Below are 72,089 nucleotides of genomic sequence, written 5' to 3'. Positions count from 1 at the left end.
TCTGTAACATGATTTCGCATTGCTGGAAGTTTAGTCAAAGAAGTGTATCATTTTAAATGCATTTAGGGAAAAAGAAGAGTTACAATATTGGAGATACATCCTTTGCCAGAACTACAGAGGAAAAATATTTGGGAGCCCTCATTTCAGACGACTGCAAAATGAGTGCAAAATGTGGCTACACGGTGGATAAAGCAAATAGAGGTCTGTGGTGCATCACTAAAGGGATCTGCAGCAGAAGAAAGGATTCCCTATAATTATCTTTAGTTAGTCCTTAGTTAGAACACTGTATCCGGTTCTAAAGATTTCACTTACAAAAAGACATTGATGAGATAGAACGAACCCAGAGACAGGCAACAAAGTGAAGGTCTGACGAATGAAACATATCAGGAGAGGCTTCAGGAGACAGGACTGTACCTTTAAATACATTAGGGTGTGAATAAGGTTCAGGAGGGCAGTATTTTCAGTATGAAGCTAAGACCCCACACACAGTATTAGATTTTCTGCAGACTTTTGTCTTCAGATATACCAAAACCATATAATATGAGGTCAAACCTTAAGAGTTTCAATTTGTATGCAATCAGGCAGGCCCTTGCACTACATGGTTTTGGTAAATCTGAAGACAGAAATCTGTAGAAAATCTAATACTGTGTATGGGGTCTAAGATCAAGAACAGGGGACATGACCTCTAACTAGCAGGAGGAAAGTTCAAAATTAACCTTAGGAAGTATTTTTTACTGAAAAAAAATAGATGCTTGGAACAGAGGTAGTAGTGAGTCAGTCAACGGTAGGTGGATTCAAACATACTTGGGACAAACATAGATTTATACTCAAATACAAAGTAAAAAATAAAACATCAAAATAGGGCAGACTTGATGGATCACTTGTTTTTTTCTGCCATCACTTTTTTAGGTTTCTGTTTCTATGTTTTTCCTGATGGCAACAACATTTTATAATGGTGGGGGCAATTTTAGAGAAATTATGGAAATGTACATGGGACACAAGTTGAAGTTTGTCAAGCAAACTATACCTTTGTTCCCAAGTTGATATAAGAGTCCAAACTATACCTTTGTTCCCAAGTTGATATAAGAGTCCTTAGACAAATCTGGAGAGTTAGCACAGCAGAATGATGAAAGCTAGGAAGGTAGCTAGGTCCCAGTTTATTTAAGTCTTAAAGCTGAACTCCAGCTTTTGTTACACTTTCCGGGTTCGAGCTGAGACCTTCCTATCTCATACCCAGAACACAATAGAGTCTATCTTAGCAGCGCTCAACTCTTCATAGAAAGTGATGTATTCTAGCAATGAATGTAAAGCTTCCTCTAATTGGCTGAGTCAGAGAGGTGGGCTAATGATGTCATAACCTCTGACTCAGCCTATCAGAGGAAGCTTTGTATTTACTGTTCGAATACATCACTTTCTATGAATGAACCCAGAACACAGTGCGGTATGCTGTATGTTGTCTCAACTACATACAGTTCAGGGGCGGATCCGGGAGGGGGCAATGGGGCAATTGCCCCCTCTGAGAATGAGGGTGATGAGAGAGCTGGCGGGCGGCTCTGTAGGTAAGAGAGTCGGTGGGCGGCTCCACGGATGAGAGAGCCACCGGCTCTCTCATCAGGATACAGCAGGCTAAAATATGACTTAACACTTACAGTATGTCGTTTCATTGGATGAAATATGTTCAGTTGGACCACTGCAACAGGCAGGGCTGTCTTTAATATTGATTTGACCCTGGACAAAAAAAACATGTCAGCAGACAAAGTCAGTATCATACTGACACACCAGAAACATGTCACAAATTACAGACTTAAAGCGGAGTTCCACCCAAAAGTCCCCCCCCCTCTGGTGCCACATTTGGCACCTGTCAGGGGGGATGGGGGGAACAGGGACCTGTTTTTGACCGATCCCCTTCCCTTCCCCCACGCCGCCAGGCCAATTAGAAAGTGCAGCACGCTTTGCGCATGCGCAGTAGGGAACCAGCTGTGAAGCCAAAAGGCTTCACTGCCGGGTTCTCTTACCAGGAATGGGGGCGGTAGCACCTGAGAATCAATCCGAAGATCGGCTGGGGTTCTGACTTCGCTTGCTCCCTGGACAGGTAAGTCCCCTAATATTAATAGTCAGTAGCTACAGTATTTGTAGCTGCTGGCTAAATTTTTTTTCACCCAGGCTGGACCTCCTCTTCAAGCCTAGTACACACGGTAAGCTTTTTTTTCGTTCAGCAAAAAAACTGAACAGCTTGTGAGGAGGTCTAACTATTCGATGTTAGTACAGCTATCTCCCTACTGTGCTCATGTTCTGACAGGCGGGCCTGCCCTCCCGCCAGAGCACAATGATCATGGCTCACAGCTATTGGCTGTGAGCGCTGACTGGATGCTGATCGGCTGTTGGTTTTCCAGCATGCTCGTTCAACAGGAGCAGCTTCTGTCAAACAAGGACCTGTACACATAGGGGGCTGACTGTTGGATGGTTTCTACTGTACCGGCTGATTTTGGGTTGTGTGTACAGGGCTTTAGCAATATCATGCAATGCCAAGCCACAGCTAACAAAGCCAGAAGAATACTCTCACACTGTAAAAAAGTCATACATTCCAGAGGGAAATCAATTATCCTACCCCTTTACAAACCACTGGTTCATCCTCATCTGGAATATACAGTATAGTTCAGTTTTGGCCAGCAGTCCTTAAGAACAACTACTTGAATTAGAAAGAGTTTTAGTGAAGGGCAACAAAATGAATGAGGGTGATGGAGGACCTAAGCTATGAGGATCGATTATATAGTTTGCAATTGTTCACACTGAAGAACAGGCGTAAGGGGGAAGATTACAATGTACAAATATATCACAGATGATATATACTGTAATATATATATATATATATATATATATATATAAATAAAAATACATATAGTATCTCACAAAAGTGTGTACACCCCTCACATTTTTGTAAATATTTTATTATATCTTTTCATGTGACAACACGGAAGAAATGACACTTTGCTACAATGTACAGCTTGTATAACAGTGTAAATTTGCTGTCCCCTCAAAATAACTCAACACACAGCCATTAATGTCAAAACTGCTGAAAACAAAAGTGAGAACACCCCTAAGTGAAAATGTCCAAATTGGGCCCAAAGTGTCAATATTTTGTGTGGCCACCATTATTTTCCAGCACTGCCTTAACCCTCTTGAGCATGGAGTTCACCAGAGCCTTACAGGTTGCCACCGGAGTCCTTTTCCACTCCTCCATGAGGACATCACGGAGCTGGTGGATGTTAGAGACCTTGTGTTCCTCCACCTTCCATGTGAGGATGCCCCACATATGCTCATTAGGGTTTAGGTCTGGAGACATGCTTGGCTAGTTCATCACCTTTACCCTCAGCTTCTTTAGCAAGGCAGTGGTCGTCTTGGAGGTGTGTTTGGGGTCGTTATAATTTTGGAATACTGCCCTGCGGCCCAGTCTCTGAAGGGAGGGGGATCATGCTCTGCTTCAGTATGTCACAGTACATGTTGGCATTCATGGTTACCTCAATGAACCGTAGCTCCCCAGTGCCTACAGCACTCATGCAGCCCCAGACCATGACACTCCCACCACCATGCTTGACTGTAGGCAAGACACACTTGTCTTTGTACTCCTCACCTGGTTGCCGCCACACACGCTTGACACCATCTGAACCAAATAAGTTTATCTTGGTCTCATCAGACCACAGGACATGGTTCCAGTAATCCATGTCCTTAGTCTGTATGTCTTTAGCAAACTGTTCGCGGGCTTTCTTGTGCATCAGCTTTAGAAGATGCTTCCTTCTGGGACAACACCCATGCAGACTAATTTAATGCAGTGTGCGTCGTATGGTCTGAGCACTGATAGGCTGACCCTCCACCCATTCAACCTCTGCAGCAATGCTGGCAGCACTCATACCTCTATTTCCCAAAGACAACCTCTGGATATGACAATGAGCACGTGCACTCAACTTCTTTGGTCGACCATGGCGAGGTCTGTTCTGAGTGGAACCTGTCCTGTTAAACAGTAGTGTTACAACGGCGCCCACGTCATTGGATTTGATTAACAGCAGAGAGAGCCAATGTATCCAATCAAGAGCTGGGACCCCGTGCAGAGGGGGACAGCGTGTCTCGGCCGAGGGAAATATGGGCCTCAGGTAAGTAAAATGGGGGGGGGGGGCTGGGGGGCCGGTGACTGCCAGAAGTTTTTTCACCTTAATGCATAGGATGCATTAAGATGAAAAAACATGAGGGTTTACAACCCATTTAAGATAAGATAAAATAAATTAGATAAGTTAAAAAAAAAAAAAAACAACGAAAAAAAAATAGATAAGTTAAACAAGTAAAAAAAATAGCTGGGTAGGAAGTTAAAGTTAGGTAGGTTAGATAAGTTAAAGTGGTGTTCCATCCAAAAATGGACCTTCTACTTTTTGGATTCCTCCCCCCCTCCAGTGTCACATTTGGCACCTTTCAGGGGGGAGGAGGGAGCAGATACCTGTCTAATACAGGTATTTTCTCCCACTTCCTGGCATAGATCACCGCGACACTTGCGGTGACCTACGCCACTTCTGGCGCCTACACTGTCCTCCCCCGCTGTATTCTGGGAGACACAGAACACAACAGGGACCAGAGAGGATGCACATCGCGACTCGCGCATGCGCAGTAGGGAACTAGGAAGTGAAGCCGCACGGCTTCACTTCCTTATTCCCATACCGAGGATGGCGCTGGCAGCAGCCGAGAGCCGACGGACGGATCGGCTTCAGCTGCCGACATTGCGAGCTCCCTGGACAGGTAAGTGTCCATATATTAAAAGTCGGCAGCTGCAGTATTTGTAGCTGCTGGCTTTTAATATTTTTTTTTCGGCGGACCTCCGCTTTAAGATAAGTTAGATAGGTTAGATAACTTAAAGGATAAGTCTGAAAAAGGATATCAGGGAGGCATAGAGGAGCTCAGCTATGATGAACATGTATAAATACTTGCATTAATACATGCATAAATACATAAGGGGTCCATATAGTGAAGTTACATAGTAGGTGAGGTCGAAAAAAGACACAATCCATCAAGTCCAACCTATGTGTGTGATTATATGTCAGTATTACCTTGTATATCCCTGTATGTTGTGGTCGTTCATCTGCTTATCTAATAGTTTCTTGAAACTATCGATGCTCCCTGCTGAGACCACCGCCTGTGGAAGGGAATTCCACATCCTTGCCGCTCTTACAGTAAAGAACCCTCTACGTAGTTTAAGGTTAAACCTCTTTTCTTCTAATTTTAATGAGTGGCCACGAGTCTTGTTAAACTCCCTTCCGCGAAAAAGTTTTACCCCTATTGTGGGGTCACCAGTATGGTATTTGTACATTAAAATCATATCCCCTCTCAAGCGTCTCTTCTCCAGAGAGAATAAGTTCAGTGCTCGCAACCTTTCCTCATAACTAATATCCTCCAGACCCTTTATTAGCTTTGTTGCCCTTCTTTGTACTCGCTCCATTTCCAGTACATCCTTCCTGAGGACTGGTGCCCATAACTGGACAGCATACTCTAGGTGCGGCCGGACCAGGGTCTTGTAGAGCGGGAGAATTATTGTTTTATCTCTGGAATGAATCCCCTTTTTAATGCATGCCAATATTCTGTTTGCTTTGCTGGCAGAAACTTGGCATTGCATGCCATTGCTGAGCCTATCATCTACTAGGACCCCCAGGTCCTTTTCCATCCTAGATTTCCCCAGAGGTTCTCCCCCCAGTGTATAGATTGCATTCATATTTTTGCCACCCAAATGCATTATTTTACATTTTTCTACATTGAACCTCATTTGCCATGTAGTCGCCCACCCCATTAATTTGTTCAGATCTTTTTGCAAGGTTTCTACATCCTGCGGAGAAGTTATTGCCCTGCTTAGCTTAGTATCGTCCGCAAATACAGAGATTGAACTGTTTATCCCATCCTCCAGGTCGTTTATGAACAAATTAAACAGGATTGGTCCCAGCACAGAACCCTCGGGCACCCCACTACCCACCCCTGACCATTCCGAGTACTCCCCATTTATCACCACCCTCTGAACTCGCCCTTGTAGCCAGTTTTCAATCCATGTACTCATCCTATGTTCCATGAGTTAAAGGATAAGAAGAAAAAATAGGGCAGGGGAAAAGGAGCGGATGGTTAGGTAGGGCAGTCTGAGGGGCCCAATCCAAGCCTTGTGCATGTATAGGACATGAAACAAGATCAAAGTGAGAGAAAAGAGTGATTCCGGTTCAAGTGGTTAAACCCTTAGCCACGGACCCCATTTTATAAGCAAAAATTTGCTATAGGTAAGGCTTAACAAGTGGCAACACCTCCTTAGCATCTCATGTGTTAAATATATGGATTGACTTCAGTACAACCAGCCTGCCCAAAGATGTATCAAATCTTGGCCGGTCCCTGCTGAACCAGCCAAGATTCAATTCATCTGTGGCTGACTTTACACTGTTTGGCAAGTTCTTCATCACACCCATGATATTCTTTACTGTTCCACTAGGTGTCTCCATTGAGAACGCTGCAGTTGGGTAGTCTTTAGCATCATCATGAATACAAAGTACCCCAATTCAATCTGAGCCAAGGATGGCAGGGTCCAAACAGACTGACAGGGACCAAGGTATTGAGGCTTCTGGAGTCTAATAATGTCTCCATCAGGTTTCCTTCTACTGTAACAGGACAGAGCTGCCTTCCAGTCTTAGTTCCTAGTTGTGCTGCCAGAACAGGATTGGCAAATAGAGACATACTTTATGCCTGACCAGGTAATATTCCATAGGCTTATGGATACTGAGGCATTTACCAGTTCTTAGTACTGCCAGCACCCAATATACCATGTCTCTTTCCATGAAGAGACTCCTTTTGGACTAGGAGGCTACACATATCTGGCAACCATGGGCGTCTCACCATCCTCCTTAACCACTTCCTGCAAATTGATGTACCTGTACGTTGCTTTGAGGAAATGGTTGTACTAGGGCACCCCGGTACCTTTTTTTAGAGCCGGCGGTCGGATTTCTAGTGATAACAACCGATGCGGCTCAGCAGCCACTTGGCCGTTCTCACCAGGTGTGGGAAGGGACGTCCTCCCCCTCCCGCCAGTCCACCCAGGTCTCCTGTCCCACCGGGAGACCTGATTGATCATCCGCCGGCTGGCCAGAGACCCGATCAAAGCGGGAATCGGCTTAGATCGTGTCAGGACTGGGCTCAGCCCTTCCTTCTCAGAGCTGGCCGCTCAGCTGTCAGCTAGTTGTCAGCTCCTATCTCTCCACAGTTACTCGGCTGTTGATGATTTCCTGCTCGTCAATCCTGCCTACTTAAGCTGTCTAGTCCACAGAATCTCTGCCTTTGCCTTGGTCAACATCACAGAGACATTCTCCTGCGTTCCTATTTAAAGACTTGCTTTGCTGACATCCCTTCTGGCTCCAGATCCTGCTTGCTGTTCCACTACATTGATCCCTGACTTCTGGCTTGGGTGACCATCCGTTCCAGTTACTGAACTTTGGCTATGTTTTGACTACGTTTGTTCTTTTTACTTTTTTTTATTAAACAAGTGTGATTTAACTAAACTTCTGTTGGTCTGATTTCATGGTTTCTGACAGTAGGCGAAGGCCATGAATTCAGAAGATGCAGTCAATCCACTTGTTGGTAATATTTTGTCCAGATTGGGTGAACTGGATCACCGCATGGATCAGTTTGCCATGGTGTTACAAACACTCCTGAGTTGCACGGTTCACCTGGAATCTCCCACTGTGGCCACCCCGGTACAACCTGTGTTGCAGGCTGACCCTGCTGCTGCTCCAGTCTCTGTGCAGGCACCCGCCTTGAGGATTACCTCTATAAAAGGTATGTCTGGTTCCGCTCCGCTTCCCCAATGATTTGGGAGCGATCCAGTCAAATGCAGAGGGTTTCTCAACCAGGTTGAGATATACTTTGAGATGCTGCCCCAGGCATTTCCCACGGACAGAAGCGAAGTAGGTTTTGTGATATCTTTGCTTTGTGAGAGAGCCTTGGCCTGGGCAAACCATTTATGGGAGACGCAAAAACCTGTTGTCTTGAGCTACCCTGAGTTTGTGGCTTCGTTTAAAAGGGTATTTGATGCTCCCGCACGCTCTGCTTCTGCTGCCAAGTGCCTCATGTCCATCAAACAGAGTACGAGAACTGTTGCCGACTACGCCATTGAATTCCGTACTCTGGTGGCAGAGGTTGCGTGGAACAATGAGGCCCTTGTGGCTTTTTCTCATGGTCTCTTGGATTCCATCAAGGATGAGATAGCAGCCCGAGATATACCCACTGAGCTGGAGAAGTTGATCACATTTCCCATCCTCATTGACTCCAGACTCAGAAAGACTCTCTTTTAAGGAGCGCTTGCGGAAGCCTCCTGTACGTTTGTCTCCGAACTTTGTAGTCCCACCCGTGCCTTCCTCACCTCCAATACCTCCTGGTCAGTGAAGGTGAACCCATGCACTTGGGCTTCATGTGTCTCTCTGCGGATGAGAGAACCTTTAGGAGGAGGGAGATTGTGCCTTTATTGTGGCCAGGCAGGTCACTTTTTGAAGTCTTGTCCTATCCATCCAGGGAACGCCCGAACCTTGAAATCCTGTCACGGACAGTGGCGTTTTTTCATCCCCAGTTATCCAGAGGGATAAGCCCCTGGTTTCGGTCACCCTTTCTTGGGCTGAGTCATCCGTCGAGATACAGGCTCTAATCGACTCTGGAGCTGCCTTTGTATTGAAGCACTCCATTCCTCTGCAGCTGCGTGACACTACACTTGCCATTGAGGCTCTTGATGGGAAACCCCTACAGTCTGCCCATGTGACTCATGAGACAGTTCCGTTGTCCATGGCCATAGGGGCTCTTCACCATGAGATAATCAAATTCCAAGTTATTTCCACACCTAAGTTTCCACAGGTTCTTACAGAGGCACAACCCCTCTTTTGATTGGCTCCGTGCTGAGGTTCTCTCGTGGTCACCACAATGCAGTGAGACGTGCTTCCAGTAGGTAGCCAAGGTCCTGTGCACCTCTTCACTCTCCTTTCTGCCGAAGGAGTACCGCAATTTTAGCGATGTCTTTGACAAAGGTCAAGCAGGTAGTTTGCCTCCACAACGGCCGTATGATTGCGCAATTGACCTTCAACCTGGTACCATACCCCCTCGTGGCCGGGTTTACCCTTCGTCAGTCTTGGAGGATAAGGCCATGGAGGAGTATGTTGCAGGCGCACTTTCTCGAGGTTTCATCCGCAAATCCACATCTCCTGCTGGTGCTGGTTTCTTCTTTGTGAAGAAGAAGAGTGGTGAACTGAGACCTTGTATTGATTATAGGGGTCTCAATCATTTCACGATTAAGAATGCCTATCTGATTCCATTGATTACGGAGTTATTTGACCGCCTCAAGGGAGCAAAGGTTTTCACAAAACTTGATTGGAGAGGGGCATACAATCTCGTGAGGATTAAGGAGGGCGATGAGTGGAAAACTGTGTTTAATACCAGAACAGACCATTATGAGTAACTCGTAATGCCTTTTGGCCTTTGTAACGCCCTGGTAGTTTTCCAGGAATTTATTAACGATGTCCTCCAAGATTTGTATCTCAATGATATTCTCATATTTTCCAAGTCCCTGGAGAGCCACCACACAGATGTCTGTCGTGTTCTTCAGAAACTAAGAGAGAACAATCTGTATTGTAAACTGGAGAAGTGCGAGTTCCATCGTGAACAGGTTAAATTCCTGGGTTATGTCATTTCCACTGCTGGTTTTTCGATGGACCCAGAGAAACTTTTGGCGGTCCTACAGTGGCCCCGACCCATGGGTTTACGTCCTCTGCAGCGTTTCATCTCTGGTCAAGCCCCTGATTGATATGACCAGAAAGGACGGTAACCCACAGATTTGGTCTCCAGAGTCCATTAAGGCCTTTGAGAATCTCAAGGCTGCCTTTGTTTCTGCTCCTGTGTTGGCACATCCTGATCCTACGTTACCTTTTATCCTTGAGGTTGATGCTTCTGAGACTGGTGTTGGCGCCCTTCTGTCTCAACGTCTTACCCCTGAGAGCGCTATGCACCCTTGTGGCTACTTTTCCAAGAAATTGCTGCGGAGTGCAATTACGGGATCGGTGACAGAGAACTGTTGGCGATCATTTTAGCCCTGAAAGAATGGAGACATCTCCTCGAATGTACCACTTTGCTGGTTCTCATTCTTACTGACCATAAGAATCTCACATTCTTGTCTGAGGCTAAACGCCTCTCTCCCAGAAGGGCGCAATGGGCTCTTTCTTGTCAAGTTTTTCAATTACATTGTCTCATTCTTACCTGATACTAAGAATGTAAGGGCTGACGCCTTTTCACAACAATTTTCCTCCACTTTCAAGTTGGAGTCAGTTCCAGTTCCTGTGATTCCTCCTGATCGTATTCTGGCTATGGTTTGCACCAGTCTCACTTCTCCTTTGGGTGACAAAATTCATGCTGCTCAGGTCCATGCTCCTCCTGAGAAATCTTGTGACCGCTGCTTTGTCCCAGAGAGTCTCCATACTGCCGTGCTCTTGACTTACCATTCTCCCAAGGCTGCTGGCCACCCTGGGAAGAATCAACTCGTTTGGGCCATTTCCCAACAATTTTGGTGGCCTAGTCTATGTGCTGATGTAACTGGTTTGGACCTGCCTGTTCCGTGTGTGCTCAGAGTAAGGCTCCACGGCACCTTCCAGTGGGCCTCCTACAACCCATACTCAATGGAGAGAGGCCCTGGACCCACCTGTCTATGGATTTCATTGTGGAGTTACCCAACTCCCAGGGCAACACAGCTATCCTTATGGTGATTGACCTGTTCTCAAAGATGTGTCATTGTATTCCACTTAAGAAGTTGCCCTCTTCTAAGGAACTGGCTTCCATTTTTGCTCGGGAGATCTTTCGCTTACACGGGCTACCCAAGGTGATTGTCTCGGACAGAGGTAGTCAGTTTGTGTCCCCGGTTGTGTCGAGCCTTTTTTGCACAGTTGGGAATTCAGCCTGCTTTCTCCTCTGTGTATCATCCGCAGTCTAATGGGGCCACAGAACGAGCCAATCAGTCCATGGAGCAATTCCTACGTTGCTATATTTCTGACCATCATAACAACTAGTCAGACCTATTACCATGGGCAGAGTTTGCTCACAACAGTGCCTTGAATTCTGCTTCCCGATTGTCCTAGTTTATGGTGAATTATGGTTTCCAACCTTCCATGTTGCCTGACTCATTTGTTCCAGTCCAGGAGGCTTTGCGATATGCTAATGATAGGTACAGACTCCATGCTGACCGCAGACGCCTGCCTGCGCCTTCCTACCGGGTTGAGGTCTGGCTGTCATCTCGCAACCTGCGACTTCATGTTCCCTCGCTGAAGTTCGCACCTCGGTTTATTGGGCCTTTCCATATTCTTCACAGGAATAACCCAGTGGCTTTCGCATTAGACCTTCCTTCTAATATGCGTATTTCGAATGTATTTCACGTCTCCTTATTAAAACCTTTGGTCTGCAACCGATTTACCACCCTGTACAGGTTAAGAACCATGAGGAGTATGAAGTACAGTCCATTGTTGACTCCCGTAGGTTCCGTGGGCGCATTCAGTAACTGGTGAATTGGAAAAGTTACGAGGGTCTGGAGGAACGCTCTTGGATCTCATCCTCGGACGTACATGCCCCTGTCCTTCTCTGTGATTACCACAGATGTTTTCCCCTCAAGCCTGGTGGTCCTCCGAGGGGGAGGGGTCGTTGAGGAGGGGGTACTGTCAGGGCTGGGCTCAGCCCTTCCTTCTCTGAGCTGGCCGCTTAGCTGTCGGCTAATTGCCAGCTCCTATCTCTTCACAGTTACTCAGCTGTTGATGATATCCTGCTCGTCAGTCCTGCCTACTTAAGCCGTCCAGTCCAGAGGTTCTCTGCCTTTGATTGGTCAACATCACAGAAACGATCTCCTGCGATCCTGTTCAAGACTTGCTTTGCTGACATCCCTTCTGGCTCCAGATCCTGCTTGCTTTTCTACTACATTCATCCCTGACTTCTCCCTAAAGAGTACCCGTCACATGGTTATTGCACAAGGGATGTTTACATTCCTTGTGACAGCAATAAAAGTGAAAAAAAATAAGAACTAACCACTTCCGGAATATTTACTCCCCTTTATGAACAGGCCATTTCTTTAACGTTACTTTACTTTAACTGACAATTGCGCAATCATGCAACACTGTACACAAATGAAATATATGTATTTCTTTCCACACAAATAGAGCTTTCTTTTGGTGGTATTTGATCATCACTGTGTTTTTTATTTTTTGTGCTATAAGCAAAAAAATACTGATGCCGGCGGACAACCAGTGTCCAGCATCTGCAGATCTGCTTCTGCTGTGATTAGAAGCAGCTTTGCAGCAGCACGCGCCCCTTGCAGGTGGAAGTGCAGAATCACGTATATATACATGTAATCTTGCACAGGAGGACTGCCCTGTAGCCTTAAATCTGCAATAGGGTGGTCCAGAACTGGTGAGAGTGACAGTGACAGTGTAAAGTGTAAAAATAAAAATAAACAATTAAAAAAAAAAACAGTGCCCCGCCCCCCCCTGCACAAAGGCAAACGCATAAGCTGGTCCCACACGCACGCAAACAGTGATCATCCCACATGTGAGGCATCACCACGAACATCAGATTATGGGCAGCAATTCTAGTACTAGACCTCCTGTGTAAATCTAAACTGGTAACCTGTAACGACTTTTAAAACGTCACCTATGGTAAATAAAATTGACATTGTTTGTTGCCGTTCCATCATCTTTTATATTTTACCAAACATTGGGTTATGTATAGCGTCTTGTGCATTAAAATTCAAAAAAGTGTATTTTTTCCAAAAAAAATTGTATTTGAAAAACCACTGCCGTGTGACCTAAAAAATTGCAAAATCTTAATCTACCATTTTATTCTCTAGGCTAAAGCCTCTGCTTTAAATATATAATATTTGGTGTTCTAACTAATTTTCTAGCAAAAAACTCAGATTTTAACATGTAAACAAAAGTGCCAGAAAAAGACCTGGGTGTCAAATGCTTAATCTGGGTAAGTGTCTCTGTGTAATGGTTGAACTGTGTCTAAACCAAAGAATTAAAATGTTATCTATTGCAGCTTACCAGTCTCTAGATGAAGCGGCTGTGTTCTTTTTTTCTTTTATTTTCACCTGGTGATCCTGCCAGTAACACACTAACTTCCCTGGGTGGCCGCACTCACTACTCCACTATATGATATCTCATAGTTGCCAACATTGCAAAAAAAAAATTCGGGACACTTTTTTGCATGTAGGCGGAGCCTTGCTATAATTAGGGGGCATAGCATTCTTTTGTAGGTGGGGCATAAGATAACAGAAAAATACGGCGCGAAAAGCGCCGCAGCGAAAGGTGGGCGTGGTTTGAGTGGAATAGTGGGCGTGTCTTAAATGGACGTGGAAGGGGTGTGGTATGAGATGAATGAAGGATGGAGAGAGAAAGAAAGAAAGAAAGAAAGAAAGAAAGAAAGAAAGAAAGAAAGAAAGAAAGAAAGAAAGAAAGAAAGAAAGAAAGAAAGAAAGAAAGAAAGAAAGAAAGATGGAGTTGCAGCAGGCCCAGATAATACACAACAGTAGAAATATGTGTATTCTAGAAAGTTTAACAATCAGCAGATAAAGACACTCCAAACACCTGGTGTTGGCGCTTCAATCATCCCGGCACCATGGTTGTTATGGTGTCAGGATGATTGAAGTGCATTATTTCTATTATTACATTGTAATATAGAATGAAATTATTTAACTCACCATAATACAGAATCAGTGGGAACCCTGAGCGTGTCACCTGCCACGTCGCCTGCCACCAGATGCCATAAGGGGTCCCCAGCGGAGTCCTCCCTTACATCAGGCATTTCCAACTGACTCCTCCCTTACATCAGGCATTGCCAGCAGAGTCCCCCCTTACATCAGACATTGCCAGCGGAGTCCCCCCTTACATCAGGCATTGCAGCAGAGTCCCCCCTTACATCAGGCATTGCAGCGGAGTCCCCCTTACATCAGACATTGCCAGCGGAGTCCCCCCTTACATCAGGCATTGCAGCGGATTCCCCCCTTACATCAGGCATTGCAGCGGAGTTCCCCCTTACATCAGACATTGCCAGCGGAGTCCCCCCTTACATCAGACATTGCCAGCGGAGTCCCCCTTACATCAGACAGTGCCAGCGGAGTCTCCCCTTACATCAGACATTGCAGCGGAGTCCCCCCTTACATCAGACATTGCAGCGGAGTTCTCCCTTACATCAGGCATTGCCAGCAGAGTCCTGTCTTTACACCAGGCATCCCCCAATGGAGCCCCCCCCCCCCCCTTTCCTTACAGATCAGGCATTCCCAGCAGTGCAGAATGGGACAAAATAGCCGGGTGACTGCCAATAGCAATTGAGCTGCGGCGCCACCCACCCCACCCCTTCCCACATCAGGTCACAGACAGACGGCAGCGGGGAGGGAGGTGGGCGGTGCCACAGCTCAAATTCTATTGGCAGTCACCCGGCCATTACTAAATAGTAATTTGGCCTCCAGGAAAATGTCGGCCAGTGGAGACATCGTCTCCGTCGGCCACAGACCTCTAGCGGCAGGCGGCGGCGAAATTAAAAAAAAAATCGGTAAAATAAGAATTTTCCGGGACATTTCCCAGGAATGGCTAAATCCCGGGAAATTCGTGACAGTTGGCAAGTATGATATCTATGGAGGGAGCCATGGTTGCAAACCATGGTTGCCTTTGTACATCTCCATTATGTGGGGATGGGGAGATTAGTAGTATACTATAGTAGACAATAGTTTATTCTTCATTTTTAACTCACAGGTCTCTGCATTTCTGGTAAGATCAAAAAGTATTTCCTGTAAATGCTGAGAATGTTGAGAAAAGGAATGCAGCCATCGCATTTAAGGACTGGTACGCTGTAATATATTACATTTTTGTTCTTTGGTTTATTTATCCTGTAACATTAAGCATCCCACCTGTTTCCAAGCTCCAGTGTATTCCTCTTTCCATCATTCTGTCACACGGCCTTCACTCCTTCTCCCGTCTCTTATCTGTCTTGTCTTATGTCTTCTACATGTTCATCTCTCTCAATTCTCTCAGTTTCTTGTCATTAATATTGATTGTAGTCTTTATCTCACTCTTTGTTCTATGATGACTAGGAGGTCCACTGCCATTCATATCTGTCATAATCAATCAAATACAAAACATGAATCAGTCTATATGTAGCAGCAGAGGAAGAAGAACAGCTTTTACTAACATGGGGGAACCCCTGAAATAACTTAAATCCCAGGGAACCCCTAATAATAATGACCGGTATTAATGCTAAGCTGTGATAAAAGAATAATAAATAGAATAATAATAATAAATAGAATATGTGGCATACACAGGGTATAGGAAACCCAGGGCTGTTCTATTTAGCAACATTATTTTCAGTAATACTATTATTAATAATGACCAGAAAATAAATGCAGACAATAAAAACTGTATTATCTCCTCACATGGTTAGTGCTGAAATTCCAACTTACTTTGATGGTCAATAAAAAAGTGATTATAAAATTGGCACAATATCCCTTTAAATCATATAATAATATTACAAAGTGGAAAAATATACTTATACTTCATACTTCATGCAATTACATAATCACTGTGGGAAAAAAATCAATACAAATTGAGCATGATTTCCAAATGTCTGACAAATGAATGAGAGAGAACCATAAGAAATATCATCATTGCCAGTTTGCTCTTGATATCTCTTCCCATGATTTTCACTCCACCATCGTGATCAGTGTGAACTCTGACTATAAAAAGTGAACAACGAAATAAAAACGAGGTCACTTGCATAGAAGGTGTCAGCCAGCCCAACATTGTGACCTCTCAGATTATCTGTATCACCATAAAGAAGATCGTCAAGACCCTGAAACTGAGCTGCAGCACAGGGGCCAAGACCATACAGCGGTTTAACAGGACAGGTTCCACTCAGAACAGGCCTCGCCATGGTCAAAGAAGTTGAGTGCACTTGCTCAGGGTCATATCCAGAGGTTGTCTTTGGGAAATAGACGTATGAGAGCTGCCAGCATTGCTGCAGAGGTTGAAGGGGTGGGGGGTCAGCCTGTCAGTGCTCAAACTATATGCCGCACACTGCATCAAATTGGTCTGTATGGCTGTCGTCCCAGAAGGAAGCCTCTTCTGAAGATGATGCACAAGAAAGGCCGCAAACAGTTTGCTAAAGACAAGCAGACTAAGGACATAGATTACTGGAACTCTGTCCTGTGGTCTGATGAGACCAAGATAAACTTACTTGGTTCAGATGGTGTCAAGTGTGTGTGGCGCCAACCAGGTGAGGAGTACAAAGACAAGTGTGTCTTGCCTACAGTCAAGCATGGTGGTGGGAGTGTCACGGTCTGGGGTTGCACGACCCCAAACACACCTCCAAGACGACCACTGCCTTGCTAAAGAAGCTGAGGGTAAAGGTGATGGATTGACCAAGCATGTCTCCAGACCTAAACCCTATTGAGCGTCTGTGGGGCATCCTCAAACGGAAGGTGGAGGAGCGCAAGGTCTCTAACATCCACCAACTCTGTGATGTCGTCATGGAGGAGTGGAAGAGGACTCCAGTGGCAACCTGTGAAGCTCTGGTGAACTCCATGTCCAAGAGGGTTAGGGCAGTGATGGAAAATAATGGTGGCCACACAAATTATTGACACTTTGGGCCCAATTTGGACATCTTCACTTAGATGTGTACTCACTTTTGTTGCCATGTCTGTGTGTTGAGTTATTTTGAGAGGACAGCAAATTTACACTCAAGGAGAGAAAGGGGGTAGGGGACGGCCGCAGTTAGCTGCTCCTGTCAGCCGATGTCTCCACCCCCCAATAGAGGAAAAGGGGGACTATTGCGGTACTCAGTGTAACTATGTATTAAGCAAAGAGAGGTACGCCTACGTTCTCATAGGTTTCCCGATCTTAACACCTGCCCGGAGATTTGGGCCTTTCTCCGAGCCACGATTAATGACCTCAAGAAGCAAAAATGGCCAGATTTCTCTCCAAACCTTGACCCTAGTCAAACCCGAGCTCTCCGGTCGTTGCAGCAACGCTCAAATGTCGTGATTAAACAATCGGACAAGGGCGGCAATATTGTCCTTATGACCAATCACCAATACCAATCAATGTGTCTCGCTATCCTCAACAACAAACATTGGTATAGACCCATTTCTTCCACTCACGTATCTTCCTTTGCACAGGAACTCCGGGTTCTTTGCACTGAGGCCTACCTTACAGGCCTCATTGACAAAGACACCTTGGAGTTCCTGGTCCCCAAATTTCCCCGCACCCCCACCTTTTATTCCCTACCCAAGACCCACAAAGATGTGCATATCCCTCCGGGAAGACCTATAGTGTCGGGGATAGGCTCGTTAACAGATAATGCGAGTAAATTCGTTGATGCTTTTTTAATGCCTCATGTCCCTGGCTCCCGTCCTACATCAGAGACACTACCGACCTATTGCAACACCTCGAGGGAATCCAGATCCCTCCGGACGCCCTGCTCGTGGCTGTTGATATTGAGGCCCTTTACTCTAGTATCCCCCACGAGCAGGGCGTACGGACGGCTGGTTCCTTCTTATCTGAACAAGATACAACTACCTGGCCCTTGAACCAGTTTATACTAACACTACTGTATTTTATATTGACAAAAAACTATTTTACTTTCAACGATCAGTTGTTTTTGCAAATACAGGGTGTTGCAATGGGGACGTCGTGTGCCCCAGCATATGCAAATTTATACTTAGGCGGCTGGGAACGACATATCCATGCTCATGACCAAAACACGGAATTTCTAAACGATATCCTTTTATGGTATCGCTTCATTGACAATCTATTCATGGTATGGACGGGTCCTAGGGACAAACTTCTACAATTCTTACGTCTACTTGACAATAACGACCTAAACCTGAAATTTACTTTCAAAATCGAGACTGAGCAAATCCCCTTCCTTGATCTATTGATTATCAAACAACCGGATGGAACTCTGGGCACTGACCTCTACAGAAAACCCACTGCTGGGAATACCCTGTTATTTGCCACCAGCGCACATCCGAGCTCTTTGGTACGGAGCATACCCTATGCCCAGTACCTACGTTTACATAGGAACTGTACACACGACAGTGACTTCATACGTCAGGCCAGAGCCTTACGCGAACGCCTTTTACGACGGGGTTACTCCTCTACCAATTTGCGTAAAGCATATAACAAGTCTTTGTCATGCTCCCGGACTTCCCTACTCTTCAAAGGCAGGGACCCTTCCCCCTCCACAGAAACCGTAAGATTCATCACGACCTATTCTGCACACCACAGTTTACTTCGTAATATTTTAACCAAACATTGGCACCTCTTGGCTGAACATCACACATTGACCAAATATATTCGACCCACACCGGAAGTGGTCTTCCGTAGAGCGCGGTCGCTACGTGATCAATTAACTGACAGCCATTATAATCCCACCAGACCCTTGAGGAGTGGTCCCAACGGCACATTCCAATGCGGGGAGTGCCCCCGGTGCCCTTGGGTCCACGAAAGTAGAACTGTGGTTCTACCCAATGGGGAGACTCTGGTCCCACGGACTCATGCCAACTGTGGTACAAAAGGGGTGATTTATCTCATGAACTGTGTATGTAAAGCCTTTTATGTGGGCAAAACAATTAGGGAATTTAGACAGAGAATTGGGGACCACCTCTATGATTCAGAAAATGGCAAATTGACCACTATCGGCGGACACATTGGCCTTCACCATAGATTCGACAACTCCGTTGTCAGATTTCTGGTGTTGGAGGTGGTTCAACCCAGTCCGAGGGGTGGCGATTGGGATCGCTCGATACTCCAAAGGGAATCCCTTTGGATCGAGCGACTCAATGCCACCATTCCCCCCGGCTTAAACGAGTCAGTGTCTTACAGAGCCTTTTTGTGAGGCCTTGTGTTTTTTTTTTTTTCTCCCCCCCCCCCTCTCCCCCCCTGTCCCTTGTCATTATTGGGATTTACCGTTATGTATTATGCCTTCTCTGCTTAAGGTTTACCCCTAGTGTCGTTGCTTGTTGACACCCCGATGCTTATATATAGAATTAAAGTACTGTTTTCTCTGATTTATCATTGTTTCATTATGCTATAAATTTTATTGCTGTTCAAGGATAACCTCTTTTCCACCATCAGGCTCTGTCGGTCACTGTTTTGTTCCGGTTCTCCTCCCTGCGGCGGACACATGTTCGCCCTGGCAGCCTCTGGGCTGCTTGTGTCTCCTTGTCCGGGAACTCGATTCCCTTTGACAGGAGCGCGCGCTTGCGCAGTAGCACTTTATCGTGCACCTGCGCAGTGCGGGCGAACAGACTCGGCTACGTCAGAGACCGCCCCCTTCACGCCGTTTCTGACTTCCGGGTTGGGGTGCTTTTATAGCGGCCGGTTATGGCCGCTGTACGAGCCTACAGCCTCCCGACGCTGCGCTAGTGGAGGATCATTTCTCTGGGTAAGCTTTGTCCCCCTTCTCTTTCCCTGTTAATTTTCAGATCTTTCCTTTTCCTTTCACCCTGGTCCCGCACCAAGGTTACCTAGTGCGGCCCCTCTATGCAACTCCAATTGCAATGTTATTGTATCCCTGCTCATTGCCATACTTATATTGCTTCCCTCCTTTTGGTGATGAGTACCCCTTAACTTGGTATTGTTTATTCATATCTACTGCTAGCCCGCATTATTCCACACACTATAAAGTTTACTATATTTATCCTCAGTGTGTAGCAATTATAGTGCTTTTTATCTGTGGATTAACCCTTTGTATATCTGTGGATGGTAATCTTTATACAAACTTCGATTTCAGTTGCTGTTGTGACCTTCCTTTCCCCCTATACATCAATGGTTCCAGTCGTGGGGGGCCCTCACTGTTAATAGCTTATGGTCTGTCCGACCTTTCTGCTATATGGTCCTCTCATTAGGATGTCCTCACCTATTTCAGCTCATGCGTCTTTTAACCAAGTAATTTTTTAAGTGGTGAGTGCCAGCCTTACAACACCTGTGTGCAGTTTCCTTTAGTTCTTACCTGTTCCTATATAGATGGAATTTTTGGTCCTTGTTCCTCTTGATGCCTCACCGTCCCCTCCCCTCCCCCTCCCCTTTTTTTTTTTTCCCAATAACCCCCCCTTTTTTCCCTCTCCTTTCCCTCTCCCTCTTCCACCCTCCCTTCCCCCCCTTCCCCTCCCCCCTCCCCTCTTCCCCCCCCCCCCTTCCCCCCCCCCCTTCCCTTCCTACCTTCCTCTTCCCCATCCCCTTGCACTTCTTTCTTCTCCATCACCATTTCTTCCTGCCCTTCTCCTGCACACTGACCTCGGAATTTTTATAGCTTTATCACTGGCACCCCTATATTCCATCTCCTTTTTGGAATCTTTTTTCTGGTGACCTGTATAATTCAACCATTTAAATTTATTCACCAGAGGCTGTGTGTTATCCCCTGTGTTCGCCGCAGGGGGAATTATATGGGGCCCTACATACCCACAGAGAATTCCTGAACGGGTGAGCTTATCCTTATTGTATATAATCTGTATGTATTTGCGTAATGTACCATTAATAATCTTGCTGCGATAATAACTTCATCATACACCTGTTGATTTGTTTGTATTTATTACAACTATTTTATGTTACACTATAGATATGGCTCTCCTGAGGAAGCGGTGAAAACCGCGAAACCGGTCGAGAATTCAAGCTATATATGTATCTGCCATCAATATTGGGTGTAATCCATATGGTTGTATATATTGGCTCTGTTTCGAATTGCAACTGTATGTGATATTGTAATAACCTTTTAATATTGTTTCTATTAAAATTGAAATTTTATCCAATTGTTATTTTCCTCTTTACCTCTCTTTGCTTAATACATAGTTACACTGAGTACCGCAATAGTCCCCCTTTTCCTCTATTGGGGGGTGGAGACATCGGCTGACAGGAGCAGCTAACTGCGGCCGTCCCCTACCCCCTTCCTCTCCTTGAATTTGACACTTGGGATGATGGTACCTTTACCCTTTAATACAATTCCCTTAACTTAGGCGTTCTCCTCTATAGCAAATTTACACTGTTATACAAGCTGTACACTCACTACTTTACATTGTAGCAAAGTGTCATTTCTTCAGTGTTGTCACATTAAAAAATATAATAAAATATTTATAAAAATGTGAAGGGTGTACTCACTTTTGTGAGATACTGTATGTTGCAATAACTCTCGGTGGAGCTGCTGGTTTAAAACGGGCTGTTACCTTCACTCCCGCCACCTCTGTTTCACCGGCACCGGGTCTAGGGTCCCGTTGAGTTTACCTCTGGATGATGTAGGCACCAAACACTTGAATATGTTTCCAATGCTTTAATGAACAAGTAATAAAGGAAGTAGCAGGAAAGAGGCAGAAGGAAAGTTGCAGGGAAGCTCAAACACCATTCTTTAGTATTCCTTAGAACATTATTAGGAATTGAACACTTGTAGTTGAATGCACTCCCCTTGTGGGATCTATTCTTTGCCCACCTGGATAGGTCTCTCTCACTTGCCTAGCAGCCAGTACGTAGCACGAACAAAAGTCTCTGCCACAGACTTGTTTGGAACAAAACCTGTACGATCCTCTGCCACAGGATGTAATGGTTTGCGATGAGTATCAGACACAGCACTTGAACCTTTAAGCCAACCCGGCAGTACTATGCAATAAGATTACTTCAGGATACGTCCTCCAACTGAGTCACCAGGCCCCTCTCCAGACCAGCACTCTGCATGATCCTTCCATGACGGGTCCTCCCCTGGGATCTCCTCGGTTGTCCAGCTTCTTCACTCAGGATAGACAGCTCAGGACCATTCCTCTGCTGCTGTGGTAGACCCCAGACAGGCTTCTGGGCCCACCCACACGCTGCAGCGACGTGGGCCTCTGGAACAGAGGACCACGAGGTGGTATTCCTAATGCATACCTGTCGGCCAGGAGGGCCAGCAGGTGGCTGAAAACGAACCCCTAAACATGTCCCATAAATACCCTCTCCCAGAATGCAACTCGGAGGACCACCTCCACCGAGTTGTCTCCGGGACAGAGGAGCACTCATACGCTTCGACACGTTGCTTTTCCAATACCGGCCCATGGTGACAACGACACCCACCGGCTCAGTGTGGAACCACACACAACTCAGCCAAGCTGGAACAGAGGCAAATCTAACTTCACCTAACAAGTAACCCACAAGATTTACCTATCAGCAGTAGATTAAAAATCTACCAGCGCTACATGTATATGAGGAACTATTCCTCCCACTGACACCAATGATGGGACATTATTCTTCTCACTGACACTGTGAGTCAAGTTTGCTAATATTACAGAACACAGCTGCTTTTAAAATTCAACATCTAAATAGTCAGACGGATTTTTAAATACTGTATTTCACTATATAACCTCAGTTTACTGTTAAAAATAAGTGTGAAATGCAAGACTCTGGTGGGTGTAGCAAGATGTCTGCTTGCCGCCTTCTGACTGTATCCTTACTGTGGACGAGTGTGGGGTGTACCAAGATGGCGGCGACAAAAAGTCACTTCCGTTACAAAATCTTACGGTTCACCTAATCTGATGAAACAATGGAACACACTCCGGTGTTTTGTCAGATTAGGCGACCCGTCAGAACTTGTAATGGAAGTGACGTTCTGTAGCCGCCATCTTGCTACACCCCGCACTCCTCCACACATACCTCCCAACATTTTGAGATGGGAATGAGGGACACCTACTAATAAACGTATGTAGGCATAGGACACGCCCCCTGCCACACGCTCTTAAAGGAGAATTAACCAAAAAATAGTTAATTAAATCCAGAAGGACTTTTTTTTTTTACTACTACTATTCCTTTATATTGGCTTTTAAAATGTACAAATGCAGCAATTTAAAAATTGGATGAAAGGTTTAGCACTGGGAAACACTTTTTGAAAGATAAAAAGTGCATTTTATATACAACTATATAGATCAGACCAAAATGAGGAACAAATGAGGGGGGAAGAGGGACAGAGGGACTTTGTTCCAAATCAGGGACAGTTGGGAGCTATGCCATTCTGCTCTGGTCAGCATGTTATTATTATTATTATACAGGATTTATATAGCGCCGACAGTTTACGCAGCGCTTTACAACAACATTAGGGCAGACAGTACAAGTACAATACAATTCAATACAGGGGGGAATCAGAGGGCCCTGCTCGTTAGAGCTTACAATCTAGGAGGGAGGGTCAAGTTATACAAAAGGGTAATAGCTGTGGGGGATGAGCTAATGGAGAAAATAATGCAGTTGTTAGATGGAGGCAGGATAGGCTTCTCTGAAGAGGAAAGTCTTCAGGGATCGCCTAAAAGTGGATACATTTGGAGACAGTCTGACAGATTGGGGTAGGGAATTCCAGAGGATGGGCGAGGCTCGGGAGAAGTCCTGGAGGCGGATATGGGAGGAGGTGATGAGGGAGCTAGAGAGCAGGAGATCTTGGGAGGAACGGAGATGGCGTTTAGGTTGGTATTTTGAGACTAGGTTAGTGATGTAGCTGGGGGCACAGTTGTGGATGGCTTTGTAACTTATTGTTAGTATTTTGAATTTAATTCGTTGGGCGAGTGGCAGCCAATGGAGGGATTGGCAGAGAGGGGTAGCAGACACTGATCGGTTTGTAAAGTGGATGAGTCTGGCAGCAGCATTCATGATGGACTGAAGGGGGGATAGTCTATTTAAAGGTAAGCCAATGAGGAGGGAGTTGCAGTAGTCGAGGCGAGAGATAACCAGGGAGTGAATCAGGAGCTTTGTAGTTTCACTGGTTAGAAAGGGACGTAGTTTAGAGATGTTGCGGAGGTTGAGGCGGCAAGCTTTGGAAAGTGATTGGATGTGGGGCTGAAAGGAGAGTTCAGAATCTAGGATAACACCTAGCACCCTGACATGTGGGGACGGGTGGATGGTTTTGCCATTGCTCTTCACAGAGAAGTCAGGGAGCATGTGATTAATAGTAACAACAGAATGGCTCAGTATGTGATGCAGACTGCAGTCACTTGAGCTTCACACTACACAGAAATCATGTGACCTCCACTTCCCACAGTGGAGCTCCAGCTGCAGAGATTCACAATAAAGTTCAGTTAAAAAAAAAAAAAAGTGGAGCGGAGGCCACGTGCTTCCTCTCATCAATGGAGCTCCACTCTGCAGCCAGACCCCTCTCAGAGGAGAGGGGTCTGGCTGCAGAGTGGAGCTCCACTTTTGACAGGAAACATGCGCCCTCCACTCCACTTTTTTTTTTTTGATGAACTTTATTATACCAAACATTCACTAAGCCGCTGGACACACTCCTGGAAGTGGAGGCCACGTGTTTCCTGTCAAAAACGTAAAGTGGAGCTCCAGTCTACAGCCAGAGTCCTCTCGGACTATATCATTTTCCTCTCTTCCTGGGGGGGGGGAGAGAGAATTCTGCCGACTATACCATCTTCCCCCTAGTCTGAGGGGAGACGTCTCTGCGGACTGTACCATCTCTCATATACCAGGAAATAGGCGCAGAGATGGAATTCCTTCTCATAGTCTGAGATCTAATAGTTAGCCCCCCCCTTCCCCACTACTGGTTGGATCTTCCCGGGCTCGGTGTTTCTGCTGGTTGTCAAGATGAGTCGGATCTATCACGATAGAGCTCTGCAGAACAAAGCTGTGCACGATGAGCGGGTGTCGGGCTCCTGGGACCCGGCTGTGCTGCAGAGGTATGATGGGGAGGGGAGGTCGGGCCTGGGATGTCTGGTCTGTATGGATCTATAGGGAGATGTGAGGACTGATCTCTTCCTGACTTCCTATATCATATCATGTGAGGCTGAAAGTCATAGACCTCCTATTGCCCCAAAAAAAAAAAGTGCAATTAATATTTTGCTTTGAAACCTGCAGACTATTCTTCCAGCTCAGGTCTGTACAGAGCTTTGCACCCGCCGTCCGCTGATCACAGTTCTAATGCCTCGTACACACCTTCCAATTACCGGATGATAAAAATCGCTTTTGTATTGATCGTTCGATAATCTGATCGTTAGCACACAGCTTTCGACAGGCGATCACGACAGTCCATCCAACAAAATCCGAAGGGACAATCACCAAAACTTTGCTCAGATGACAGCCGATCATCATACGACAATCGTTTAATCAGTACAGTATGCGTCCGCTAAAAAAAATCGATAGACGAACACCACGCGTGATCGGAAACCCGAAAATAAACCCGAAGGGGGGGGGGTCACACGTATTTGACATCATTTCAGATACGTAGCTACGCACAGCGGATGGTTTTCTCCCAGAATCGTACGACAAAAATTGTACTTTTCGTAGAGCTTTCTTTTGGTGGTATTTGATCATCTTTGCGGTTTTTATTTATTTTTATTTTTTTTTGCGCTATAAACAACTTCTATAAACAACAATTTCGGAAAAAAAAACGCAGTATCTTTTACTTTTTGCTATCCCCCAAAAATATATAGAAAAAAAATATTTTTCTTTTCCCCTCAGTTTAGGCCGATACGTATTCTTCTACATATCTTTGGTAAAAAAAATCGCAATAAGCGTATATTGATCAATGATTTGTTTGCGCAAGAGTTTATAGCATCTACAAAATAGGGGATAGATTTATGGCATTTTTATTATTAATTTTTTTTTTTTTACTAGTAATGGCAGCGATCTGCGATTTTTTTTTTTTTTTATTGGGACTGCGACATTATGGCGGACACATCGGACAATTTTGACACATTTTTGGGACCATTGGCATTTATACGGCTATAGAAAATGCACTAATTACTATAAAAATGTCAGTGGCAGGGAAGGTGTTAACACTAGGGGGTGATCAAGGGGTTAAGTGTTCCCTAGTTTGTGTTTTAATTGAAGGGGGGAGGGGACTGTGCAGGGGAGATGACAGATCGCTGTTCATACTCTGTATGAACAGACGATCTGTCTGTTCTCCCCTCAGAGAACCGGAAACTGTGTGTTTACACACCCAGATCTCGGTGTGCCCCAAACCTTTGCGGGAGCCCGGCGGTGATCGTGAACGCCGGGCACTCGCAGTGGCTCGGGGGGCGCACGCCCCCTAGTGGCCACAGGGCGAAGCGACGTTACATAATGTAATTTCTCCCAGCCGTGCCATTCTCCTGCTGTCCAACTGCGGTGGCTGGTCGGCAAGTGGTTATGGGGCAATTATTATTATTAATAAATAAAATGTATCAAATTTATCAGATTTTTTTTTTTTTTAATTTAAATCAATGTGTTTTGTTTTTGATTTTTATCAAATTTATTTTAATAAAATACTTTTGAAGTAAAAATCTATCTAAAGATAGTTTTCTGTTTAAGATACAATAATAATTTAGTTTATTCAGCATGAAATTGAGCTTAGTTATGTAGCATGAGGCTGTATATTCTGCAAGATTTACATTTTTGGTCAACTCATTCAATGAATCTTATTGACCCCATATCTCACTGTAAAGAGGACCGATCATGTCATATTCCTATTACAAATTTAAAGCGCCCACATATGAAAACGGTGTTCAAACCACACATGTGAGGTATCACCGCAAACGTTAGAGCGAGAGCAATAATTCTAGCCCTAGACCTCCTCTGTAACTCAAAACATGTAACCAGTAAAAAATTTTAAAGCGTCGCCTATGGGGATTTTTAAGTACCAAAGTTTGGCGCCATTCCACGAGCGTGTGCAATTTTGAAGCGTGACATGTTAGGTATCTATTTACTCAGCGTAACTTCATCTTTCACATTATACAAAAAAATTTGGCTAACTTTGCTGCTTTGTTTTTTCTTTGAAAGCATGAAACAGTTTAAAAAAAAAAAAAAAATGCGTTCGAAAAATTGCTGCGCAAATACCGTGCAAGATAAAAAGTTGCAATGACCGCCATTGTATTCTCTAGGGTCTCTGCTAAAAAAACATATATAATGTTTGGGGGTTCTATGTAATTTTATAGCAAAGAAATGGTGATTGTTTACATGTAGGAGCGAAGTGTCAGAATTGGCCTGGATGCGAAGTGGTTAAAAATCTCCATAGGCGACGTTTAAAAATTTCTACAGGTTACCAGTTTTGAGTTACAGAGGAGGTCTTTTGCTAGAATTATTGCTCTCACTCTAACGATCGCGTTGATACCTCACATGTATAGTTTGAACACCGTTTTCATATGCAGGCGCGACTTATGTATGCGTTAGCTTCTGCGCATGAGCTCGACGGGGCGCTTTACATTTTTAAATTTTTTTTTCTTATTTATTTTTACACTGTCCTTTAAAAAAAAAAAAAAATTTGGGTCACTTTTTATTCCTGTTACCATACAAGGAATATAAACATCCCTTGTAATAGAAAAAAAGCATGACGGGACATCCGATCTCACATTTACACTTAAATGCAATAAATTAAAAAAAATAAAATTCCCCTTTAAGACCATTGGGCGGAAGTGACGTTGAACATCACTTCCGTCATCCAATGTTATGGACCCGAGCGGGGGCCATCTTTCCCTCACTCGGCTTCATTTGTCTCAGTGGGGAGAGGACCCGATCGGCTCCACCGCTACCGACGACTGGAGTGCGGCGAGAGGGCCCTCTCCCGCCCACGATAAAAATGATTTTGCGCCGCGGAGACCACTTTTATCAGAAAGAGGCCCGTCCGCTTTTTAAGAATATACTGGGGTTATGGCAGCTATCTGCTGCCATAACCCCGGTATTCTACGTCAAAATACCGACATACAACGACAGTGGGCGGTCCGCAAGTAGTTAAAGAGGAGTCTCAGCCCCCCCCCCAAAATTTTTTATTTTAAAGTCAGCAGCTACAAATACTGTAGCTGCTGACTTTTACTGTTAGGGTACTTGCCTGTCCAGGAATCCAGCGGTGTCCTTGCCTGAGCCGATTCTTGAATCGGCGCTCGGGTGCTGCCGTCACCATCTTGGCTAAGGGCGGCTTCACAGCTGGTTTCCTACTGCGTGAATTGCAATGCGCTTTGTCAAGGGGCCGGCTGCGGTTGGGAAGGAGGGGGGTTTAACATCCGGCTTACTGCGCCGCATTAAACTGAGCCAGAAGTGGGAGCAGGTACCTGTTAAAACCACCTCCCAAAAAAAGGAGGAATTGTGTCCATTTACACCCGCCTACCTCCAATCTGATCCGATCTGGCAAAAAAAAACATGGGTATCCCTTATCTGGCCGGATCAGAAGGAAGTTGGATGTTAACAGACAGCATGAGCGGACACGGACCTGTCAGTCACCCGCTCAGCTCAGCAGGGCATTGCAGACAGATCCCCTGCTGAGAAAAACTGGATGGTGCCCGTGTAAAGCTTGCAGCTAGAGTGTAACCAAAGCCAGTCATAGACAGTTTCTTGGCTGGTTCAGCAGGAACCGGCTGAGAGTCGAACCATATATGGGCAGGCTGAATGTACACAAGTTGAATTCAATCGATCAACTTTGGTACAACCAGCCTCTCGGATTTAACGTGCGATTGTCGCTAGCAGCTGTTATAGCTGCTAGCAATAATCACTGGGTTCTCCCGGCAGGGGCGGCTTCCCAGAAGGCTCCGCAGGAGGGATCCCCCCATCAATACTGTGTGTGTTTATGTGGAGATCAAGCACATTTTTTTTCCTGCAATTTGTGGGACACAAATGGGGAAAGAAAAATGAATGGTGTTTTCCATAATTTAGTCAAAATGGGGGAAAAAAGGGGCTGGCTTTATTTATACATTTATTTATGTATACATTAGTTGTATACATAACATGAACATCTAACAGGGTCATATCATTGCAGGAAATTTCCCCTCACTTCCTGTCTTGGTGTCACCAGGACAAGAAGTGAGGGAATCTCACTGTGGGGATATAGCCAGCAATTGTCTCTTTCTATACATCTAAATATAATATGGACATTTATAAGGCAACAATTGCAAGCTATGTCACCACAGTAAGATTCCCCCACTTCCTGTCCTGGTGACAGGAAGTGAAGGGAAATCCCCTTCTAGTTCTGTATAAAATTAAAGTAAATATAAAGCCAGCACTTTTTTTTTTCCATTTTGGCAAAATTATGGAAGAGTTAAAACCCCATTTATTTTTTTTCCCATCTGTGTCCCATTGTGAGGTCCTATAGACACAACAGGTAGTGAGATGGAAATGTCCTCAGAGACCATTGTCACCAGAACTGGAGTCCCCATTGGAAGTTTTCTCGCTTTTCCTGCTCTCCGAATAACTCAAAGTTTTACATTTTTTTCCATATGGAGTCCCTGGCACAAGGCGCTTTTTGTCCTGGTGACCAAAAGGGAAAAAAAAATTGAGTTGTCACCGGAAGGGGGAGGGGGTTCTAACACTTCACTACTCCAAAACGAAGCTAAAGATGTGGACTCAGCTTCACTTTAAAATGACAAGTCTCTGAATGTCTGTAGTGAGATCCTGGAATATGAGGCTTTGTTCTTACACTGCTGATTGTGTCTGTGCAGCCATGTGACACTGACACAGAGCCATAGGGGACCTGCTGTCCTATGATCATTATAATGTCAATTAGCACACCATGGGGAGTCCAGGGACTGTACCTTCCATTCAGGCACTGCTACCTGTCACTGTGTGTAGCTTTCCTGTGCACCGCCACCCTCTGCTAGCATTGCCGATCTGCGCCCTCCCAGTCACCTCACACAAGTCTCTGCCTCACTCCATGGCACCTGCTGAGGGAGCGGAGTTACAAAGAATCACTCCGCCAGGGAGGGCATCGCATAGGCAATAGGCGGCCAGCCGGAACTATAACGTGTAGCAGGACATGCGGCCACACTAAATGTACCTACGCCTGAAAATGGAAAAAAAAAGTTCCTGCTCTGCTCCAGCCTCCTGGGCCCCTCTATTAACCTGCTTGGGACCCAGGGACATTTGATTTGAGTCCTGGGTAGTAAGTAGAACCGGGAGGAGGGGGAGGAGGAGATGGGACTGGAGGAGTTGGAGATGGGACTGGAGGAGGAGGAGATGGAGATGGCACTGGAGGAGGAGGAGGAGATGGAGATGGGACTAGAGGAGGAGGAGGAGATGGAGATGGGACTGGAGGAGGAGATGGGACTGGAGGAGGAGGAGGAGATGGGACTGGAGGAGGAGGAGATGGGACTGGAGGAGGAGCAGGAGATGGGACTGGAGGAGGAGCAGGAGATGGGACTGGAGGAGGAGGAGGAGATGGGACTGGAGGAGGAGGAGATGGGACTGGAGGAGGAGGAGATGGGACTGGAGGAGGAGGAGATGGGACTGGAGGAGGAGGAGGAGGAGGAGATGGGACTGGAGGAGGAGGAGGAGATGGAGATGGGACTGGAGGAGGAGGAGGAGATGGAGATGGGACTGGAGGAGGAGGAGGAGATGGAGATGGAGATGGGACTGGAGGAGGAGATGGAGATGGGACTGGAGGAGGAGGAGATGGAGATGGGACTGGAGGAGGAGATGATGGAGATGGGACTGGAGGAGGAGATGATGGAGATGGGACTGGAGGAGGAGATGATGGAGATGGGACTGGAGGAGGAGATGATGGAGATGGGACTGGAGGAGGAGATGATGGAGATGGGACTGGAGGAGGAGATGATGGAGATGGGACTGGAGGAGGAGATGATGGAGATGGGACTGGAGGAGGAGATGATGGAGATGGGACTGGAGGAGGAGGAGGAGGAGATGATGGAGATGGGACTGGAGGAGGAGGAGGAGGAGGAGATGATGGAGATGGGACTGGAGGAGGAGGAGATGATGGAGATGGGACTGGAGGAGGAGGAGGAGATGATGGAGATGGGACTGGAGGAGGAGCAGGAGATGATGGAGATGGGACTGGAGGAGGAGGAGATGGAGATGGGACTGGAGGAGGAGGAGATGATGAAGATGGGACTGGAGGAGATGAAGATGGGACTGGAGGAGGAGATGGGACTGGAGGCGGAGGAGGAGATGGAGACGGGACCGGAGGAGGAGGAGGAGATGGAGACGGGACCGGAGGAGGAGGAGGAGATGGAGACGGGACCGGAGGAGGAGGAGGAGATGGAGACGGGACCGGAGGAGGAGGAGGAGATGGAGACGGGACCGGAGGAGGAGGAGGAGATGGAGACGGGACCGGAGGAGGAGGAGGAGATGGAGACGGGACCGGAGGAGGAGGAGGAGATGGAGACGGGACCGGAGGAGGAGGAGGAGATGGAGACGGGACCGGAGGAGGAGGAGGAGATGGAGACGGGACCGGAGGAGGAGATGGAGACGGGACCGGAGGAGGAGGAGGAGATGGAGACGGGACCGGAGGAGGAGATGGAGACGGGACCGGAGGAGGAGGAGGAGATGGAGACGGGACCGGAGGAGGAGGAGGAGATGGAGACGGGACCGGAGGAGGAGGAGGAGATGGAGACGGGACCGGAGGAGGAGGAGGATGGGACTGGAGGAGGAGGAGAAGATGGAGACGGGACCGGAGGAGGAGGAGGAGATGGAGACGGGACCGGAGGAGGAGGAGGAGATGGAGATGGGACTGGAGGAGGAGATGGAGATGGGACTGGAGGAGGAGATGGAGATGGGACTGGAGGAGGAGATGGAGATGGGACTGGAGGAGGAGATGGAGATGGGACTGGAGGAGGAGATGGAGATGGGACTGGAGGAGGAGATGGAGATGGGACTGGAGGAGGAGATGGAGATGGGACTGGAGGAGGAGGAGGAGGAGATGGAGATGGGACTGGAGGAGGAGGAGGAGGAGATGGAGATGGGACTGGAGGAGGAGGAGGAGGAGGAGATGGAGATGGGACTGGAGGAGGAGGAGGAGATGGAGATGGGACTGGAGGAGGAGGAGGAGATGGAGATGGGACTGGAGGAGGAGGAGGAGATGGAGATGGGACTGGAGGAGGAGGAGGAGATGGAGATGGGACTGGAGGAGGAGATGGAGATGGGACTGGAGGAGGAGGAGGAGATGGAGATGGGACTGGAGGAGGAGGAGGAGATGGAGATGGGACTGGAGGAGGAGGAGGAGATGGAGATGGGACTGGAGGAGGAGGAGATGGAGATGGGACTGGAGGAGGAGGAGATGGAGATGGGACTGGAGGAGGAGGAGATGGAGATGGGACTGGAGGAGGAGGAAATGGAGATGGGACTGGAGGAGGAGGAAATGGAGATGGGACTGGAGGAGGAGGAAATGGAGATGGGACTGGAGGAGGAGGAGATGGAGATGGGACTGGAGGAGGAGGAGGAGGAGATGGAGATGGGACTGGAGGAGGAGGAGGAGGAGGAGATGGAGATGGGACTGGAGGAGGAGGAGATGGAGATGGAGATGGGACTGGAGGAGGAGGAGATGGAGATGGGATTGGAGGAGGAGATGGGATTGGAGGAGATGAGACTGGAGGAGGAGGAGATGGGACTGGAGGAGGAAATGGGATTGGAGGAGATGAGACTGGAGGAGGAGGAGATGGGACTGGAAGAGGAGGACATGGGATGGGACTCGATGGGGTGGCCAGTGGGGGGCCCTGGGGAATGTTGATGGTCGGGGGGGGGCTAAAGCTGTGTAAGGGGCCCCAAAATTTCTGATGGCTACCCTGAATGTGACAGCGGAAGGGGGGAGGAGGCAGATAAGCGGAGCTTCCCCTTTTAGGTGGAGCTCCGCTTTAAGGCTGGATCTGCATTTCATGATTTGTTCACTTTTTTGATGCGTTTTTCATGCACTCCCATTGATGTATATGTGCCATTCTGTCATTTTATGAGCCTTATTTAATAAGATAGAACAAAAATCAATGGTGATTTGCAGAGGCATTGATCACCAATATGATGTTGGTAAACTGCAATCTAATTGGTTGTTTTTAGTTAATGTATATTACAAACATCCTTAATTAGATATTGTATACTAACATTGATTGTCTGGATTCTCTCCTCAGTGGACAAGGTGTGCTCCTGGAAGGAACGTTGGTGGATTTCTCTCGCCATGTTATTACAGACGCTAAAGGAAAAAAGGTGAGCAGTAATGGCGTTCAATTGGCTTCGGCACGTTACAAGAGTCTCACTTCTCATGTTGGATTTCACAGCAAGATTTGTTGGTGGAATTTAAACACATGGGACATTGAAATTTTTTTAAAGTGGTTATATACCTCAGATATTAAATATGAACAAAGCATATCCATCAGTGGTTCTCAAATCCTGTCCTCAGGGCCCACTAACAGGTCAAGTTTGCAAGATAACTGAAATACATGACAGGTGATCTCATTTGCTGCTCAGTGATTGCAGTATTCTAGTCTGCATCTCCCCAAGGTAATACATAAAATCTGGCCTGTTAGTGGGTCCTGAGGACAGCAGTTGAGAACCACTCCTCTATAGTGTGTACTTGTCTCAATCCAGAGCACTAAATGCCAGTTCATATTTGTGCAATGCCAGACATCGCATTTGATTCACACCGCATTGCTGTGCAGATCAAATGCGATATCTGTGCGATGCGATTTCAGCCATACAAACTGTATGGCTGAAATCGCATTGCATTCGCAGCAAAATGGTGCAGGACCCTTTTTTGGGCCGCACTGGAATTGAATCGCATGGGTGTGAAAGCCCATGCGATCCGACTCCTGCACCATTTCACAGTTCCCACTGCGATCTGCATTCTGATCTGGGGGTGTCATTAGCTTTACATTGACACCCCCAGCGGTTTGCAGATCTCAGTGTGAACCCCTGTGCGATGCGGGAACCAGCACTGAGTCGCAGGGTTTCCTGCATCTCGCCAGTGTGAACCGAACCTTAGTATCTTTTCTGTCTGCTGCTCCGTTCTTCTGCTATTAGCATGAATCACTTCTGACAAGTTTTCCTGACACCAAGAGAAAAATGGTGACTGGGGAGGAACTCCAGCTGATTGAAAGCCTCAGCTCTGTGGCTGTGTGCTGTGTGAGGGGGGTCGTCTCTTCCTTCTAATCAACTCTTGGACCTCTCCTTACTGAGCTCTGTGGAGTGTAACTTCAGCTCTTCTACCCCTTTTTTTCTGACAACTCAGACAAGCTTTAAATTCTGGACTTTGAACAGGAGAAGAGAAGACTGCAGATAGATGGGTACAACTTATGTATGGGGATTTGTTTCATCTCTGTGTATCATCTATTTCATTTTAGAGACTTGCAACATATATATCAGTCTCAAAGAATTTTCAGCCAGGTACCAAAAAATTAGGTCAGCAGCTACAAAAACTGTGTAGCTGCTGACTTTTAATAAACAGACACCCATCTGTCCTGGGATCCAGCGCTGTCCTCACCTGGGACGAGTCTTCGGGTCCCTGGTACCAGCATGTTAACTGTGGGAAGCCGACTGTGACTCCTTGCAGCTTCACAGCTGGCTTTCACTGCACATGTGTGAGCCGCATTTCACCCGGTGAATGTTCCTGCAGCCTCCTAGGACCCGTGAGATGTCCCAGAAGGTTGGGGGTGGGGGGGGGGGGGAGTGTCAACTGCTGGTCGGATCGCCCAGGCGATCTGAGCGGAAGTGGGAGCGGGTACCTGGCAAAACTAGGTACTCGTTCCCCAAAAAAACAATATTCCAAGTATGGCAGAGGAGGAGGGAGGAGGAGGAGTGGAACTTCTCTTTTTGGGTGAAAGCAGCTGCTGGTTTATGTGAAAGTTTATTTCACATATATTTAAGGCTCCATTCACACCATGGCGTTCTGGATTGTGGGCGTAGCGCCCGCTTCTCGCGTTTTGTGGCAATTCGGAGGCAATTCTTGGCGATTCCGCCCACGACCTCGAACTCCATAGTGTGATTGGAGCCTTAGGGTTTGAAAATAGATGTTACCTTCACCCAGCTTGGCGGAGAGCCAGAAAGTGAGGACCGAGTCTTCCTCACTGCATCTGGGGTTCATTTGGGACATACAAGATGGAAGGGGAGATGGGAGTCAAGATCACCACCGGGGGGGGACCGCAGAAGAGGAGGTTCAGAGCCGTTCTGTGCAATATCATTACACAGAGGAGGGAATTATGTCATGTTTGTCTCTCCCTTTTGCAGAGTGCTTCCACAGCAAGCAGCTTGCTATGGGGGCACCCAAGAGGGCATGCTCCTGAGCTGATGCTTTGCATGTCCATTCACATACGGAGCTGAGGCTGTGATTGACAGCAGCGGGAGCCAATGAGGAGGGAGAGACCCAGCACATGCTCCCGGGCACAGTGCTGGAGAAAGATCAGGCTCAGGTAAGTAATAGGGGGGCTTCTGCACACAGAAGGTTTTTTACTTTCATGCATAGAATGCATGAATGTAAAAAAAACCTTGAGCCTTTACAACCTCTTTGGTCCCTATCTCGTATGGAAATATACACATACTAGGGCCAATTTAGACAGGAACCAGTAACCTACCAGCATGTCTTTGGAGTGTGGGAGATAAACAGAGTACCCAAGGAAGCCCATTCAAAAACTGGAGAACTTAGTTCTCATGGACTTGTTTCTATGGGCACCCTGCAAGGAAGAGCCAAAATACACGGCAAGGGATGGAACTTCTGTCTGGCCTGAAATATTTATTGGTGGCCATACACACCTCAATCTTATTCAATTTGATGTGTGATTTGATCAGATTGATCCTAAGAGAGCCAAAGAGTGTGAAACCTTCGTCCAAAAAAAGACCAAGGAAAATTCCAAGCTCTATTTACTGACCCGCATGCGACCAACCAATATGATCCGTCTAACAGTTTGCGTTAAAAACAGGGTTTAGTCTGCACACATTTGCAAATAAATGCATGAGCTACAGGCCCCGGCAAGGCATCCTGTTACCTGTAGTCCCTACCTCCTGACTTTTCTTTGGCCTTTTTTTGACATGTGTTGCCCTACAGTGCTCCTTGCTTCAAAGGCCAGTTATAGGTGGGAGCAGTGGCTAACGTTTTTTGTACTGGGGGGGGGATATCTGCTTCAACAATCATTTTGAAATACACTTCCATGTGTGTAGAGTATTGATTGACTAGTTGTTGACTGTAGATCGATTATGCCTATTGGAAGAGATTGATTGGAAAAGAAATTTATCAAAGTGTGTATGGCCACCATTAGAATAATTTAGCATTCTACAAAGTTAAATATAATTAGCAACCAGCAAAATTTGCTGATCACAAATTCACAGATAATGTATCAATAGGCAGCCTTAAAAATAAATGTCCAATTAATAAATGTCCATAAGAAAACCTATACATCCATAGAAATAAAGGAGAATCCCGACACCAGTTTCAGTGTATAGAAGATGATCCTACACAGCATCACAGTGTGTAATTAAATACTCTTACCAGATCGCATTGACCCTCAAGTTATAGAGTGGTCAACTGCGCCCTCCTGCCCAAGCAAATTTTTGGCTTTCAGCGATGTTGCTTTTTAAATGACAATTGCGCGGTCATGCTACACTGTACCCAAACAAAATTTTTATCATTTTGTTCCCACAAATGGAGCTTTTCTTTTGGTGGTATTCGATCATCTCTGGGGGGTTATATAATATAATTTTTTTTTTTTTTATGTAATATAATTTTTTTTTTTTTTTTAACTAGTATAGGCGGTGATCAGCGACTTATAGTGGGACTGCGCTATTGCGGCGGATAAATCGGACACAGGATCAATGCCTTCCCTACTGACAGAATGGCGATGTGCCTTGTTTACATAGACAGATCGCCATTCTGATGATAGGATCGGATGGGAGGACATACTAGGTAAGTGTTCCTGCACAAGCAGAGCCACCTTGCACAGTCGACAAGCGGTAAATAAACACAATCAGTACAAAGAGTATTTGTCTACAATTCTGTTTTCAGTACAGATATCCTGTAGCATTCTTGCAGGCTGCTCGGCGATATGAACCTCAATTACAACCACAGTCTACAAGTCAGCAGGTTCAATGTAGAGCTGCAGTTAGTTTTTTTTAAGCTTGGTGTCAATAATTTACTCGCCCAGTCTCTCCTCTTCTGTTTATCCTCATCCTTCCTTTTTATGTGGAATAAATAACTTTTTAATGCTGTGATTTTGGGAACATCTGAAACCCAACAGGAGAAGAATTTGACAGAGATCAAACCCGAGATAGCTTCAAACTAGTTCTGTGTTCAGAGATAAAAATACGTTGTTGAAGCGTTGGAAAAACAAGTTGTGTGGAAGCGTCTTTAGGGAAGTGGGAACGGACATCCCGCTGTTGTTTAGGACTCTGCAGGTTGACTGCCATGTTCAGTCTGGCAAAGGGTTCACCGGGCGCACAGATAAATGTGATTTCCAAGGCTGACACAACCAAATGAGAATGGAGGCAGATAGATTTTCACATTTCTGATAACATATTCTCACAGTGCATATGTCTTTGTAGGAACGTCTTTGAAGACATCTAGGGAGGATTTTGGCAGCTGGTCCATCAAAGTATTTGATAGAAGGTGTCCGATTTGAACAAAAACATAAGAAACACATTTGCTGTCTGGTTCCCAAATAGCACACCCTCTGTGATAGCTAATATTGATTTTTATCGTTCCTTCCATTATACCTCGGTCAAAATGTGCGCTAGAAAAAAGATGAATACTTTTTCTGAGGCAAATTTGAAGCAAAACTAAAGTTTTTATTCGAATTACCGTCTCTACACCATAGGGTCTTTTTTTAATGAAACATTTGTTAGTTGAATGTCAAACACATTCATGCATGCTGCACATATTCTGGCTGTAATTTCTCACCCCCTATGGGAAATGTAGTTCAAAACATCTGAGGTGCCAAGGTTTGCCATCACTGCCCTATGATCATTGGGTGTCATCTAGTGGCCAAAATGCAGTATGTTTTCTCATTGAGGTATTTCAAAAACTATACTGCATTTTGGCTACTAGGTGGAGCTCATGATCATAGGAATGAATCTTTTAGAAAAATTACATGCAGAATTTGTGCAGCATGCAGGAATGTGTGACATTTGTCCAACTAATGTTTTATAAACAGACCCCTATCTGTACTGAGTTTACATTTTCTCCCTGTGCTCGTATTGATTTTTCTCTGGATATTCTGGGTAACTCCGACACCCAAAAGACATTCTGGTGGGTTAATCGGCTCCTGTCCAAATTTGTCCTAGTTTTTTGTTTGTATGTGAGATGGAGACCTTGGATTGTAAGCCCCATTAGCCCAGTAACTGATGTGAATGTGCAGTATATAAAGCGCTGCGTAGCTTCTAAGTGCTATATAAATGTCTGTAATAATATTTCCTATTGAAAAGATGGAAAACAGTCTTCCTTGAAAATCCTTTGGCGCCAGACTCTTCTGGGTTGAAGGAAACGCACCTATAGATTTTCTGCATTTGACACGTCTAGGACTGCCGAATGCTGGAGTCCCCCCCCCTTGTAGTTTCTTCCATTCCAAGTCGCTAGAGGACTCAGGGCTGCAGGAAGGAAGCACAATGCACAGCAGGGGACCGGGCATCATACTAGATGAAGTGTTCCAAATGCAGAAGGTCTTTGAGCAAGGTTAGTTTTTCAATCCAGAATGGCTTGAGGGCATGGAACAGTATAGACTAGGGATTGACTGGTATTGGTGCCGATACCAAGCATTTGTGCAAGTATCGGTACTCCCCCCTAATGCTCCCGAAACCGATACTTTGCGCTGGGATTTTCTTCAATACAAAATGAATGGGTGCAAATCGCACTGCAAAGAATCACAATTCCTGTCCAAATCGAATGAGATCTTCCTCCACCGCTCGTGTGTGTGTGTGTGTGTGTGTGTGTGTGTGTGTGTATAGAAAGGGATTAAAGTGCCATCTAGTGGGTAGTTTTATAAAATTTAGAACTCACAGTACATATCTGGTAGCAAATCGGGGCCGCTGGAGATAGCGGTTTAATCCCGCTCTACACACACAGGGAAATCACATGTGATTCGGACAGGAATCGCACGAATTCCTGTTCAAATTGCAAGTGATTCTCTGCAATGCGATGTGCCTCATTTTTGTTTGTATTGACGCAAAGTATCGGTACTCTGTATTGGCGGTACTCATACTTGCCGAGTATCGGTGCAACCCTAGTATAGAATTTTAGAGAAATTCTGAACCAAATTCGTGCAGCATGCACAAATGTGGGTGACATTCGTCCAACTAATGTATTAGAAACAGAACGTTCTCTGTATGGGGTTTGCATTTTCTTCCATTGCTTGCATGCTTTACCATGCAAGTACCCTGGTTCCCTCCCACACCCCAGAGACATGCTGGTGGGTTAATAGGCTCCTGTCCTAGCATGCGTGATAGGGACCTTAGACTGTAAGCAACTTGAGCACAGGGCCTGTAGTGAATGTACGGTATGTAAAGTGCTGTGTAAATTGTCTGTAATAATTCCTATTGAAAATTTGAAATGCACTCTTCTGGGTTGAAAAAGGAAACTCCCTTACAGATCTTCTGCATTCAGCCTGTCTGGGACTGTCGGATGCCGTGCTCTGTGGTTTCCTCTGCTGGCCCCCACGTCACTACAAGACACTGGCTGGAGGAAGGAACCACAACGGACAGCATAGGACCAGGAAATGCGCCAGATGAAGATCTTAGGCCCCAGTCAAACCAGAGCATTTTATAACTTGAAGCTCAGAGCTTAGTACTCGGTCACCTGGAGCTCGACACCTGATGCTGAAAATGGAAGCTACTTTTGAAGCAGAATTAAACATTTTTGGCCCCATAAACTTTAAAAGATAAGTTCACCTTTTTTAAAAAAAATAATAAATGCACACCTTTTTGCAGGTTTAAAAAAATGTGCATTTTTTTTTACTTGGAGCCTGGAAAGCATTGCACCTGTGATCAGCAGACTGTGGGTGCCATGCAGCCATCCTGCAGACTTAGTGTATCTGTCTGCTGGTATCTCATATGGGCAGAAAGATGCATATTGACAAGAAGAATGAATGAACTACAAGAGCGCTCAGCAGTGCCATGGTAGTTCATTTAAACTACAAGCTGACAGCTTCAAAGGCTGTTGGGATTTGTAGTTTCCTATTCACAGAGGACTGTGAATGAGTGACGCAGGTGGGTAGAGCCCCGTACGGCCATGTTATTTTCAAACGGTGACAGCGGGCACCCGGAGAAGATGCCTACCCGCTGTCGCTAGGAGAGGGGGAGAGGCTGCAGCTTTGTGGACTTTCCTGTTATAAATGGTTCATTTTGCAGTGGTGTGATTCCTATATTCTCTTTTTACTTTTGTTGTGACACATGTGCATATGTATGATCACCTTATGTATTGTTTAGCGCTGCACTTATGAGATTTTTTAAAGGTTTTTACACAACATTTGTCAATTGTGGTGCTAGCAGCTTTTTTTTTTCCACCATTTACCAGCGCGGTAATTTCCTTTCATTTTTAATATCAGAGCTAGAGCTCTCTAATCGGTAGGAAACATGTTTTGCTGATTTGATATAGGTCTGATTCAGCAGGGGGCATGTCGGACCTCTGCAGCGAGACAGCTGCTTCCACATAGAGAGAAAGGGTCCTTCTCTACAGCATGCTGGCAATGGACAGGCTTTTCTGCTTGGGCTGTGGCTGCTTTCTAAAGAAAATGGAACTGCAAGACACCTTTTGATGTACCCGTGATGAGCGCTTTTAGTGAATTCAAGCTGAAAGCTAAGTTAGGCTTTCATTGTTTTTTAAAAGATTGTAAATGCATATTTTTTTCTTTAAAATAAACATGTCATACTTATCTGCTCTGTGTAGTTGGTTTTGCACAGAGCAGCCCCGATCCTCCTCTTTTCAGGTCCCCGCCGGTGCTTCTGGCTTCCCCCGCTGAGTGCCCCTATAGCAAGCCGCTTGCAATGGGGGCACTCATGTGGGCTTGCTCCTGAACTGGCTCTGTATGCCCGACCCCCTGCTTCCTGCTCACTGGTTATCTCTGAGCCAATGAGGAGATAGAGGAAAGAGCCGATACTCTCATGCATATCGCTGGATTGAGATCAGACTTGGGCATTTATAAGGGGGGGGGGCTGAGGAGGAGCTACACAAAGAAGTTTTTTTTTTTTACTTTAATGCTTAGAATGAAAAAGCTTCAGCCTTTAGAACCACTTTAATTGTATATTATTTATTTTTTTAAATATTTTTTTTTTTTTTTTTTTTAGGAACGGTGGTATATTCTCTACCTGACGCCTACCAGAATACATCGAAGGAAGTTTGACAGTAAAGGAAATGAAATTGAGCCCAACTTCAGCGACACAAAGAAAGTGAACACTGGCTTCCTCATGTCTTCTTTCAGTAGGTGTTACATTTTATTAGGTTTGAACAAATTTCCTTCTGTTCTTATCGGAACACACAATAAGAGGACAATATGTGACCGGTCTAAACTACGTGGCATGTTCACCAATGCCAGGAGCCTGGCGGACAAGATGGGTGAACTAGAGATACTGTTGAACGAGTAGGATTTAGATTTTGTGGGAATTTCAGAGACCTGGTTCAACAGCTCTCATGATTGGCTGGCAACCATTCAAGGGTATTCCCTTTATCGCAGGGATAGAGAGGGTAAAAGAGGGGGAGGGGTATGCCTGTATATCAAGAATAATGTACAAGTGAATGTGAGAGATGACATCAATAAGGGAGCTAGGGAGGAGGTGGAATCCTTATGGGTAGAGCTCCAAAGGGATGAAGCTAAGGGGAAAATAATACTGGGAGTATGCTATAGACCCCCTAACCTGAGGGAGGAGGGGGAGACGGACCTACTATCACAATTTGGATTAGCAGCAAAAATGGGAAGTGTTATAATGGGGGATTTTAATTATCCAGACATACTGGGCGGAGGGAACCACAACTGGCTCGCCAGTTCCTAAATGTCTTGCAGGACAATTTCGTGGGTCTGATTGTAGATGCACCAACTAGAAACAAGGCGTTACTAGATCTACTGATTACCAACAACACAGACCACCGGATGTGGTAATACGGGGCAATCTAGGAAACAACGAACACAGGTCAATTGGCTTCAGTATAAATCACACAAATAGGAAACATAAGGGGAATACAAAGACACTGAATTTCAGAAGAGCCAACTTCCCTAAACTACGAACCTTGCAAGAAGGCATGAACTGGGATAAAATCTTAGGAAAAAAGAATACGGAGGAGAGATGGGTTTGCTTTAAGAGCATATTAAATAAGGGCATTAGCCAATGCATCCCACTGGGTAATAAATTTAAAAGAGCGAACAAAAGTCCTGGATGGCTTAAATCCAATGTAAAGGAGAAGGCCTTCAAAAAATACAAGGTTGAGGGATCATCATCAGCATTCAGACTTTATAAAGAATGCAACAAGAAATGTAAAGGTGCAATTAGGGCAGCTAAGATAGAACACGAAAGACACATAGCGGAGGAGAGCAAAAAAAAATCCCAAGAAATTCTTTAAGTATTTAAACAGTAAAAAAGGGACGAGAGACCATATTTGCCCCATAAATGAGGAAGGACATCTGGTTACAAAGGATGGGGAGATGGTGAAGGTATTGAATTTATTCTTCTCCTCAGTCTTCACGAGTGAATCGGGGGGCTTCAGTAACTAAAACTGCAGTGTTTATCCTTATGACACATCTAGGAAGCACCACCATGTCCATGGTTAACAGAGGACAGAATTAAAATTAGACTTGGGAAACTTAACATTAATAAATCACCAGGACCAGATGGCTTGCATCCGAGGGTACTTAGGGAACTCAGTCAAGTAATTGCCAGACCATTGTTCCTAATTTTTACTGACAGTCTACTGACTGGAATGTTACCAGCTGATTGGAGAAAAGCCAATGTAGCACCAATATTTAAAAAGGCAAAAATGCATCCGTGGGAATTCCAAACCAGTTAGGCTAACATCAATAGTATGCAAGCTCTTGGAGGGATGATAAGGGACTATAAACAAGATTCTAGTAATGAAAACGGTATCATTAGCAGTAATCGGCATGGATTCATGAAGAATCATTCTTACCAAACAAATCTATTAAACTTCTATGAGGAGGTGAGTTGCCATCTAGATAAAGTATGGCTGTAGACGTGGTGTATCTGGATTTTGCAAAAGCATTTGGCACAGTTCCCCATAAATGTTTACTGTACAACGTAAGGTCCGTTGGCATGGACCATAAGGTGAGTACATGGATTGAAAACTGGCTACAAGGGCGAGTCCAGAGGGTGGTGATAAATTGGGAATGCTCAGGGGTGGGTAGTGGGGGCCCCCCAGGGTTCTGTACTGGGATCAATCCTGTTTAATTTGTTCATAAACGACTTGGAGGATGGTGTAAACGGTTCAATCTCTGTATTTGTGGACGATACTAAGCTAAGCAGGGCAATAACTCCGCAGGATGTGGAAACCTTGCAAGAAGATCTGAACAAATTAATGGGGTGGGCAACTACACGGCAAATGAGGTTTAATGTAGAAAATTGTAAAATGAATGCATTTGGGTGGCAAAAAAATGGATGCAATCTATACACTGGGGGGAGAACCTCTGGGGGAATCTTGGATTGAAAAGGACCTGAGGGGCCTAGTAGATGATAGGCTCAGCAATGGCATGCAATGCCAAGCTGCTGCTAACAAAGCAAACAGAATATTGGCATGCATTAAAAAGGGGATCAACTCCAGAGATAAATCGATAATTCTCCCGCTCTACAAGACTCTGGTCCGGCCGCACCTAGAGTATGCTGTCCAGTTCTGGGCACCAGTCCTCAGGAAGGATGTACTGGAAATGGAGCGAGTACAAAGAAGGGCAACAAAGCTAATAAAGGGTCTGGAGGATATTAGTTATGAGGAAAGGTTGGGAGCACTGAACTTATTCTCTCTGGAGAAGAGACGCTTGAGAGGGGATATGACTTAAATTTACAAATACTGTATTGGTGACCTCACAATAGGGAGAAAACTTTTTTGCAGAAGGGAGTTTAATAAGACACGTGGCTACTCATTTAAATTGAAAGAAAAGAGGTTTAACCTTAAACTACGTAGAGGGTTCTTTAATGTAAGAGCGGCAAGGATGTGGAATTCTCTTCCACAGGCGGTGGTTTCAGCGGGGGTCATCGATGGTTTCAAAAAACTATTAGATTAGCACCTGAACGACCGCAACATACAGGGATATACAATGTAATACTGACCTATAATCACACACATAGGTTGGACTTGTGTCTCTTTTTTCAACCTTGCCTACTATGTAACTATAAATTTTGTCCTTTTAAACTGTTGGTGCTATATAAATCCTGTGTAATAACGCTGTCAGTGAGGGTTGTTGACACTGCTTACACGCTAAATTCTCCATTTTACATGCGGGTAGCTGTTAGTTTTTACTAACAGTGAGCTGCGGTGAGGGGGTGCTGTGATGTGGCTTTTTTTTTTTTAACTTCATTTGAAGTGTCACAAAGTGACACTTCATTTATGCCCTAACACACCAGCACAGTGACATTTGCTGCCTTCCTGTGCGCTGCAGTAAAAATGCTACGTCTGCCTTTTACCATAACTTACCGCTTCTCCTGGCTGTGTTGCAGTGTGAACAGGGCACATAGAAAACCATTATTTTTCTATGTGCCTTGCAGTTATTGCCGCTTATACAGTGCAAAAGAACGCCAGCCACTGCAAAGTGTGAGCAAATCTTGTATTATAAATTTTTTTTTAGATGGATGCTCTGGATTGTTTGCCGGATTGACTGGTCTGGTAGGCTGCTTAACCACCTCTTTCTCATTGGGAAAAAAAAAAAAAAAACACTCCAACCCAAAGACTGAACTAAGTGCAGAATTCTTGGGTTACAGAGGCTCCAATTCAGACAAATGTGGTGTTAATGGTCAGCAAAGCCAATCTTGTAGACTCAAGAAGTTTCTCATTCTACAATAAAAAAAAATTATAAAATGAAATAAAGTTGCAGTCCCTTCCAATGTTACATATGAAACCTTTATATATATGATGCATATACTCATATAAAACAGAATACATTACAGAATTAATACAACATCCCATAAAATACATCCCACCCACTACCATCAATCTCCATAATTCATGTTAGCTAAAAAGAGGAGGAAAACAAAGCTAACTTTTCCCAACATACCTTAGTGTAGTGATCAGTAAAGCAAATTGGACACCTTCACTTAAAGCAAAACTTCACCCTAAAGGGGAAGTTCTGCTTTATGCCCTCCTCCCCCGTTTTTCTTTTGGAACTTGACAGGTACCCGCTCCGTCTAGGTCAGTGTTCCCCAAACTGCGGCCCTTTGCTTGCTTTAATCCAACCCTTGGGGCACTGTTTCATCCATTGATACCAACAATGGGGCATTATTCCTCCCACTGACACCAATGAAGGGGCTCAATTCCCACCAGTGACCCCAACGACGGAGCACAATTCCTCCCACTGACACCACTGATGTGGCACAATTGCTTCCACTGAAACAAACCATGGGGCATTATTTATGTCCCACTGATGTTGGGACCTTTTCTACTCCCAATGCCCACAGTCCTGCCCCCCCCCTAAAGTCTGAAGGCCAGAGAACTGGCCCTTTGTTTAGAAAGTTTGGAGACCCCTGGTCTAGGTGATCCAACCGCAAGTTCCCCGCAACCTTCTGGGACACATCACAAGTCCCAAAAGGCAGCTGGAACTTAAAGCACAGCGTGGCGGGAAGCTGGCTGTGAAGCTGCAAGGAGTCACAGCTGGCTTCCTACAGTTAACATGCCAGCGCTGGGGACCTGAAGAACTGGGTCAGGTGAGGACGGTGCTTGATCCGTGGACCGGTGGGTGTCTTTTTATTAAAAGTCATAAGCTACAGTATTTGTAGCTGCTGACTTTTAATTTTCAAAAACAAACATAAATTCCCAGCTCACTTACCGGCCATCCTGCAACAAACCAAATTGACCCGTTTAACAGTTCATGTTAAAAACAAGAGTTTTAGTTTGCACACATTTGCAAATACATGCGTAAGCTGCAGCGGCCATGTCACAGCACTCCAGTGTACTGCAGTCCTAACGCTATAATTGTGAGGGTCTCCCAAGTTGGAGCACATACATAATAATAGATTGGGGGGTATGCCTAGAGCATAGGAGCACACTGGACACCCAGCAATAGCACAATGACAGCGAAGGTGTGTAGAGTGTCCCCTCACCAAATGACAACCACCCGAACCTATAAGTAACCTTTGCAGCAAGGAGCACATTGAAGGGTGACACATGTCAAAAACAAACAAAATTTCCCAGCACACTTGCCAGTCTGCAACAAACCAAATTGACCCTGTCTAACCGTTAACGTTAAAAACAAGGGGTTTAGTTTGCACACATTTGAAAATATATGTGTATGCTGTAGAGCCACCTGAATAATGATGCAGCTTTTTGTTCTTTTTTTCACATGTTAGCCTGGCTATTCTTAGCTGCTGTGTTGTAGAAAAAAAGTCCACTTGCAGATCACAGTAGCTCAAGAGACAAATTATTGCAGCTGTGTAATCTATTAGTGTACACTATTGAATGCAATTTTTTTTTTTTTTTTTTTTTTAATGGAAGTTGTGTAATTTCCTAAATTTGGGTTGATATAGTTATCCAACGGTCCCTGTAAAGCAGGGTTGGAGAGTGAGAGGAAGATGCAGTACATGGACCCAATCGGTATATGTACTGATGAGAGGCATGCTGATAGGAGGAGAGAGCAGAGGGACTATTGAGGCACTTACAAAAGAAGGCTGGGTTCACACAGCTCCAAAGCAGTCTGCGAGATCCCATGCACTGCTGTAAAAACCCGGATGCCTGCCTAGGTCGTCAGCCAAGTGATCCATGGGAGATTAAGAAAGTGGTGGCACATCCAGGGAATAAAACCAGAACTTTATTGAAAATCCATAAAAAGATGAAACGTGACACACATAAGGTCCACAGATGCTCAGTAGATGTGTTTCACACTCTTGTGCTTACTCATTACCAATTGATGCACTAATCACTGTGCTGCTTCTCCTTTCACTGTCCATTCACAGGCTGGCATGGATCCAGGATGACTTGGGCTAAAAGAGAGAGTGCGTGTACATGTGTTCCAACGGCCAGAATAAATGAACATTTTGGCCAGTAGAATTTACTCTCAAATGCCATACGTGCCTGAACGTGGCTTATTTTTATTTTCAGAATCCTGTGTGCATGAGACTGAAAAGGTGAAGAAATGTCTTGTGCTAGTTATTGATGATTAATCGCATTTCTTTGTCACCAGAGGTGGAAGCAAAAGGTGAAACTGACAAACTCTCAACAGAGGAACTGAAAAGTCTCATCAACAAAGAGGAGCTAACAAGAATTAGCGATAAATTCCTTCCCAAGGACACAGTGGCCTTTTGGCTCCCAGAAGCCGAGATGGAGAAAACTGAGCTGGAGATCGGGGAGAAGTTACGGGTGAAGACAATCGGTGACGGACCGTTTTTATGTAGGTATTTTAATTTTTTCTTCTTTGTGCAATGACGTTAAAGTGAAGTAAAGGTTCATTTTTTATTTAACATGTTTATATAACAAACATGTCATACTTACTTGCTCTGTGCAAGGGGTTTGCACAGAGCATCCTTGATCCACCTTTTCTGTGGTCCCCCAGCGGCGCTCCTGGCTCCTCTTCTTCATCGGGTGCCCTCACGGAGAGCCGCTTCGCCTGGCAGCATTTGTGTGGGCGCGCTCACAATCCCGCTGCTGCGTCCATTGGTACAGATCGCAGGACTCAGCCCCGGCTTCCGTGTCACTGGATTTGATTGACAGCAGCGGGAGCCAATGGCTCCTGCTGCTATCATTTTATCCAATGAGGACCCGAGACATCGGCTGGGCTCGTGCACATAGCTGGAACGAACAGGTTCAGGTAAGAAAATGGGGGGCGGCTCTGGCGGGCAGCTGCAGCACAGAAGGTTTTTTCACCTTAATACATAGAATGCATTAAGATGAAAAAACATGAGACTTTACAGCTCCTTTTAAGCACAGTTGAGTTTAAAGGAGAAGTATGTCCAAAGCGCTCTTTTGGCCATACTTCTTCTGTGGGTCACAGGGGTGCACTTAGTTTTTCACTCCTGTGACCCGGCTTCAGCCGACAACAGGCTAAAATTCACTGTCAGTTGACATCAGACTCCAAAGAAAGAAGGGCATTCAAGAGGCGCTGGGACTTTGATAAGAGTTTAAACAAGGTAGTGAGAGGGCAAAAAACATTTGGCTCAGGCCACGCCGCTCACAACAAGCAAGGTTACCCTACTGTGGGTACTCCAGCAAGTTACCAGGAAAAGACATGCATATACCGAAGGAGTGCCAGACCAAAAAATAAGAGACCAAATTCATTTATTGACAGTCAATGTGTTTCGGGGTCAAAGAAATTAGGAAAAAATCGTTGCTAGGGGAAGAAGTGAGTGGCCCACATCCCCTAATCTAGTAACCCAGGTCAAAGAAGCTCTCCCTTCATCAGGGCTGTGCAGGGAATCTGATTGCTAGGTTAGGATTCCTGGCCAGCAGTATCTGCATTAACAGTCAAAAATTGACATCAGAGCCAGTCCAGGCTCTTCAGGGATCCCGACAATGATGTTGGATCGGTCTAGATGCATGACTGGTAGCTGGCTCAGCCACTCAGCATGACACTGAGAGCCTGAGCCAGCCGCTCCCACCCTCTCCACAGTTCAGTGTTCCAGTGAGCGCTGGAGGGGCAGAGCCAACAGTGGTGACTGACAGTTCTATGTGATGTCAGCCAACAGTGGATTTTTGCCAAGCTGTTGGCTGAATCTGGGTCACAGAAGTGCACTCTTGTCACCCAATCAGAACAGACCAAAAGACTGAGTGATCAGCAGTTCTTGATCGCTCAGTTCTTGGTGTAAAGCCAGCGGGGGACAGCTAAAGTATTGTATTAATGCTGCAGCCATCTAGATGAGTATGTCTTTGATTTTTGTTTTTTGTTTTTTTTTTAAACCCGCACTTCTTCTCTTTTAAAGAAACCTGTACTGAGAAAATAAAAGATCTGTCGTTGTTGAACTATCCTTGAAAATTGCTAGTTGTAAGGCTACTTATGTTGATACAAAGACTTCAAAACTGATTCAGTTGTCTTAAAAAAGAAAAGTGCACAATTTCTGACCTTTGCCTGACTTGACTTACCGCATACTTGTTCTGGGTCAGTGACTCGGGCTACTAGCATTTCCAGAAGGTAGTCAGTAATGGCATTGCATCTTCTTTATTGATAGAATCATCACAATATCTTGATGATGAAGTATTAGGTATAAGAAATTTTTACATAGTTACATTGGTGCAGCTTGGAGACAATGTAGCTATGTATACACATAACCTGTGGGATTTCCATCGAAGATGGACATCTCTTTAGTAGGCACTGCTAATACAGTGATCTCCGCTAGCTTCCAGGACCTGTCCCAGTTTAGTGAACACAGGAGGTCGCTCGGAACAGACGCCATTCCAGGAACACTTTTTTTTAATAAATACATTTTGAAGTGGATTTACTAAACTGGAGAGTGCAAACTCTGGTGCAGCTCTGCATGGAAGTCAATCCGCTTCTAACTTCAACTTGTTCAATGTTTTTTTTTTTTTTTTATCTTAATGCATTGTATGCATTAAGATAAAAAAACCTTCAATGTGCAGCAGACCCCCCCCCCAATACTTACCTGAGCCCATCTCTATCCAGCGATGTGCTGCCACAGCCGTCCCTCCTGATTGGTTGCGATACAGTAGTGGCGCCATTGGCTACCGCTGCTGTCAATCAAAGTCAGTTAGCCAATCAGGAGAGGGGGATGGGGCAAACCGCGGTTCGGTGTCTGAATGGACACACACAGCTGCGGCTCTGCTTGGGTGCTTGCTGTGGGGGGCACTCGACAGGAGAGAGGGGCCAGGAGCGCCGGCGAGGGACCCAAGAAGAGGAGGATCCGGGCTGCCCTGGGCAAAACCAACTACACAGAGGAGGTAAGTATAACATGTTTATTATTTTTAAAGAAAAAAGAACAAGACTTTAAAGTGTAAGTTCACCTTTATCGAAAAATATGTAATCGGAACTTAAACAGATCCCCCCCCTCGGTCCGGCTGACCCACGTCAGCAGCCCGGGGCTTAGAAATCCTCTCTCCATCCAGGCAGCGTCTTCATAGCTGACAGGACAGGCTATGCGGCTGTTGATTGGTCGGTGCCGCCCATGTGGCACGGATATACCGGGGCTTAAAACCGGAGATTACCGTGGTCCAGGTCAGCGGGACCCAGGGGAGGAGGGGGACCTGTGTAAGTTCACCTTGCAGAGTTTTCTGTAAAGGTGAACCTGCCCTTTTAAACTTTGTAAAAAAAAAAACTGAAAGCTGGTTTTTATGCTGAGCACTAGATTGCACTCTCCAGTTTAAGTTAATCAACCCTAAATTGTTCTCTGATTGGACAAGGTAGAGAGGTTGGGCAGTGATGTCATAAGCGTATACTGTTTTATTTTATTTTTTTTTAACCTCTTTAACACATATATATCCAGTTGCACGAAAATTTTGCCTTAAATCCCAGCTGCAGCACATATGCATCCAAGGTGGTGTGAGATTCTGTGCTGAAAGCATTTTCTTGGTCACAGTTTGTGATGGGGAGCCTGTGCAACAAAGAAACCGCTTTGTCTCCTGGTGGCAAAGCCCACTTATAGGGCCACTAGGAGGCACTGAGAAAAGGTTAACGCTCTAACAGTGTTTGCTTTTATTTATTTATTTATTTATTAATTTCCTTTTTATTTATTAATTTTTTTGGGAGCAAACATGCTTCCCGGATGTGGGAGCAGAGGGATAACCTCATCATTCTGCTCTTCTCCTTATCCTATTACAGGCTGTTGTGCTGCTTTGTTGCAGTGGAAAAAAACTGCAGCCACTGATCTGGCTATTCTGTTTTCCAGGGTTGTCAGAAATACAACAGTGGCAGAAATCATTTTGTAAGAGTAGAATCCCCATAAATATGTTTCTATTGTTTCTGCTGCTGTCAGAGTTCAGATTTATTGGCGCATTTGATGGTAGCCATGAAATAGTAAAATTGATTTCATTGCTCTGGGGCTGATTTGCTAAAACTGGAGAAAAGGAAGCCAGAATATAATTTTTTTTTCTGTAATATGAAGGGAACACCTGACTGGATGGTACTGCCAGCAGCTGGATTTTTGTGCTCTTGTTAATTTCTCATATTAACAAATCAGCTCCAACTGTCTGCTAAAAGGTGAATTCTGATCTGTTGCTGCAGCTACTGCTTCTCATTCAGGGGCCATCATATATTTTTTACAAATATTTGCAAGCCAAAAAAAAAATTGGTTTTATAAATGAATGAGGGAATAATGCAACTTAAATGAATGCATAAACAGCTATGAGAAATAACTTCATATCAGAAGACCCCCCATCTCTTCAGAGGTCTTCCTATCACGTCAGTCCCCCTTGCACATCAGAAGCTCCCCATCATATCATACATTCAAGTCGCCTCTAACATCAGTTATCCTATCAGAGGTCCCCCATATTTCAGGGTTCCAATTGGAGTCCCCCTTTCACTGAAGAAGCTTTTAACATCACATCAGGGCTTCCCTTTCACTTCCTAGACCCCCTAACTTATCAGAATTCCCCCCCCCCCCCTTATAATTACAATCAGAGCTCCACCATGCAGCAGGGTCCCCATGGAAGTCTCTCCATTACATCAAAAGCTCCCCATCATTTCATAGCCCCCCTTACATATCAGAGTCCACTCTTACATCAGGCTTCCCATCAGAGCTCCCCCATACAGCAAGGTCCCCATGGGAGTCTCTCCATTACAACAAAAAAACCCCATCACTTCATATTGATGGAGTCCCCCTTTCACTTCAGAGGCCTTCCCCATCACATTAGAAACGGCCCACTTCACATTCGAGTCCCCCTTTCTAAAGCTCCCCATTACTTGATAGCCCCCCCTGTACTTATTAGAATCCCCCTTACATCAGGCTCCCAATCAGAATTCCCCCATGGGAGTCCCCTCTTCTTTTCAGAAGCCCCCCCCCCCAATCACTTCATAGACCTCCCTTTAATCAGGGTTTCTATAAGAGCCCCCCCCCCCACTTCAGGGTCCTGATCAGAAGTGGTTTGAATTGTCAGTCTTTAGATTGAGTCTGAGGATTTTTTTTTTTTTTACTCTACTGTCCTATGTTTTAAATAAAACCATTAACATTGCATACCTTTGTATTAGTTCTTTGCTGCCTTGAAAACCCCTTCGTTTTTGGGGGACCAATACCCTTTTTTGAGGATATACCACTGACCTTAGCTGCCAGCCAGTAAAAAATTCATAGGGGGCTGGATATGACCTGCGGGCCGTAGTTTGGAGACCACTGCTCCTAAAGGAATAAGAAACCTGTTGTGGTAAGCCTATTCTAACCTACTTTGATTAATCTTTGTGTTTTTCTCTTTTAGTTTCTTTAGCAAAAGTTGATGGTGGTACGGTGACAAAGTGTAATTTTGCTGGCGATTCGCAAACTGGAGCATCTTGGACAGACAACATTATGGCCAACAAATCTCTCGGCAGCACACCCATTCCTGAACCCCGGGGCCAAGGTGATGGTGCAGAAGATGATGAATGGGTATGATGATCGCCAGTATTGATTACAATAAACAGCCTATGGCCACCTATTTTGTACTTGCCTCAAAACAAGCAAGATTTATTAGTCAAACTTGACTTCTTCCAGAAAGTTGACTTTGGTCCTGCCACTCTTACTTCCCCAATTTTACTAGCCAGGCAGGCAGCCCACACTGATAAATCTGTAAGATGTATTTGGAGTCAGGAAGGAGCCCCCTCTCTGATTTGCCTATTCGAGTACTCTGATTATTAGAGCCTATGGGGTACTCCAGTACTGATAAGTAATTAGCAGTGCCGCTGTTTTGGAACTTCATCTCAATACTGTAAATCTGACCATGTAAGCTTAGTTGCAAGCTTACACTGCGATCACATAAGGGGTGCTTTTCTAGCACACTATGGATCTCTCTTTTTAGATATAGCACTTGTCCATATATTTGGTATATCCAGAATATCAGAAAGTCTGTTCTTTACAGTGATAATTCCAAAAGCTTGCATGTTTGTATCTTTATCCAACATAATGAGGGTCCGATGGGTGCTACTGTCTATGTACTAAAGGCTAAAGCTGGCCATAGATTGATCGGTATTGGACTGGTTCAGCAGGGAGCGTCTGAATTTCAATCCATCTATGGCCAATCCTGTTTGTAAAAAGTCAATCTAATGATCAGCTTCTCACAAATGGGCTTGTTGGCAAATTTTTGTTCGACCAGCGCTGCAGCCGACTGGCTGAGACGCTGATCAGTGTATTCTGACAGCAGAGGAGTCCCAACTGTCAGAACACCCTAACAGGAAAAGGAGGTGGTGTCAGACTTCTCCTCTCCCCACAATGCACCTTCCAGGTTCTTCCCACACCTCCCTCTCTTTCCCCCTGCTCTTTCGAAGTGCACTGCATTCGTCTTTTCTCTCCAGCTTGTCTGAGGGTCGCAGTCATTTATCGGCCTCCTGGACCAGTGTCATGCTTTCTGGATGATTTCTCTGCATGGCTACCCTACTTTCTCTCCTTTGAAGTACCTGCCATCATCCTAGGTGACTTTAACTTTCCAATCAATGTTAATACTGCAACTACTTCTCAACTACTCAACCTAACCTCCTCTTTTAACCTAACACAATGGACACAAACCACCACTCACTCCAATAGCAATACTTTCGACCTTGTATTCTCCCATCGCTGCACTCCCTGCAACCTCTCTAACACCCCCTTTCCTCTCTCTGATCACAACCTTATCTGTTTCACACTCTCCTTGTCTCCTACCACCCATGCTACACACCCTCAAACCACTACCTGCAGAAACCTTCGCAACCTCAACCCTTCCCTTCTTCATTCTGCTACTGATGGCCTTTATGATAAAATCGCACCCCTGCCCTGCCCAGACCTAACCACTTCCATCTACAACAACACGCTGTCATCCTCCCTAGATGTACTCGCTCCTCTTTCTACACACAGAACCAGACCCATCTGCCACAACCCTGGCAAACAGACGCCACCAGAAGTCTCAAGAGATGCAGCCGTGCTCTTGAGCGAGCATGGCGTATATCTACCTCACAAACTACAACCTTCTCGACCCCCTACAGTCCTGCTTCCGTCCACAACATCCCACTGAAACTGCCGTACTAAAACTCACCAATGACCTACTAACTGCTAAAACCAATGGCCATTACTCCATACTCCTACTCTTAGACCTCTCTGCTGCCTTCGACCACCTGCTTCTCCTCAACAAACTACACTCCCTTGGCCTCTGTGATTCTGCTTTATCCTGGTTCTCCTCCTACCGATCTCAGCGCACTTTCAGTGTCACTTACAACTCCATCTCCTCCGCTCCCCTTCCTCTTTCTGTTGGGGTACCCCAAGGCTCTGTGCTTGGGCCCCTCCCATTCTCGCTCTATACCTCCTCCCTGGGCCAGTTGATAACCTCCCATGGCTCCCAATACCACCTCTACGCCGATGACACCCAGATCTATCTCTCCACTCCTCAACTCACCTCCTCGATCTCCTCACGGATCTCAAACTTACTGAATGACATCTCGGTATGGATGTCACACCACTTTCTCAAGCTCAATCTTTCTAAAACTAAGCTTGTTATATTTCCTCCTTCCCAGTCCCCCCCCCCATGACTTTACCATTAAGATCAACAGCACAACCATTGGTCCCTCCACACATGCCAGGGTGCTAGGTGTAATCCTTGACTCTGACCTCTGCTTCAGCCACCACATCCAATCACTGGATAAATCCTGCCGCCTTAACCTCCGCAAGTTCTCCAGAATTCGACCCTTCCAGACTAATGACACCACAAAGCAACTCATTCACTCCTTGATTATTTTCTGCCTTGACTAATGCAAATCTCTCCTTAATGGCCTACCCTTACGCAGGCTATCCCCCCTTCAGTTGATTATGAATGCTGCTAGACTAATACACCTCACTAGCCGATCTGTGACTGCTGCCCCTCTCTGCCAATCCCTTCACTGGCTTCCCCTACCCCACTGTATTAAATTCAAAATGCTAACCACAACATACAAGGCCATCCACAACCTCGCCCCCAGCTACATCACCAACCTCATGTGCAGATATTGCCCTAATTGTCCCCTCCGCTCCTCCCAGGACCTCCTGCTCTCTAGCCCCCTTGTTACCTCCTCTCATGCTCACCTTCGGGACTTCTCCAGAGCCTCTCCTATCCTCTGGAACTCCCTGCCCCGGTATATCCGATAAGCCCCTAACCTGTCCACCTTTAGGAGATCCCTGAAAACTCACTTATTCAGGGAAGCCTATCCCACACCCACCTAACAAACCCATCAAATCATTCCCCGCATCTATTACCTTTTGTACCACCACCCCCTCCCTTTAGAATGTAAGCTCTATGAGCAGGGTCCTCCTGTCCCTTCTGTATTGTACTGTACTGTAACTGTGCTGTCCCCCCTCTACATTTTAAAGCGCTGCTTAAACTGTTGGCGCTATAAAAATCGTGTATAATAATAATAACACCGCGGGGAGGATGCTCCCATGCACCTTGATTGTGTGGATAGGGGAATCTGATCTTTGATCAGTTGTTCAGATTACTCCAGCAGGAGGTCTGTACTGATGTACTAACTTCGGTCATGGAGCTGAAGGAATTATGAATGGACTACAAGTGTGGCGACTTGTGCGTAATTGAGAATGAAGAGTCCCTCTGCTGCGGATCTCTGTGAATGGATGACGCAGTGGAGCTCTGCACAGTCACACTGAATTAAAAAAAAAAAATAACCTGGACCTGTGGCAAGAGGAACCCACATATTCAATTATAGTAGATGGGGATGTTTAGAGGGTTGGGGGGCTGCAGATGGTGTTAATGTGTTAGGTTAAACCCTAAATATAAAACATGGTTACAAAGGTGGACTTGGCTTTTAGGTTTGATTCACATCTATGCATTTTGCCTTTGAGCGTTTCTGCAGTGCTTTTAGATGTACTTTAACTGTTTTTACAGTTATTTGCCTTTTTTGACTTTTTTTAACATTTTTATTTATATTTACACTCTCTGTTTATTGCCGGTTGTTAAGAAGCGAGCAGGGAAGCCGGACACTGATTTCTTAACCGATGAGTCATCAGCTGTCATGTCAGCAGAAAGCAAAAAAAATTTACAAAAAAAACCTTACCAGACCCCTCGGTCTGGTGTGGATTTGGAGGGGACACCCAAATGGTGTGGGGTCCCCCCCAAAATCCATACCAGACCCTTATCCGAGCATGCAGGTCAGGAAAGGAAGGGGACGAGCAAGCACGCGCTCCCCCCTCCTGAACCATACCAGTACTTGAGTTTTGGATGTGGGTCCATTGAAGTCTATTACAAAACGCTGCATTTTGCGGGGAAAAAAAGTCCCCTACCCTTTCCCGAAAACAGAGGCACAAAATGCATTGATGTGAACGTGTTCCATAGGAACCCATGTTAACCACTTAAAGTGGTTGTAAACCCACTTTTTGGACTTCTACCTATAGGTAAGCCTACAATAAGGCTTACCTATAGGTAGTGGAAATATCTCCTAAACGTGCGCCGTTTAGGAGATGTTTCACTTGTAGTCCGCTGAAAATTCCAACGGCGCATGCACGGGGAAGAAACCAAACTAAGTGCCGTTTCTTCCCTAGCCTGTGCCGTTAATCGCAGCTCCCGTGCACATGCGCGGGAGTGACGTCATGTGGCTCCGGAGAATCACAGAGCCAGAGTCCGCGACCTGGAAGGAAGAGGGACCTGAAGATGGACGCTGCCTACACAGGGGACATCGCTGGATTCTTTTGCAGGTAAGTGGCACATAATGGGCTAGTTTGCGATGCATACTAGCCCATTATGCTTTTCATTTGCAGGCTTTGCAGCGAGCAAAAGAGGAAGTAAAACCCATCAGGCTTTACTTCCTCTTTAAGGACCAGGCCTCTTTCTGAGATTTGTTTACAAGTTAAAAACAGTTTTTTTTTGCTAGAAAATTACTCAGAACCCCCAAACATTATACATTTTTTTTTCTAACACCCTAGAGAATAAAATGGCGGTCGTTGCAATACTTTCTGTCACACCGTATTTGCATTAAAAAATAAGACAACAGTATTTTTTTTTATATTGTGAAAGATAATGTCACACCGAGTAAATTTAATACCCAACATGTCACGCTTCAAAATCACGCCCGCTCGTGGAATGGTGACAAACTTTTACCCTTAAAAAATCTCCATAGGCGACGTTTAAAAAAATTCTATAGGTTGCATGTTTTAAGTGACAGTAGGTCTAGGGCTAGAATTATTGCTTTCGCTCTACTGATCGCGGCGATACCTCACATGTGTGGTTTGAACACCGTTTTCATAAGCGGGCGCTACTCAGCGACGGGACGGGGCGCGTTTAAAACATTTTTTTTTTCTTATTTATTTTACCTTTTATTTTTTATTTTTACACTGTTTTTAAAAAAAAAAAAAAAAAAAGTGGCACTTTTATTCCTATTACAAGGAATGTAAACATCCCTTGTAATAGTAAAAAAAAGCATGACAGGACCTCTTAAATATGAGATCTGGGGTCAAAAAGACCTCAGATCTCCTATTTAGACTAAAATGCAATAAAAACAAAAAAAATTTGTCATTTAAAAAAAATGAAAAAAAAAAAAAATGGCCCTTTTAAGAGCTATGGGCGGAAGTGACGTTTTGACGTCGCTTCCGCCCTGCAATGACATGGAGACGGGTGGGGGCCATCTTCCCCTCACTCGTCTTCATGTCATGCCACAGGAAGATCCCGATCGCCTCCACCGTTGCCGACGGCTCTGGTAAGAGGCGGAGGGGACCGGAGAACAGCGGGGGGGGGGGCCTCTCCCGCCGCCCATAAAAGTGATCTTGCGGCGAATCCGCCGCGGAGACCACTTTTATCTGAAACCGGACCGCTCACTGAAGAAGAGGATACTGGGGTTATGGCAGCTAGCTGCTGCCATAACAACGATATCGTCCTTCAAAGTATCGACGTATATCATCGTGAGCTGGTCCGGAAGTGGTTTAAAAAAAAAAAAAAAAAAAAAAGAAATGCGTTTCTGCAAAAAGCATAAAAAAAAGGCATTAGTGAGAATCGAGCCTTAAATCTGTTTTATCTACCTATTTACTTTGGACAATGTATTTTTAAGCCATGATTTGCGATTTGAGTAAATTCATTTTTTATTTCATTTTTTAGGATAATTGAGGACACGGCTTTTCTTCCTGCTGACATTCCTCTGACCAAGTTTCCACGACGAGAGACTCAAAGCACTCCCATATGGAAAAAGTATATAACCTCATTGATTGGCAAGTTGCAAGTCTGAGCCCTGGTTCACATTAAATGCCACTTTGAGATCATACTATTTCACTTGAAGTAGCACGATTTCAAAGCTGCAGGTCAGTGTCACTTGCCCAGCATCTGTGCGACTTCATGCACAGATGTCTATGCAAGTCGCACCTGAAATTGCAAAAAATAGTGCAGGAAACTTTTTTTTTTTAAACTGGTGCGGCACCGCAAAGTCGGAGTTGCACCAATTTGAACAGTTCCATGACAAGTCGCACCGGTGTGAACTGGGGCTGAATCATCTTGTCTGAATCCTGTACAGTGTATAACAGTTTGTAGGGCTCCTACAACTATAAATGCTGACAGCTTGTAGACTAAAGCTCATACCATCATGATACGTGCGATTTACCTTGTGTTAACACTATAGAATCTGGCCATTGTGATTTCTTTAACATGTCTGTAGTAAAGCTTTATTTGTGTGCCTGTATTTTTTCCCTGCACATTGGTATGCCCTAAACATAGTATGTCAGTATAAGGCTTCATGTGCACGGGACGTTGTTCAACCTCTCCTGATCGATTAAGACCCCATGTACACGGGTCGCTGAGGAAAAGTCCTCTGAAAAAATTTTTTGGCACTTTGAAACCGGTGTTTTAAACACCTGTTTAGCCGCGTTTAACCGCGTTTATGTCTAGAAACGTTTATTAAAATTACCTCATTTAAGACCCAAGCTCCAAAAAACATTGTAAGTTAAAGGGGTTGTAAAGGTTCATGTTTTTTCTATGCATTAAGGTGAAAAAACATCCGACAATACCGACAGCTAGAAACTAGCGTCTAAAAACGGCCGCTTAACCGCGTTTGCGTCTAGAAGCGTTTGAAAAAAGAAACATTTTTTTTTTTTCAAAATAGTCAAACATGAAAAACGCCTGTAAACGAAACACGCCTAAACGCGTTTGGCGTTTGAAATGCCTCTAAACACAGCTTCTGAGCGCATTTTTTTGGGTTCCAAAAAAAGCCTCTAAACACAACTGCCTAGAAACGACTATAAACGAACCAGTGTACATGTACTGATAAGATAACATAGAGGAGAGTTCAGGAGCAGTTAAAAAAAATTCCCAACTGCTCCATTTACCAGCAGCAGTGTACATGAGGCCTTGATAACGTGGGAACGGTTTTGTTGCATATATTTTTTATGCTGGTTAATGCACACCAAAACAGGCTTTTCATTGTAATAAAATTAGACCCCATTTTATGTACTCCTCCTTTGCCAATAATGGGTCCCGCATATCAGATTTTGTTGGTGGGTTGAATCTGCCCATTCAGATATAATGGCTGTCATGAAGCACCTTTTAATATCTGCATGTTCATTGGTTCAGCCCTGAGTTCACCCTTTAGACCTCATTCACCTACCTAAGTGTGCGTTTTGGACAGCTGCCAAATTGGGACCAGCGGCTGTGTCCCAATAGACATGAATGGGACTACCTGCACACAAATGCATGGATCACCTGTGCATCCTGTGTATATGAAGAAGGCCCATGAGTGTACGCATAGGAACACCTGTGTGAATGAGGCCTTAAAGCAATACTGAACCACCAACTGCAATTTAATATCAATGACATGGTCACTGAGAGGTGCCTTTGTTTTTTTTAAAGGGGAGAGGGGGTGGTAACTATTACCAATACCCATGGTGTAGTAAATCTTATTCCATTTAGAATGCAGTAGTTCTTTTTTTTTCCAGAGTCTGAGCTGCAGTGAAATGTATTGAGAAAGGCAGGATGGTTTGTCTTGTGTATCGTATATTAAAACTCTCTGTATAAGTACATTTAAATCATTTGTGTGTACCAAAATATACTCATTTAATGATGTACTTTTATATGTGATTGTTTATTTTTTATAAAAATCAATAAAGATACCTTGCAGCTTAAAAAAAAATGTAAAACGATCCTGCAAAGGTGTCATTAAACCACATATTTTTTTTTTTTTTTTGGTTTTGTTTGCATTTCTTTTAGCTTTATGATCTCTTCCGATGTGCTGAAGATTGGCATCATCATCAGGACGGGAAGTCCCCGTACCACTGCCAGAACTAAGTGCTGTTTACTGTAAGTAGCTGATGCTACATGCAGTTTATACAGTGCTGACAGCGGGCGCATCTGTTAGTGAAGGAAATCAGTCGTTTGTACCAGCTTGGTCCAAACAAACTATTTTAAAATGAAATCAAACTTGGAATAAAGCTTTAAAGTCAAACTAAAAATACCTTTTAGTTCTAAAGCCTCGTACACACGATCAGATTTTCCGACGGGAAATGTGTGATGACAGGCTGTTGGTAGAAAATCCAACCGTGTGTATGCTCCATTGGACGATTGTTGTCGGATTTTCCGTGGACAAATGTTGGATGGCAGGTTTTAAAATTTTCCGCGGACAAATGTCTGTTGTCGGATTTTCCGAGCGTGTGTACACAAGTCTGTCAGACAAAAGTCCAAAGTACAAACACGCATGCTCGGAAGCAAGGACGAGCCAGAAGCGGTCGGTCTTGTAAACTAGCGTTCGTAATGGAGAATTAACATTCATGACGTGGCAAATTATGTAATCTCGAAAACAAATTTTCAAAGGCTTTTTTTTCTAGTAATGTCAAGAATAAAATTTATGCTTTTTTTTTTTTTTTTTTTTTTTATTTGGGCAAGTTGCCACAACACCATTTTCCTGTAGTTTTTAAGATCAAAGATACAACTATGTTGGTGTCCCTTGTCATTTTTACAAGTTTTATTCTACACAATTTTTTTTATTGTACATTAAAAGAGCATGTCTAATTTTATTTATTTTATCTGCCAATTGAACTTAAGCAAAAAGTGCATTCTATGCATCCAAAAATATAGTAAATATTCCAAATCAAATCAATATTATTCAAACAAAAATAAAATAAAATAAAAGCCTCATGCATGTGTCCTGCTTCTTAATATAAGGGGTCAACAATGCAAGGAGTTGGTGAAAGCAGGGGTCCGTCATCCGGAGATAATTCCGAAAAACATCAGGATTATTCTCCTGGAGCTCCCACAGCAAAGGCATATGACATAATTGGTCACGATTAATAAAGCAACCAATTTTTGGTCCAAGAACGCCTCCTCCTGTTCCTGGACTGGACTTGGGTCAAAGAAATAACTCCAAGGCCATGAGGACATCCCCAGATGAAGACACGTGATTTGTCGTAACGCGTAGGGAGTGGCCGGAGCTAGACGTACACCAGGAGGAAAAGTGAGAGGGCGCTGAGAACGCCACACAGTCACTATTTTTCCATTCTGCTTTTATACATTTGTTACAATGTAAGAGTCCACTTTAGTCATTTAATAAATATCCCCCAGCTTTTTAAATTTACTGCACTAGTAGAGGCTTGTCTTTCTCTTTATCCCCCTGCCGCTGCTGTGGCGATACCGGAGCAATGTAGGAGAGACTGGCGGAGGAATTTAAAGGAGAGATTCACAACGGGCTTCACTGACAGTACCCATCAGCGATAACATCCATACATCTTTTACTTACTGATGCGATCATTTATCAGCTTTAAGGTGAGCGTTTTGTGAGACCACATCCAGGAGAGATTATATGGAGTTTTTTATGGGCAACATCACTGAATCACATCATTAATATCGAGTCTCACTCATTGGATCATCTTTTATATATCTGTCCACTTCACCCTTTATGGACTTTCTACTTCTAAATATATCATTTGGACTAGTGACACAATTTTATTTATCTATTCCAGTGTTTCTCAACTCCAGTCCTCAAGGCGCACCAACAGGTCATATTTTCAGGATTTCCACTATTTTGCACAGGTGATTTAATCAGTTTTCACTGCCTTAGTAATTACCACAGCCGTTTCATCTGAGGGAAATGCTGAAAACATGACCTGTTGGTGCGCCTTGAGGACTGGAGTTGAGAAACACTGATCTATTCATTCATTTATTTATCTTTTCACTGGTGCTGTTACTGCTGAACTACTGTGACCCGTTAGTAGACATTATTCACATTCATCTCCTAGCACCATTTACACTAGGCATGTTTTATATTGATTTTATGTGATTATTTAAAGTGTATTTATTTTCACTTGTCACCACTTTTTACGTGGTATTATTCTATTCAGATAATTATACCTTACAGCGATACACCATTCACATGCCACTATTTGCACTTTATTATTTATTCATAGTCTCTATTGCTTAGATTGCATTTTATATAGAGGATATTTCCTCATGTACTAGGTTATAGCGCAAAATCACCCTTTTCACTTTGAGTTTCCTTTTGTGTTGTTGTGAACACTATAGATTTTGCTGCAATCATCTAACACCATTTTATCACTTTTACCACTGATAGCGCAAAGGACATTCACTTCTCTAAGAACTCCAAGGCCAATAATAAATAACATGTCATCTCTGATTCTGCAACATGGCTCGTTGACAAATGGCCGTTCAGAAACGAACTGAAAACCGTGACCTGAAAAGCACGAATCAACACTCACCAAACTTCTACTAACACGAAATTAGCAGAAGGAGCCCAAAGGGTGGGGCTAAAGAGCTGAAAAACGATGTAGTACGTCACTACGTTCGTATTTGTTGACCAAAAATTCCTTGCTGTTTGTATGCAAGACAAGTTTGGGCCAACGCCCTTCGGACAAAAGTCTACGGTTTTGTTGGCCAACAATCCGATCGTGTGTGCGAGGCTTTACAGTCAGACGCCTGCGAAGTCCCTTGCTGGTGCCAGCATCTCCTCGCCAGCTTCGTCCAAGTTTTTATCTTGAACGGTCGACGTGGGATGACGTCGCTTCTGCAGATGCCCAGCAGTGCAGTCGTCCTGGCACACAGGCGGTGTGCTGGAATGTAAACTGAGCTGCACATGCTCAGTCCAGTGAAAATTCTACAGGGGATTGTGTTCAGACAGGCAAGGCTAAGTTTAGACATGCGGCTGGGAGGCACTAAAAATGCTCTGTTGTAAATGGCAGCGGACAGGGCTTTTTACATGCTGTGGTCGCTATGCTGCACTTTGTGCCTATGGCAAACACTACTCAACATGTCACGTTCGGGGGGCAGCAAGTCCACCAAACTCAGCCCATTCAAGCCAATGGGGAAGCGGCGCAGACTGTTGGGGAAAAATAGGGTTAACTGCTTGTGGACCACCCCGCGTACATTTACTGCAGCAGGGCGGCCACTCTGCATGAAATCACATATCTGTACGTGATTTTGCTCTTCCTGGTCTGGGACGCGCCCCCGGCGACCAGCTCCTGCTGTGATTGGACACAGCGGGAACCAATCGGCGGGTCTGGCGCACCCCATGTCCGCCTGGACCTGCCGATCCTTCCAGAGGCAGACAGAACAGCAGCCTGCCTATGTAAACAAGGCAGATTGCTGTTCTGTGACAGGAGAGAAAAAAGATCTTGTGTTTCTGCTAAGCAGGAACATGGATCTCTGTCTTCCTACAGTACAAGCACCTCCCACACAGTTAGAAAGCGCCCCCTAGGGACAGATGGATATACATATTGGCCTAGATCTATGAAGAAAAGAAAGTTGTTTTATAGCAGAAAGTAAAAAATAAAAACCACAGAGGTGATCAGATACCACCAAAAGAAAGCTCTATGTGTGGGGGGAAAAAAGGCATCAATTTTTTTTTATGGTACAGCGTTGCACGACTGCACAATTTTCAGTTAAATTAACGCAGTGCCATATCGCAAAAAATGGCCTGGTCAGGAAGGGGGTAAAAACTTCTGGGGTTAAAGTGGTTAAAGTGTAAGTAAAGCAGCCAAAGAAGCTGCTATCTTAGCTGCTGTTTGATTCTCAGTTGACATGGTGCTGCAAGTATGATCAGTTATCACACCAGTCATTTGAGGGCTTGACAGGTCAGTTGAGAGCACAAGCAACTGTGACAGTTATAACATGCCTTGAATATAACTGTTTTGGGAAATTGATGGTTTAGTTCTGCTTTAAAGGCCCACGTTGGGCAAAAACTATTTTTTTCACAGTACCTGTCCAATCCCCCCAACCCACCTGATGGACTATTCTCTTCGTTTTCACAACATTCAGTAAGCGAAGTGAAAATTCCTTTGTCTTCATTAAATCAGTCCCTTTTTGCAGCCTTTTTCAAACTTTTTAACTTCGAGAAATCCTTGAAATAATTTTAGGTCTACTAAAACCAACTCAGTACCGGACCTTGCCTCCCTAGAACATTTCCTCTCCCAGGACACACCTACTACCACCCACACGGTGTCTCAACTATATGGGATTCTGAGAAAAGGAACCTCCAGAGGGGAACTTCCGTACCCTTCAAAGTGGGAAACTTTTCTAGACACCTTTTTTTCCAAGGAAGTTTGGAGAAAATTGTTTTATTTTCACTCAAACTGTCCATGTCTTCTTATTTTCAGGAGAAAAGCTGTAAGAATATATCCTTTTGGTACCAGACCCCAGTTAACCTCATGTACATGTGTATATATACCCGTCCACATCTAGCCTGTGTTGGCCCTGTCTAGAGGCTGAGGGCTCCTATCTCTGCATTTGGTGGGATTGTAGACTCCTCTCCACATTCTGGCAGAACATATTTACGTATTCTAAGTCTATGGGGGTTATTTTCTAAAGGCAAATCCACTTTGCACTGAAAGTGCACTTGGAAGTGCAGTCGCTGTAGATCTGAGTGGAAGATCTGCTGATTTTTAACATCCAATCATGTTCAAGCTAAAATGCTGTTTTTTTTATTTTCCTTGCATGTCCCCTCTCAGATCTACATCGACTACACTTCCAAGTGCATTTTCAGTGCATTTGTAGTGCAAAGTGGATTTGGCTTTTAGTAACTAACTCCCTATGTGTATATCAGGCATTCAGGCTTCTCCCGAGGTTGCCCTAATGTTAATGATCCCTGGGTCTATTTCCAAAATCAAAAAGGGCATCCTTTGGCATTGCTTATTAGCAGCCCGGTAGCCATATTCCATCACTGGAAATCTCCTACACCCCCTCGCCTTTTGGAGTGGGCCCAGATTCTTAACATCATGGCTATGGAAACGCTGCTTGCAGGGGATAGTTTGGACCCTGAGAAAGTACGCAGTTCGTGGACGTGCTGGCGGGCCTATAGCGTTTCACTTTCCAAAATCTAATATTGGGATAGTTTGTCCACTCTTCTTATGGTTTCACTGGGGCATGTACCAATCCCTTTTTGTGGTGGCTTTTGAGAGTTTCTTGTTTTTTTTGTTTTTTTTCTCTTTCCCTTTTCCTGTCCTGTCTTTCATTGGGAAATCATTAAAAAAAAGGGTCTGTTACCTCCCATCCTGATCCAGTTTATTATGTTGTATTGTGTTTTGGGGTACTGTATACATTATCCATCCATTGCACTGTTATTATTTATTTTTCGCATATAGTCCTCATTGATAGTATGACTTGTTATGAAAAGTCTTTACATTTATGTCCTTATACTGCACATGTTGTACCCTGGTGTTTTGTCTGAATAAAAAGTTATTTGACTCTACTAAAACTAACTCATTGGGGATCGGTGGGAAATGCATCTTACATTGGTGGACAGTGGAAAGAATGCTCCCCCCTTACAAGTAGCTAAAAAGATCACTGATGCCATGCCATGGACTTTGCCAAGTGGCGTTGGTCCCAGGTACCATCAAATGGGAGGTCAATTAGCCCACAGCTCAAGGAACCCCTAACAACCTCAGAAGGAGTCCTAGAGATCCACAGAACCCTGGTTGAGAATGGCTGCCATAGTGCAGTGGTTGTCAATCTCAGTCCTCAAGTACCCCCAACAGGCCATGTTTACAGGTTTTCCTTTATCTTGCACAGGTGCTTTAAAATCAGAGTCAATGGCTTGGTATTTTGGACAGTTATTTTATCTAAGAGAAATTCCCAAAACATGGCCTGTTGGGGGTACTCGAGGACTGAGGTTGAGAACCACTGCCATAGTGTATATAAGATGTCTTTCAGCTGGTTGTTGTAAGGATACCAAACTATTAGGTACCTTTTCTTTATTGAACCTAAAGTGAGATCTGCCCACATTTTCCAAATCTCTGCAGATGGTGTATGGTGCTGGATATATTTCATCTTATCAGGAATGAATACAGTATATGAAATTTGGCTCCATGAAGTGGACACTATTTTTAGAATTCCCATCTGCACACCATAAACATGGCTGTCATTAAAACACTGATGCTTGTTATATTATTAGGATCAAGTGTTGCAATTACTAGCGCCCCAGTGTGTCTTAATACTAAGAAATAGGATGTTGGTTTCCTCCGTGTAAACCATTTTACATTGAATCCAGATGTTTTTTGGGAATGCCTAGCCAATAAATCTCTATGAGGATTAAACATGTCCTGTCCAGGGTGATTATAATCTGCTCATTGTGCAATTGGGGTGAATTTACACATGCCGCAGTGACAGGCGTTTTACTGCATTTTAAAACATCAGTCACCGCAAGGGCACACAGAAACCGATTATCTCATTGACAATGCAATTCAGCTTGGAGCTGCACTAAAATCCAGACATGCTGCATTTTATTGCAGTGCGCTGTACAGCAGTGCAGCACATCACCCTGCTGTACAGCAAAATAATGAAGTGCACTTTTGTACACTTCAAATAAAGTACCTACAAAAAAAAAAGGGGAACTCTGTAAAAAAAAAAAAAATTTGCCCATGCCCCGCCCCCCCCGTGCCAGCGCGCAAAGGCGAATGCATGCGTTGGTCCTTAATGCACGCAAACTGCAATCGTACCACACATGAGGTATCACTGTGAACTTCAGATCATGGGCAGTAATTGAAATTAATTAATTAAATAAATGTATTGGTTTTTTTTGCATTAGAATTTTTAAGTGTATTTTTAATTTTATTTTTTCACAAAAACTGCATTTGAAAAACTGCTGCGCAAATACAAAATTGCAAATCCCACCATTTTATTCCCTGCTAAAAATAAAAAAAAAAAAAAAATGTTTATAATGTTTGGGGGTTATAAGTAATTCTCTAGCAAAAATAGACTTGTAAACAAAAAGTGCAAGGAAAAGCATGGTTAAACCCGCTCGCCAATCCTTTCTGCAATGGCCAAGGAAGCCCAAGGTGCTGGTCACCACAAGAGTACTCTTAAGCCGCGTACACACAACCAGACTTTACGGCATACTTGGTAATGCGGACCGGAGTCCGTTTAAAAATTTGATTGTGTGTGGGCTCCAGCGGACTTTTTTTTTCCCCAAAAGTTCGACGGACCTAGAAATGAAACATGTTGCAAATCTTTTCGATGGACTCGAGTCCGGTCGAAAAGTCCGCTCGTCTGTATTCTAGTCCGACTGACAAAAACCGACGCTAGGGCAGCTATTGGCTACTGGCTATCAACTTCCTTGTTTTAGTCCGGTCGTACATCATCACGTACGAATCCGTCGGACTTTGGTTGATCGTGTGTAGGCAAGTGTCGTAAAGTCCGTCAAAGTCCGCAGGAAAAAGTCTGCCGTAAAGTCCGCTCGTGTGTGTACGCGGCATAAGGAGAATGTTCTGTAAATTGACCTTATCTGGTTCTAGTCCAGAAGTCCTTGAATGTCTCACTTCACATATCGCTAAACATTAAATGAAAGGACAGAGTGTAACTAAAAAAATAACCTGGGTATAGAAGATGATTGAAATGGTTATATGGGGGCATTGGCCTTCTGGGCTCTGGGTAAAGAGATTGATCGCACCAGGAGCCAGTTTAAGAAAAGTTCTCTTCTAACCCTTTTCAAAATGCAGTTGTTTAGGAGCATCTCTTGGGGCCAATTTATAAAGAAGTGGTAAATAAAAAACATAAATAAATACCAGCACATTGATAAAGCACAGTGGTACTGACGCATGCTAAGAACACAAAAAGAACCAAGGGACAAGGATGGTAGAAGGGTCCAATGACAGGAGGATCAGAGACATTGGGCGCATGTACCTACTGTATAACCAAGGACATTTAGTGCCCGTTCACACTGATGTGGTGGAGGAATTGCACTGCATTCCTGTTCAAATCACAAATGTGATTATTTTCGGTGCGATTTGTGCCATTCATTTCGTATGGCTCAAATAGTATGGCACCCAAGGTGCAGGCATGGATGTTCACACCCTTGCGATCGGATTTAGCCAATTGCACTGCGTTTTGTGATTAGTTTTTGGGGTGTTGTTAACATAGACACCTGCAGTGGGTCGTATAAATAGAGTGCAATTGTTATGCAGTGCGGGAAACACACAGGAATCACTGCGAATCAAGCATGCTCTGTGATCGCTGTGTCCTTTGGACAGCTGATTGCAAATCGGGGTAAAGGGCCAATCATAGCGGCCCTTTACCATGTGATTAGCTGTGTCCAATCATCAGTGCAACCTCATCAGTGAAGAAGAAAATGACTTGTTTGCAAAACTAATGCCGCGTACACACGAGCAGACTTTACGGCAGACTTTGTGATGGACTTTACAACAGACTTTCTGAATGAACGGACTTGCCTACACACGATCAACCAAAGTCTGTCAAATTCATACGTGATGACGTACGACCGGACTCAAACAAGGAAGTTCATAGCCAGTAGCCAATAGCTGCCCTAGCGTGGCTTTTTGTCCGTCGAACTAGCATACAGACGAGCGGACTTTTCGACCGGACTCGAGTCCGTCGGATAGATTTGAAACATGTTTCAAATCTAAGTCCGTCCAACTTTTGAGAAAACAAAGTCCACTGGAGCCCACACACGATCGAATTGTCCGAAGAAATCCCATCCGCCAGGCAAAGTCTGCCGTAAAGTCCGCTCGTGTGTACGCGGCATAAGAAAAATGTTTGGTCATTTGCATTGCAAAAAATAAAAACCCCAGTGGTGATTAAATACCACCAAAAAAAAGCTCTATTTGTCTCAAAAAAATTATATAAATTCCGTATGGATACAGTGTTGTGAGTAATTGTCATCCAAAATGTGTGAGTGCTGAAATTTGGCCTGGGCAGGAAGGGGGTGAAAGTGCCCAGTAGGCAAGTGGTTAATACCAATTTAGTGGGGATTCCTGAAAATGTGTGTTTAGGCTCTTTTTATCAGGCCTGCCCATTTAAACAGTTTATAGGGCCAAAAACACACAATTCTGTCCCAATACTACAAGTTGCTCGTACAAACACACAAAAGACACCTCTAGGTCGCCTTGCTACTCTCATACTCAAGTGTGAATGAGAACTGGGGAGTGGAGGGATGTCAATGAAAGACTTGGAGGTAGGACACCAATGGATCACTAACAGATTTGAATAGATCAGCCTACAAATCAGAAACATTGACAAACCATTTTTTTTACATAAATGCAGACCTAATTAATCATGATGGTCTGGAATATTGAATTGCAATAATCTATTGGTAAAAATGTAGGTAATCGCTGTTTCTTCTGATTTGATTACCAACATAAACAATAATCCAGGCGTGCACAACTACATCCTCCAACACAAGTCGCTTTTCTGAATTATGTTATAAAGCTGATCCTACACTGAATGAAAAAAATCTGATGCTTCCATTCATACTAAACAGTGCAGATGGCTGAATCCCAAACTGTGGCTATTGTATTCCGAAAGTGACCACCGCCAGCTGTCAGAATACCTAAATAGTGCCTGCGTACCTTACATTGTTTAGCTGACAATTTTCACTGAGAGATAGACCTTGTGGCCGCCACCATGTCAGCCCTGTCTGTTTGTATGGTCTCAAATCGCACCGCACAGCAGGTATTGATTCTGGTATCGGAGCATTTGCATGAGTACAAGTACTTGTGCAAATGCTTCGCATTTGTATCGGTATCAGTATCGGTGCAACACTACTTTGCAGTGTGGGGGGCTCCACTGCAAGGATAGATTTTTTTTATTTTCCTGATTACATTTTGCACTGTTCCGCACTCAGTGCATCTCTGCACTAAAAAGAGCATCGTCTGGCAAGGATCCTCTACAGGCACCCATGCCACTCTGTGCCCCATTATACCCTTTCATCAAATCCAGGGGAAACGGGACAAGAGGTGTAAGGGAAGTCCACTTATCAATTTGGCCTCTACCAGTTACAGTGCCTTGAAAAAGTATTCATACCCCTTGAAATTTCCACATTTTGTCATATTACAACCAAAGAGTCCGAATACAAATGTAAACCACACTTTTCGGATATTTGTATAAAATTTTGAAAACCATTTATAATTTCCCTTCCACTTCACAATTATGTGCCACTTTGTGTTGATCTATCACATAAAATACATTTACGTTTTTGGTTGTAACATGACAAAATGTGGAAAATTTCAAGGGATATGAATACATTTTCAAGGCACTGTACATGACAGATACCATACCTGCATACATCCCAGCCTGTACTAGTTATAAAGAATGATGTGGAGAGACTGTAAAAAACAATAAGGCCCCTTTCACGCGTGGGCGGTGTCGGCGGTAAAACGGCACTATTTTTAGCACCGCTTTACTGTTGTTTTAGCGGCGGTATTCGGCTGCTAGCGGGTTGGTTTTACCTCCCTCCTAGCGGCAAAGAAAGGGTTAAAACCACCACAAAGCCAGTGCAATGCCGGCGTTATAGCTGCACTGCCCCATTGATTTCAATGGGCAGGAGTGGTGAAGGAGCGGTGTATACACCACTCCAAAGAGGCTGCTAGCAGGACTTTTTTTTACCATCCTGCCAGCGCACCGCTCCAGTGTGAAAGCCCTCAGGGCTTTCACATTGGAGACACAGCAGCGGCTCTTTCAGGGCGCTTTGCAGGCGCTGTTTTTAACGATGTAGCGCCTGCAAAGCGCCCCAGTGTGAAAGGGGTCTTAAGGTCAAGAATTTTGAAAACCCAAACCAATATTGGGACATGTTATACTGTTAATACACAAAATGTGGTCCAGGCATCGTTATTGCATAATCCTTGCCACGAGACAGAGGTCTCTCGAGGGGTCAGAGGGCCCAGCCAGAAGCCACGAGACAGAGGTCTCATCAAGGGGTCAGAGGGCCCAGCCAGAAGCCACAAGACAGAGGGTCTCATTGAGGGGGCGGAGGGCCCAGCCAGAAGCCATAAGACAGAGGTCTCATCGAGGGGTCAGATGACCCAGCCAGAAGTCACAAGACTGAAGTCTCCTTGAGGGGTCAGAACAGCCCAGCCAGAAGCCAAGAGACAGAGGGTCTCATCAAGGGGTCAGCATGCGAGGGAGTGACCTCACTGTGGATCCGGCCACTCACAGCTCCGGAGCCCGCAAATCCTGAAGAAATCCCAGGGGAACATGTCAGCCCCCTCATCGGTGACCGGGTGCCTAGGGTATTTCATAATCTGCTGCATACTAGCACATTATGCTATTGTCTTGCAGGGTTTCTTTTTTCTTTTTAGTAGTTTACTACCGCTTCAAAAGCCATTCTGTTCACGTTATGTGAATTGGATGCGGTTCAAAACCCATCCAATTCGCATAGATGTAAACCGAGCCTTACAGCTGAACTCCGGGTATGATCTGTGTTCTAGTGATACCCTAGTATTTCTTTGCTTTTGAGTGAGAGGAAATCATTCCAAAGCAAAGGAATACTAGGGTGTCACTAGAACACAGATCATACCTGGAGTTCGGCTGTAATGCTACTTCACACTGAGGCGCTTTACAAGCACTACATCGCTAAAAATATCGCCTGTAAAGCGCCTCTCCTGTGTCTCCAGTGTGGAAGCCAGAGGGAGCGGTCCGCATCTTTGCAGCACTATAGGAGCAGTGTATTCATCTCTCCTAAAGCACCCCTTGAAAACAATGGGGCAGCACTGCAAACCCGCTGGCAAAGCGCCTTTGCGGGCAGTTTTAACCCTCTTTCGGCTGCTAGAGGGGGTTAAAATCGCCCCCGCTCGTGGCTGAATAGCGCCGCTAAAACGACGGTAAAGTGGCGCTAAATATAGCACCGTTTTACCGCCGGGGCCTGCCCGCCCCAGTGTGAAAGTAGCCTTAGGCTTGGTTCACATCTATGCGAATTGGATGTGTTTTGAACCGGAATGACT

General features: G+C 44.8%; 1 protein-coding gene across 1 annotated transcript; it reads left to right on the top strand.

The window, feature by feature from the left end:
• Window positions 1-24,366: 24,366 nt before the first annotated feature.
• On the top strand, window positions 24,367-60,085 carry ARPIN (actin related protein 2/3 complex inhibitor). The gene is made up of 6 exons (XM_073618484.1): window positions 24,367-24,745; window positions 32,882-32,957; window positions 41,010-41,142; window positions 47,051-47,257; window positions 52,219-52,385; window positions 58,033-60,085. The coding sequence occupies exons 1-6, from the start codon at window positions 24,654-24,656 to the stop codon at window positions 58,039-58,041; spliced, it is 684 nt and encodes a 227-aa protein (XP_073474585.1). The 5' UTR covers window positions 24,367-24,653; the 3' UTR covers window positions 58,042-60,085.
• Window positions 60,086-72,089: the final 12,004 nt, after the last annotated feature.

Source organism: Aquarana catesbeiana, linkage group LG03, assembly GCF_042186555.1.
Source record: "Aquarana catesbeiana isolate 2022-GZ linkage group LG03, ASM4218655v1, whole genome shotgun sequence".
Classification (NCBI taxonomy): domain Eukaryota; kingdom Metazoa; phylum Chordata; class Amphibia; order Anura; family Ranidae; genus Aquarana; species Aquarana catesbeiana.
Note: the sequence above shows the minus strand (reverse complement) of the source record. Positions and strands in the feature narration are given on the sequence as shown.

Excerpts from the sequence above, each read along its gene's own strand:
- ARPIN (XM_073618484.1), top strand. The coding sequence starts at position 24,654 with ATGAGTCGGATCTATCACGATAGAGCTCTGCAGAACAAAGCTGTGCAC. Across the intron at positions 32,958-41,009 it reads CAGACGCTAAAGGAAAAAAG|GAACGGTGGTATATTCTCTA; the intron begins GTGAGCAGTAAT and ends TTTTTTTTTTAG. Across the intron at positions 41,143-47,050 it reads CTTCCTCATGTCTTCTTTCA|AGGTGGAAGCAAAAGGTGAA; the intron begins GTAGGTGTTACA and ends CTTTGTCACCAG.